Source organism: Saimiri boliviensis, chromosome 4 (genome assembly GCF_048565385.1).
Source record: "Saimiri boliviensis isolate mSaiBol1 chromosome 4, mSaiBol1.pri, whole genome shotgun sequence".
In the NCBI taxonomy this organism is placed as follows: domain Eukaryota; kingdom Metazoa; phylum Chordata; class Mammalia; order Primates; family Cebidae; genus Saimiri; species Saimiri boliviensis.
Window position 1 is genome coordinate 155,172,607 of NC_133452.1, and position 68,847 is coordinate 155,241,453.

Below are 68,847 nucleotides of genomic sequence, written 5' to 3' on the forward strand. Positions count from 1 at the left end.
TTAGATGGAAGTAGCAAATGATGTTTGGCTATGAAGTTAAAAACACAGCAGGCAATTGGAGATACTATTGGAGCGTGTTGGTATGGGGTCAGCTGAGATGCGGAGTAGCAATCTAGGAAGGCAATGAAGAAGAATTCATGGGAAAATTGAGGATGGTTGAGTCTGAGACACTCCCTCAAGAAAGGCTTAGTACAAAGATCCTCAATCATGGATTCTGCAAAACATTTCTCAGCAGGCTGACATACAGTCATCCCTCCATCTCCGCAGGTTCCGGGACCCTACGGATACCAAAACTTATGGATGCTCAGGTCCCTCACATAAACCGACATATTATTCACATATACATTACACACATCCTCCAATATGCTTTAAATCATCTCCAGATTATTTACAATACCTAATACAATGTAAATGCTATGTAACTGGTTGTTATTCTTCATTGTTTTTAATTAACATTATTTTTTATTGTTGTATTGTTATCTTTTAAGTTTTCAATCTGCGGTAGCTCAATCTGTGGATGCAAAACCTGAAGATACCAGATACCCAGATACCAAGGGCCAGCTGTATACCCTATTGAGTGTGAAACAGCATAACCTTTTTTTGACTGACACACTTACTTAATCTTAGTACCTGGAAGTGTGGTGGCAAGGTGGGAAACCACGTTTAAAAATGGACCTGAACAGTAGCTGCACAGCACCACTTATAATAGTGAGCTAGAGTTTTTCTCTGGCACATGCCCCTTCCAAGGTGGCACAGACTTTGTTATTTTATTTTTTTAGGAATAAATGGCACTTGCTCACTCTCGGTGCATCAGTCTCTGCCTGCGCTCCTCTATTCCCTTAATGGTTGTCATTATGAGAATTCCATCTGCCAATACACAGCTGGAAGTGGGCCAACGGGGAGGGGGGGCCCAGCTGAGTACTTAATAGGTGCACAATACGTTTTTCAGATATTAAAAGTGACAGAGCCACTTCTACAAGCAATGACGCTGGTGCCACCTGGTGTGAGGATGAAGCCCCTTCACGCAGAGGCAGGTTGAAGAATGAAATTCCTCTTTCCCAGTGGAGGCTGGTCCCCAGCACACTCATGCACCCTCATCTGTTTGGGAAAGGTGTCCCAACACTTTCTCAATCCATCTCTCTCCCCTTCTCTCTCCCTGCCCTTTCCTCACTTCCCCACCCCACTCCCACCTTACTAGACGTGTACCTGAGTTTCACAGTCCCCGCAGAGAGAATTGATGGCAGCCTCCCTGTGAGATTCTCCTGGTGAGGCTCAGCAGACTTCCCAGGGGAGAAGAGCTGTAATTTTCCTCCAAGTAATTTTGACTATCAGGCCCTCACTGCAGCTTGTTCTGAAAAAGACAGAGAACAGGCAGCTCGCTGTAGCTGCTATAATTGCAGAGCCAAATGACAGAAGACAGAGGGAAGGAAAGTGTGAGCAAAAGAAGCGAGAATCATGGGACTTACACAAACCGCATCCGTGCTCGGGAGGGGGCTTCCTGAGAAGAACAGTGAGGACGGCTGCCGTGATGAGGGTAATGCTTGAGTCTAGTTGGCGATCTACATGACACAGTACTTGTACACTTTTCTGATCTTCTTTTTTTATTGTTTTTTGTTTTTATATTGAGACTGGGTCTTACTCTGTCACCCAGACTGGAGTGCAGGCTGTAATGCAGTGGTGCGATCTCAGCTCATTGTAGCCTCAACCTCCCAGGGTCAGGTGATTCTCGTACCTCAGCCAACCAGGTGGCTGGGACTACATGCCACCATGCCCAGCTCTTTTTTTTTTTTTTTTTTTTTTTTTTTGTAGGGACAGAGTTTTGCCATGTTGCTCAGGCTGGTCTCAAACTCCTGGGCTCAGGTAATCTGCCTCAGCCTCCCAAAGTGCTGTGATGGCAGGCGTGAGCCACCACACCCAGCCCTGATTTTCCTAAAGCTCTGTGGCCTGATATGAAAATGATATAAAATGAGATGTAATCAAGCTCCTGGTTTTAAAAAAATCTGTTTAAAACCAGATTATTTTACAAAAAACTTTTTCGTCACTTGCAGTAAGGCTAATTTGATAAATTTGTGAATTTCAGCCAGAATTTATAATTTTATCTACTTTTACAATAAAAAAAATCTACCCTAAATGTCAAATGTGTAAACCATCTCAATTGTCATATATTGCATAATTATTGTAAAGGAAGCACTTTTCAGTCGTTTGTTTCTTTCTAATTTAATTCTCCTAGTAACCCTAGAGGATAGGTACTATTACTAGCTCCTTTCTTTTTTTTTTTTTCTTTTTTTTAAATACAGAGTCTCACTCTGTTGCCCAGGCTGGAGTGCAGTGGTGGGATCTTGGCTCACTGCAGCCTCTGCCTTCCAGGTTCAAGCAATTCTCCTGCCTCAGCCTCCAAAGTACTGGGACTTCAGGCACCTACCACCATGCCCAGCTGATTTTTGTATTTAGAGTAGAGACAGGGTTTTACTGTGTTGGCCAGTGTGGTCTCGAACTCCTGACTTCAGTGCTGGAATTACAAGCGTTAGCCGCCATGCCCGGCCTACTATCTCCTTGCTTAAAGAAGAGTAAAGTAGGACTTAGGAAGGTGAAATAACGTCCCGAGGTCAAACGTGAAACCAGGTCAGTCTCCCTCAGAAGCACAAATTTTTGACTCTGCTCTCTGCAATGTGTCAGTCATCCCTGTGCATGTGAATAACTGGAGATCCTCGTTGAAAACACAGATTCCAGGGCACCAGTCCTTCAGGTTCCGATCCAGCAGCCTTGTTCTTGTAGCTGGGAATATGTACTGATGACAAGCAGCAGAGGCTGTTCTAAAACAGATGCTGTAGTGCCTTGCTTTGAGAACCAGGGCTCCAGGAACCATTAAACATCCAGTACCTCCTAGTCCAGCCCCCAGAGATTAAATGGCTTCCTTGAGGCTGATCCACTAGCCCAGAGCAGGGCTGGGATCAGAAGGGACGGAGCTGGCCTGGCATTCTTTCCACCACATTCCAGTGGAGAAAAAATTCAAGTTTCTGAGAGAGCTTTGTTCTTCCCCTCATTTTTTCAGTTCTTCAAGCAGCCAAACTCCCCTGGAGCATCAAACAATATGTTCAAGGCCAGCGTGGAAAAAATCACACCACTAATTCGAAAAGTCTCAGTGCTTGGTGCCCACGTACTGCCAAAATTGGAAGCAGTGAAAATCATTTAAATATTACTTTTCTTTAATTGTGAGAATATCAGTGTGTGAAAATTGCCATGTGTAACCTTAAGAGTTGTTACAGCTCTCTAAAAAGCAAGCTTGCCTTTTCCAACTGCCATTCAGCAAGTATTGTTTCTCCTTTTACACATCCCCATTAAACTCGCAGCGCAGTATTAGACCTATACAATATCTAAACGCAGTTCAGAGCTGCTTCTTAATGGTAGATGTAAATGGAAGTCTTAACAATTCTATGAGATTATTACAGCTACATTTACTGTTAAGCTGCCATTCTCTGAGTTATTACCCTGAGACTGGTGTTTTACTCTCTGTATTTACCCAGTTTGTGTTGAATGAGCAAATATCAAGATTGTTGGCTTAATGCCAAGGTTCCACAAACAATTGTTCCTCTGTTTGCGGGCTTATTTATTTATTTCTGGTTGTTCTCTGCAAGAATCTGTCAAACTAAGTCTCTTAAAGGGATACCTAAAATATGCTTGGACTCTGTATTTTGGGGCAACTTGATTCATTCATTACTGGTGTTCTTGCAAGTGTTGGCACATGAATCGCAAAAATCTTGATTATGCAAATGTGTTGTTTTGTGTGTGTGTGTGTGTGTGTGTGTGTGTGTTTAATGTTAATAATTCCAATACAGATTTCCTTTAATAATAGCTCTCTTTATCACACAACTATTCATAGACAGATTCGTGAGCTTCCTAAACGTGCTTGGTACAGTCGCTGAGGCCACCGGCTCCAGCAGATTCAGAAGCCAGAAACTTCAGAGACCCCTCGTATCTAAGCAACACAATGTATATGAGGGGTGAAAGGTCACTGTTTTCCAGAAATACAATGTTGGGGTTGAAATGCCTGGCAAAGGGACGTGAAGAACCAGAACAACAGGAGATTTTAAAATTAGATCTTGGGCCGGGAGTGGTGGCTCATGCCTATAATCTCAGTATTTTGGGAGGCCAAGGCGGGCAGATCACCTGAGGTCAGGAGTTCGAGACCAGCCTGGCCAACATAGTGAAATCCTATCTCTACTAAAAATACAAAATTTAGCTGGGCATGATGGTGCACACCTGTAATTCCAGCTTCTTGGGAGGCTGAGGCAGAAGAATCGCTTGGACCCAGGACTTGGAGGTTGCAGTGAACCTATATCACACCACTGCACTCCAGCCTGAAAAACAAGACCAAAACTCCATCTCGAAAATAATTAAATTAAATTAAATTTAAAAATAAAATTAGATCTTGAATTCAAGATGGCATTCAAAATGCCACCTGTTTCCTACAAGCTGGTGCCCTCTTGACTTTTTCCAGAAGCCACAGTGCTCCCTGCACTACATCTCAGTTGCAAAACAGCAGGGCGACACAGTGAAGTTCCTGCCCTGGAGCCCTCCTGTTGAACAGAATGCTTCAGCGAAGCATGGGGGGTTTATCAGTTGAATGAAGCCACTTAACATGTTTTACAGTCCTGGGAATTCTATTATTTAATTAGATAAATTCTCTTGTGTGGCGTTTATACCCTCAGAGTTTTTTGCCCTTCTGAAAGTAGCACAAACTCTTTCTGGCTGCTCGGGTTCCATGTAGTTATTTAATACATTTGTGGGAGTTACTTTATGATTTTAAATCTGAGATCAGCAAACATGTTCCATAAGAGGCTAGATAATGAAGATTTTAGGCTTTGCAGGCCATGTGATCTCTGCCATAACAATTCAACTCTGCCAGAAAAGCAGCCACTGGTGGTAATATATCAATAAATGGGAATGTCTATGTTCCAATAAAACTTTATTTACAAACACTGACATCTGAATTTCATATAATTTTCACAAATCACTAAACTGTAGTCTCCTTCACTTTTTTTCCAGCCACTAAAAGCACAAAATGCATTCTTAGCTCCCGTGTCCTATAAAGACAGAGTGGGCAAGATCCAGCCAGTGGGTCATAGTTTTCCAATCTGTGCTTTACACCAACAGTGGGCTGATAATGTAGAAATGCCAACTTTAGCCACTAGCTGCTCTCATTTACTTAATCCTTAACATGCACTCAAAATATTAGCTATTACTGTAATAATTAGTCCGTTGAGACATGTTTAGGAATGAAAATCACATAATTTTTCTATTTATGGAAGAATGCCAGTAAACTTAGTAAATGTATTGGGATTAGAACTGATTTCTCTATGTGACTTTCCACTTCTGAGAAAAGCTTGGAGTTGGGACTGAAATCAGAAAGCTTCCACTGTGGAGTTGGAAGCCTCTGGGCTGCCTGTGACTGACCCTGCCCTAAGATACTATTGCTCAGAGGGCTACAGGAGACACGGCTGCTCTTTGGTTTATTCTGCATCCCACGCAGGCTAACCTTCTATCAGAACAGAGAGAAAATCGACTCCTAAGTTTGGGTGATGGCAAATCACCCAAAAAGTTTGGGTGATGGCAAGGATTTTCTTTTCTCCTTCACCCTGACCCACTAATTACAAAGATCCTTTCTCTACCAGGGAAGAGAACTAAGCAGCTGGTGTAACATCGGGGCTCCTAGCTGTAGTTTTATGCATAAAGATCTTCCTAGGCTGAAAATTCCTTGATAAAATGAGACCAGTGTTTCTCTTCTTCTGTACTTGATTGTCTAATGGACTTGGTCTTAATTCTTCTCCTTCATTTTCCTCCTCACTTCTTTCTCCTGGCTTCCATTTTGCTTTTCTGTTTTCTGTTTTTGTAGTAATGATTTCATATTCAGAGGTGTTCTGTAGCGTTGCTACTCAAAGTCTGGTTGTATTTATTACCTATGGGTTTTTTTTTAACGTAACTAGTTGAATTGTAGGTTTCTAAAATTTAATTTTAATTACACCTGTATTTAACAACTGGAGCCAAATATCCTGTTAATCAGCCCTCATTAGTCAGTAAAACTGGCCCTAACAGACCCCTAGAAAAAGGGCATTTTCAGTAGAGACGGGGTTTCACCATGTTGACCAGGATGGTCTCGATCTCTCGACCTCGTGATCCACCCGCCTCGGCCTCCCAAAGTGCTGGGATTACAGGCTTGAGCCACCGCACCCATCATTCTCAGCAAACTGACACAAGAGCAGAAAATCAAACACTGTACATTCTCACTCATAGGCGGGTGTTGAACAATGAGAACACAAGGACACAGGGAGGGGAGCACTACACACTGGGGTCCGTTGGGGGAAAATGGGGGAGGGGCGGGGGGTGGGGAAGTGGGAAGAGATAGCATGGGGAGAAATGACAGATACAGGTGAGGGGACGGAAGGCAGCAAACCACACTGCCATGTGTGTACCTATGCAACAATCTAGCATGTTCATCACATGTACCCCGAAACCTAAAATGCAATAAAATAAAATAAAATAAAATAAATATTTACTCATAAGACTGCAAGCAAAGATAACAAGTAGATAAATAAAATATAAATTTGCTCTATATACAACTCAACATTTTAGGAATAAGACATGTACACTATACATTATAGATCAAGAAATTAAATCTCTACAACAATAATTCCCCCAAAAGTGTAAATTCAGGTATTTAACTTTAATGCTAACTATTTATTTATTTATTTATTTATTTATTTATTTATTTATAAGTTCTGGAATACATGTGCAGAACAGGCAGGTTTGTTGCATAAGGTATACATGTACCATGGTAGTTTGCTGCACCCATCAACCTGTCATCCACATTAGGTATTTCTCCTAACACTATCCCTCCCCTAGCCCCCAACCCCTTGACAGGCCCCGGTGTGTGATGTTCCCCTCCCTGTGTCCATGTGTTCTCATCATTCAACTCCCACTTATGAGTGAGAACATGTGGTGTTTGGTTTTCTGTTCCTGTAGTTTTAACTATTTAAATCTTAACATGTCTTGATTATATGCATTACAGTGCTGCCTAAGCCTTATATAAAATGTAAGATTTGCAAAATTTATGTCTACTTGTTAATGGCTGTCTATAATCAAAGACAAACCTCTCAGCATTTAGCTTTGAGAAGGGAATGCAAAAAGAAACATAACTCATATATTTATACACTTCCTATCAGATATTTCCCCCATTGGGCAGAAATCAGAATCTGTATGTATGTAAATTAAATGGTCCATTAAAATGTTTTAAAGCCAAAAAAAAAAAAAAAAAAAAAAAAAGGGCATTTTCACAACTTTGGATACGTTAACTTAAAAACACACACACAATATCTATAAATGTGGAAAGGAGAGAAAACTTTATTTCTTAGAAAGGGTTACAGCCTGCAAGGTGGCCATTCTTCAGGCTGGGAAGCTTGCCTCATTCAAAGACTGGAGACAGGTGCTTCAAAGGAGGAGGGGTTGGGGAAACAGCTTTATCCTGAAAAGGCTGGTTAAATATATATATTCAACAGGTTATAGGAGGAGCTATGAATATTCATAAAAGTGGTTCTGATGCATATGTATTAAATAAATGTGCATGTTAACATATGACCCTATGTTCACTTTAGGATGATTTAACATTTAAATGTATTACAATTAAGTCCTATATATCAAAAGGTCCTTTGAGAACATAAAGTATGCAAGTGCACAACCTCTGTCAACTGGCCAGAAACAGTCCATGGTCGGTGGTCGTCTTATCACCTGGTGTTGCAGGGGTCAGTTAGTCAGAGCCTGTGAGCTGGATGAGCTCTAATTGTCATAATATTGCTTATTTCTAGCCAGTGCTTGTTAAGCTGCTAGAGAAAAAGGAAAACTTCCTAGCAAGGTTAGAACATAGTTTCTTTTTTTTTTTTTTTGAGACGGAGTTTCACTCTTGTTACCCAGGCTGGAGTGCAATGGCGCGATCTCGGCTCACCACAACCTCCGCCTCCCGGGTTCAGGCAATTCTCCTGCCTCAGCCTCCTGAGTAGCTGGGATTACAGGCACGCGCCACCATGCCCAGCTAATTTTTTGTATTTTTAGTAGAGACGGGGTTTCACCATGTTGACCAGGATGCTCTCAATCTCTTGACCTTGTGATCCACCCGCCTCGGCCTCCCAAAGTGCTGGGATTACAGGCGTGAGCCACCGCGCCCGGCCAGTTTCTTCTTTAAACGTAGGGGTGTATGACTTAACCCTTGTCTGGCATTGCCTTAGGTTCTATTTATAATTTAGTATGTTACTGCCATGAGGAGTCTGTTCTGTCAATCAATGGGTTTTTTTTGTTTTTTGTTTTTTGTTTTTTGTTTTTTTTTGAGAGGGAGTCTTATTCTCCACCTAGGGTGGAGTGCAATGGTGCCATCTTGGTTCACTGCACCCTCCGCCTTCCAGGTTCAAGCAATTCTCCTGCCTCAGCCTTCCAAGTAGCTGGGACTACAGTCACCCGCCACCACGCACAGCTAATTTTTGTAGTTTTGGTAGAGACAGAGTTTCACCATATTGACCAAGTTGGTCTTGAACTCCTGACCCCAGGTGATCCACCCACTTCAGCCTCCCAAAGCACTGGGGTTACAGGCATGAGCCACTGCGCCGGCCTGTTCTGTCAATCTTCTGGTCTCTATTTTAACATATGCTAATAAGTTGTTGTGTCTAAACCACAAAAGAAAGGGGATATAAAAAAACAAAGACATGTCTGACCTCTCCTTCCATCAGAGCCAGGAACTTGGTTTTTAACTTTTTCTAGGGTCCTCTTGGCTCAAAGGATGTCTGCTCCGTCTATGGTGGGCTTAGGATTTTATTTTAGTTTACACACTGCAGTTCTAGGGTGCTGCAAACGAATCCTGCATGACACACTTGGGTACCACCTACTCGTTCTCAGCAAATCTCTGTTCACAGAGAGCCTTAAAATAAAATAAAATAAAGGTGGTGAGCAGTATTTTACTCTTGCAATTCTACTAACATCCATTGAATTTGCTTAAAAACATTTTATTGGTATTGTGCTGGAATATTCTAATTGAGAATTTCCCCCAGTTTCCAATTAGGACATTCCGTGTGATTTATGACACCCATGACTATCAGAGATGTTCCCCCAACACCATTTTCGCCTTGTTTCAACTCTTCATTCAATAAATCTTTAATGTTTCTTGCACCATAGTTATATATTTTGAGTTGAATTTCATTTCCTCTTCTTTCCTCTTCCTTAATTTTAGTAAAAGGAAAATTGACAGCAACATCCAATATAAGAATGAAGTGAGTTTAAATGCTGTAAGTAATCGGCTTTCTATCTTAGAGCTGAGCATTAGTTTTCCTGGAAGGAACCAGGATTTTTTTCACCTCCAAGAATCCTCAGCTGTACTTTCCTGGTGTTGTGGAGACATGGGGAAACTGAGTCAGACCCCTTGTTCCCCATCCTACCTTCATTAACCAGCTCCCTGATGACCTTGGAAAAGTCATTCAACTTCTCCAAGCCTAAGAAAAGAATTGATAGAAGAATTCTAAGATTCCTTTCAGTTCCTGTTTTAATTCTTTAAGAAAAATAAAAGTAAATTAAGGGCCGGGAGCGGTGACTCACGCCTGTAAATCCCAGCACTTTGGGAGGGCTGAGATGGGCAGCCTCAAGAGGTCAAGAGATGGAGACCATCCTGGCCAACATAGTGAAACCCCATCTCTCTTAAAAATATAAAAATTAGCTGGGTGTGGTGGCGCACGCTTGCAGTTCCAGCTACTCGGGAGGCTGAGGCAGGAAAACCGCTTGAACCCAGAGGTGGAGGTTGCAGTGAGCCGAGAGCGCACCACTGCACTCCAGCCTGGCAACAGAGCTGGACTCCCTCTCAAAAAAAAAATAAAACAAAAATTAAGATTAAAAGAAAATATCCAGAAAAGACAAACTTGTTGCTCATTTGAACAGTTTTCCTGGTCTGCCTTTTTTGATGGATAACACCTTCTTGATTTAATTCTCTGCTAGAAATATGCACAGCCATGCTCTTTCCATACAGCCTAACAGCTCATAAAATGCACCTGCCATTAAAATGATTTGCGTGATCCATTTGGCAGCTACTGAGCTGTTGATGGTCCTAACTATCTGGTTTTCTTCGTCGTGTGGGTTTCTGTTTATGCGACCGTCTTTCTGAGGTCACCCTGTGTGTGCCACTGCCTTCTGGTGCTGTCCTCTGGCCCTCGAGAACCGTTTCTGCGACTGGACACCTGCCTCGCCTACCACACGGTCGCCTTCCACACAGTACCGACCTGTCTGAAAACAAGGGTGTGGCCCAGGCAGCAGGGGTAGGGGCGTGTCACACACACCGTGCCTTACAAAGGGGAAAAATTAGAGGTTCCCGCGAGATGCTTGTGACTCTGGTACTTTTAGAAGTACCGCAGCCAGGCAGCGGGCCTTCCTCCGGCACCTCGCTCTGGATAGGGCTGCCATTTGCATCCTAGCTGTGATTTAGACGCCTCCAACCTTCTAGTTTTCAGTTAACCAGAGCCCTATCGCCGCCCAGATCATCCCAGGTCCCCATGACGTCGTTTATTGTGGCAACCATGCCTGGCGACTGCCCAGAAACCCAGTGCGTCCTGCCCAGTGTTTAAGCGCGAGAAGTGGCAGAGGCAAGTGGCGGCCAAGCGCAGGAGCAGGGGCAGGGGCAGGAGCGGGGGCGCAGGAGCGCGGCCGGGAGCTCTCGCAAGGGGCGCACCGCAGCCAAGCCCGCAGAGGAGGAGCGCACCGGCGCGGCATGGGCTGCGGACCTTCCCAATCCGCTGAAGACCGGAGACGTGGCCCCACGCCCAGGAAGGGCTGGGAAGAGGGATTCAAGGTAAAAAAGAAAAATGAAAAAAGAAAAAGAAGGAAAGAAAATAAAATAAATAAACAAACTGACAGACATAAAGCCTTTTGCCTGGGAGGCCTCGCGATTCCCACTCTAGGGGGCAACAGGAGTGGGCTGGAGCAGGGTGGGTCAAGGTCCACAGCCAGCCTAGTGAGCAGGTGAGAGCAACTTTATTCTGCCCGTGTTTAACTGCTGTCTTAACCAGGACTAGATAGAAAGATGGACAAATATCAAAATCTATCTATATCGATAGAGAGTATAGACACAGATACATGGCTTTAGGATCAATTTTGAGAGCCTTTAGTGTTTAAAGAGATTGTGCAGGTGGTCCCACCCCAGGGCAGAGGCAAGGAATAACGGGATGAGCAGTGTGCTCTGCACAGGGCTAGGGTTGACCTTGATTGTCCAGGGAAGGTTGGAGTCCCTAGGAACTGCCATATATTACAGGCCTCTGGAAAATAGGCCCTTTGGTAGTTACTTAGAGCTGGGAGAGATCTCAGAACCCATCTAACTGCGTCCTCTCGATTCATAGATGAGAATCGTGAGGCCCAGAGAGAGAGATGACTTGCCTGAGGATGCACAGCTAGCTTGAGGGCATGGCGAGGGTAGAATTTAGTTTTCGAAAGTTTTGTTCCAGTACTCTTTTCCATAATTCCTCAAAGTTGCATGCCCTGTAATTCTTCTGGAGACATGATGGGGAATTTTTTTCCAGAGCAAAACCTAGAGGGATGAGTTGGTTGAGGCAGAAATAAAGTCCATGATCTTTCTTTCTCTCTTTCTCGTTCTCTCTTTCTTTTTTCTTCTTTTCTTTCTTAGATGGAGTTTCACTCTTGTTGCCCAGGCTGGAGTGCAAGTGCAATGGCGGGCTCTCCGCTCACCGCAATCTCCGCCTCCTGGGATTCAAGCTATTCTCTCGTCTCAGCCTCCTGAATCGCTGGGATTGCAGGCGCCTGCCACCACGCCTGGCTAATTTGTTGTATTTTTAGTAGAGACAGGGGTTGCATTATGTTGGCCAGGCTGGTGTGAGCCGCCACGCCCGGCCCAAGGTCCAGGATTTATTTGTGTCCTTACCACCCTCCAGATTCCATAGAGAGCGCTGGCAACCCTCAAGGGTCCATTTCAGAGGGGCCACATCCAAAGATGAGGCTACCATGTAATTTATCATCAAAATCATGCTTTTAAGAGTGAAAAGGAACCTATTAATACATTTTCCCAAAGAGCCTGACTGAAACCCAGGAAGCTGGGACTTATGGCCAGCTGTCCAAAGGGTCATTTCTGGAGCTACTGTTTAAAGTGCACGCACTTGGTCTCAGCAGGCACTGTGCAAAACACAATTAAGTGCCAGTTACAGCACCTACTACATGTGGGGCACATCTGCTGAGCTCTTGGAGTACATTTCAAAACAAGCAAACCAGAATCTAGTGAAGGCTGACTCCAGACTTAGTACCTGGTGCCCTGGGGGACACTGTGCCCAAATGACCACTCATCTTAACACTGTTTTCTGCTTTCAATCCGGAAACTGCCATTGCCTATGTATAGGGACAATTACCTTTTATGGGGTCTTTCTGCCTCTCCTGTCAGGATCCTAACGAGTTTCTCCTCCACACTGCCACCTGTCTTTCCAAGGGAAAAGTTTCCCTTCATGCACAGAGTTTCATCCCATTCTGTCCCTCTAATGTCATCCTCTTCTCTTCACTGGTGCCTGTCACTTGTGGGCTCTTGGGTCTGTTAAACCAAATGACTCTCAGGACTCAGTTCTCCCAGGGTTCTCACACCTTCATGCCTTTACCCGTGCCATTCCCTCTTCCTGGGATGCCCTCCTCAGACCCTTTCCTATTGGCCTGGTGAACTCATGATCACGGGTTGGACTAATATGTAGAAATACTTTCTCCCATTTTTCAAAAATACATGAATGTCATTTAAAAGTGCTAATCCATCGTTCTTGTTCCCCTTTTCCTATAAAATCTTCCTTTTATTTTTTATTTTGTGAGCTGGCCTGATTACGTATAAGACTTCAACAGAAGGGATGGTCGCTCTTTGTGTTTCTTTTCTGGCCATTGTCATTTGTTTCATCTCATGGTTACTGCTGAAACCAGTTGTGTTGCCTAGCATAGGAGGGGATGCTAAACCCCAGTCCTCTCCAAGTGCCAACCAAATACTCTATGCCTTCTGGGACAAGCCACTTCAAGGCCCAGGAGGGTTCCTGAGTTTCAACCTAAATTTCCTGGGTAGGATAATTATCACTTCTTGCTTGGATTTTTGTGCAAGTCTCCTAACTGCTCTCCCTGGATCCCTTCTCTGCTTCCTTCCCCACCTGACCTTCTCCTCTCATCATCCACATAACTTCCGGAAGGATCTTTCTAAAATAAAATCTGATTATCTCAGTCCTCTGTTAAAAAGGAGTCCCCAGCCCATTAGGTAGGACACAGAAACCAATGGTCAAGAGTATGACAACCTAGGTTTGATTTCCAGATTTATTATTTATTTGTTATGTGACCTTGGTTAAGTTACTTAACCTCTTTGTGCCCCAGTTTTCATATTTGTAAAATGAGGTAGTAACAATATACGTAGTGGGACTTCTGTATCTGTGGGATCCACATTCAGGGATACAAGAAGCATAGATGAAAAATATTTTAAAAACTGTACTGAACATGTACAGACTTTTTATTGCTATTGTGCCTTAAACATACAGTACAACAACTATTTATGTAGCATTAACATTGTTTTAGGCATTTATGAGTAATCTGTAGATGATTTTAAGTATACAGAATCATGTGCATGGATTATATGCAAATACTACACCATTTTCTATAAAGGACTTGAACATCCATGGGTTTTGGTATCCAAGGGAGGTCCTGGAACCAATCCCCCACTAATGCTAGGTATGACTGTACTTATTTTGTAGAGTTATTGTGAGGATTAAATGACTTAATACATGTAAAGTGCTCATACCAGTGCCTGATGCAGAATAAGTGGTTTCAATGATTATATAAGATAAAATCCTCAATCCTTATGTAGGCTGCTGTCCTAGCCCATCCTGGAGCTGACTTCTGCTAATTCCTCTAGTCTTGTCTATTCCCACACTGTAGACAAACCTTAGGACTTGTTCCCCAAGCGCATTCTGTCCCTAGCTCCATGCCTTTGCACCTGCTGTTTCCTCTCCTTCCAGATTTTTCCTTCTTCCTCTCCTGGGCCACACAACAAATGTGTACTCATTTTTCACAACATTCAAGGTCACTCCTCCTGAACCTCCCACCCCCAACCTGTGCCACCATGCTGGCAGGGTTGATCTTATACCTTCTCCTATCATATTTCAAGGCATTTTATTGTATTTATTTGTTTCTAGGTTTGCATTTCATCCTGTGTGGTTACCTCCTTGAGGACAGGAACTGTTTTTTAATCTTTATATCTCCAGTTCTCACTACAATTACATGACACAGATCAGGCACTAATGAATGTTTCTTGAGTGACTGCATGTCCCTCCTGGTTTCAAGATTCCTTAGTGTCATCTTGTCTCCTAGTAGCATAACTAGACTAATGACAGTCTGCAAGGAGGAAATTCAAGTTTAAAATAACCTGAAAATAGACTGAGAGTCAACTCCTGCATATACCTTCTTTCCTAGCCCCAAGCACTTGACTTTGGAAATCTGATCTGGGAAAGGTATGATTATTATTAACAAAACACTATAGATATTGGAATAGTAATAGTTTCTTTTACAACTTTCATGAATGCATAAGGCTTAGGGTTCAGTAGTTCAGCAGGATCTTTAAAATGAAATAAACGTGTTTGCTTGAATGAAATATTTATATTTCTTAGTAACATGACTTTAAAATATTCTAAATTAAATTTCTTGAGATCTATATACATACTTCCCCTTTGCTTTTTCTTTAATCTAAATGGGTGAGAAGCTACAGAAATAAAATAATGCATAATAATAAGAAAAGCATAGGAAACTTTTCTTAGTTGGAGAAATATTTTTCTTCTATGTGAATAACTCAAAATTCCTTGCATGTTACAAAAGAAAAAAGGCTGCATTGGAATCTGTGGTCTCCAAGGACCCTGCACAGTTTGTTTCCTAATACCTGATAAGAAAATTCTAGTTGATTGTCAGTAAAGGAAGGTATATTACTTCTTAAAATCCAACTTTTTAAGCCATTGTATTTCTGAATGTTTGGATAGTTGCTATTTATAATTACACTTACTAAAAGTAAACTAGAAAAAAAATCAAATTTTGAAGAAACTCTTCCTATATGTCTACAGACAAGTATATTCATAAAATACATCTGCTAATACTCTGACTTAAGAAGGTTTTAGCTCCAGGGTGCCTTGACAAATTATTCCCTTCAAGCTGTTTGGTAAATATGTTTCCCAAAAGCTATAGAACAAATGTAGTAGATCCAGACCAAAAAACAAATAACCCACAACAGACAAACAAACAAACAAAAAAACCACACGTCCATAGTTAAAAGCAATACCTTTTCGGGAATGCTGATGATTTCTTTGCATAGCTGTTAGCTTATAATTTACAACTTTTAAATTCTACCTAAAATCGATAAAAAATTTTATCTCCAAGACACTGAGGTATAAAATAAAGTTGATCGAAATGTAGAAACACATTGAATCTGTACTTATCTGCAACTTCTTCCCAAGGAAAAGATAGAATCTTCCACTCACCATCTCTTCCCCTCCTCAAGTACCCAAGTACCATTACCCATATAATAATGCAAGCAAACTTCTTCTCCTCTTCCTCCTCCTCCTCCTCCTCCTCCTTCTCCTCCTCCTCCTCCTCTGTCTTCTTCTTTCTTCTTCTTCCTCCTCCTCTTCTACTTCTTTCTTCTTCAGACAGGGTCTCACTCTGTCACCCAAGTTGAAGTGCAGTAGTGTGATGATGGTTCAACCTCCCCTGGCTCAAGAGAGCCTCTCACCTCAGCCTGCTGAGTAGCTGGGAGTGCAGGCAGGAGCCACCACACCTGGCTAACTTTCGATAGTTTGTGGAGAAGTTTCACCATGTTGCCCAGGGTTAATGCAGGTATACTTCTTATTGGTGTGAAAAATAAATTCTGCATGTATGTATAGAACAAGAACACTACCATATCCCTCGGAGGCATAGATCTAATTAACTTATAAATATGTCTAGTCTTTAAACTATGTCTGTTCTCAAGTCTACACTCATTATGAAATTGGGATAAAATTTCCAGAATGTGTTGCACATGGGTAAGATGTTTGAAAGACATTCTGAGTTTTCAAAAGAGAAGAACCTTCCATTTCTGCTCTGGAAACTGAAGGCTGGTTTATGTTTTTACATGCTAAAAGAGTGTGTTTTGTCTGCTACAATTTAGGTTTTGGTCACTAGCGGAGCTCAAAGGCAGACTGTCTCTAAATAAGAACAGATGGGTAGAGATCCTTGCTAAGGCCTGGATTCCAAATCCAAGTAGTTATAGTAACTTTGATAACACAGTTGTGAGGTCACTGAGGTTGTGGTATTTAAATCTATTCCAAGTTGTAATATACAGAAAGTCTTTGTGAAAAGCCCTCGTTTAGACTGAAAATATTCAAATTTGCTCTCAATTCCAATGTGGACACTTTTGCTGTTGTTGTTGTTACTATTATTAAATCATTAAATTTTTTCATTTGGAAAAAGTCCAAGAGTCTCCACTTGGAAATGACGAAACCTGACCTTGTTTGTAACTCAGTACTTCTGTAGGTTCAAAAAATGATGCATCTGCAAACCAAAATAAACTTGTGAAAATACTTGTTTTACTGTCACTGCAGATATTGGCTTCTAGTCGTTTATTTCGAAAGAAAGAAAAGAGTGTTCAACATGACTTACGTAATGTGCATCTTTACCGTTAGCATGTACTGTGAGCATCAGATAGGATCTCCTTCCTTTTCTTTCTTTATTACTTTTTTTTTTTTTGAGATGGAGATGGAGTTTCACTGTTACCCGGGCTAGAGTACAGTGGCATGATCTCAGCTCACTGCAACCTCTGCCTCTTGAGTTCAAGTTTTTCTCCTTCCTCAGCCTCCTGAGTAGCTGGGATTACAGGCGCCTGCCACCACACCCGGCTAATTTTTGTTGGAGATGACATTTCTTCACATTGACCAGACTAGTCTCGAACTCCTGACCTCAGGTGATCTGCCTGCCTTGGCCTCCCAATCTTCTTTTCTTTTGTTACATGTTTTATATACATATAAAACACACACACACATGGCCGGGCACCGTGGCTCAGGTCTGCAATCTCAGCACTTTGGGAGGCTGCCTGCAATCTCAGCACTTTGGGAGGCTGAGGTAGGCAGATCACTAGAGGTCAGGAGTTCAAGACCAGCCTGACCAACATGGAGAAACCCCATCTCTACTAAAACTACAAAATTAGCTGGGTGTGGTGGCATGTGTCTGTAATCCCAGCCTCTTGAAAGGCTGAGGCAAGAGAATCGCTTGAACCCGAGAGGCAGAGGTTGCAGTGAGCCGAGATCACACCATTGCACTCCAGCCTGGGCAACAAGAGTGAAACTCCACCTCAAAAAAAAAAAAAACCCACACACACATATATATAACATATGCAACATGTATTACATGTAGTGTGTTGTATCTAAAGACTCCTTTCATGGGTCTGCTTACTCTGCACTGTCTGCATGGGCAGTAACTGTGTCCATGAAGAAAGACGAATGAAAGGAGACAGAGGGAAAAAAAGCACATCATTGCTTAGGCTTTCTCCTTGTGCCAATTCCTATTTCAGATCCACTGAGTTTTTTATTACTTTCTTGTTTGGTTGGTTGGTTTTTCATGATTTCCCATGTAGCCCTGAGACACAGAACTAATTAACCCTCAACACAATGAAGTGATAGTGGTTTAGCTGGAGTTACCATTTTGTGTAAACACAGTGGTAAGAAGCTATGTAAGTCCCACTACCAGCATGCAGGAATCCCTAACTGAATTGGGAAAACCTGATCGTGACAGACACCACCATAACCTAGCCATTGCAATTTCTACTTAGCCTCTGAGGAACTTCAAAGGTTAGAGTAATTCCAGAAAGTGGTTAGACGTATTTGTATACTTTTTAAAATTCTGTTTGGCTTTTACTGTGAAAATACCGGGAGTTTCATGACAAGGTCTTATTTTTAATTCATTTCTCTTCAAGAAAATGTTTCTTGCCTAGAGTCATAATTTTAGAGCCAGAAGGACCTCCCATCTTCAGACTGAAGCTCTGAGAGGTTGATTCTCACAGTGTACTCTCTAATATTTCTGGACCCACTTCTTCCCCCCATTTTCCCTGCTACCATCTTTTCTCAGGTTTTATCACTTCTCACCTGGACAATGGCAATAATTGCAAGTGATCGCCCTGTTCTGTTCCTTCCATCCACTCTTGTTGCGCTAACCCAAGAGCAATTTTTCTAGAAAACCTTCCTGATGATTTTCATTTATTTCCAGGATAAAAATTCTACACAGGATTCCTATTGCATTCAAAATAGAATCAATCTCCTTTCCTTGTCACAAAATACTTCCCTTTTTCACCTCAACACCTTCCACGATCTACCCCAATCTGTTTCTGGTACGCCGGAGGAATTCATGTTCCTAGACGCACCCTATGGTTTCATTTTCCTGTCTTGTGTATGCTTTTCCTCTGCCTAGAATGTCCTTTTCTCCTTGTCCACTGGAAGCTCATTTATTAAGAACCAATTCAGGCATTTTTTTCCTTCTTTCATACCTTTTGCTACCTCCAACAAGATACAAACTTTTACCACAGTACAGGACTTTGCTGCAGAGAGTGGGAGACTGGGCATAGCATCATGTGCCTGTAGTCCTAGCTACTGGAGAGACCAAGACAGGAAGATTGCTTGAATCCAGTTTAAGGGCAAGTGCACTTTGATTGTGCCTGTGAATAGCCAGTGCACCCCAGCCTGGGCAACAGATGGAGACCCTGTCTCTAAAAAAATATAGTGGGAAGTGGAGGGCAGAGTCCTGAGGCCCTTCAAAGACTTGACAGGAAAGAAAAGCATCCCTTGGGCCAAAAAGTAAAATCAATAGACATTAAAAGAGGCCGGGCTCAGTGGCTCATTCCTGTAATCTTAGCACGTTGGGAGGCCAAGGAGGGCAGATCATTTGAGGTCAGGAGTTCGAGATCCACCTGGCCAACATGGTGAAACCCCGCCTCTACTCAAAATACAAAAATTAGCTGGACATGGTGGTGCGGCCCTGTAATCCCAGCTACTTGGGAGGCTGAGGCAGGAGAATTGCTTGAATGCAGGAGGCGAAGATTGCAGTGAGCCGAGATCGAGACACTGCACTCCAGCCTGAGCAACAGCAAGACTGTCTGGAAAAAAAAAATGACATTAAGAGAATCCTGGGAAGACATTACTGAGTGGAAGATGCTTGTGTTCTTATCTCTTCTGGAGACACTGAGGAGACTTCCTCTGGTATATGTGTCTTAGATGGAGAAGACGTTGCTAACATCCATGGAAATGAGAAGTGGGAAGCTGGTGCGGAAGGAGGGTCAGCACCCGGAGAGAGACGACATGGTAGTTCAGGGGAGACATGATAAAAGTTTCTTCTGAGCACATTAACATTTAAAATGTACTTACTCTAAAAATAAATGACAGTTCTTTAAACTGAATTAATTCAGCTTTGTGAAAAACTCATTACATTGTTCTTATTTTGCTGTGAAACTGTGAGAAATTTAACACAGACCAGCATTTTGTCATCAATGGTTTACTAAATCACAGAGAGGCCATTTTTATGCTTTGTTTTGACCTGTTTACAAGGAATGAAATTGTGGCTTGAAGAAACAGACACCCTAGAAAGGAGAAGGTGGGATTATAAATTAGTGCAGTATTTATGGAGAGCCTTATGGAAACACATATAAATATAAAATGTGCATATACTTAGACCCAGCATATCCACATCTAGAAGTTTATTCTTATGGAATGATTGGATGGGTTCACAGGTTCCCAGTGATGTATACTCACAGATATTATTCCAACACAGTTTTTAGTATTGAAAAGTTAGAGACACCTAGATAGCCTTCAGTAGGACTTGGTTAAATACATTGCGGCATAGTTACATAATGAGCTACAATGCCATCATCAGATAAGTGGCTACTTCTTATCACTAAATAGAGGTAGATCTATGTATGTTGACATAGGTAAATGCTTTTTGTATAATGCTAAGCAGGTTACAGAAATATATTTTTTATGTAATTAGTCTTATTTTTAAAACAGCTTTATTGAAATATAATTCACATGATTCACCTACTGTCTTAAGTCTGTTTGTGCTACTATAACAGAATACCATGGACTTGATAAGTGATAAAGAACAGAAATTTCTTTCTCATAAGAAGTCCAAGATCAAGGCAATGGAAAGTTCGATTGGTGAGGGCTACTCTTCTGTCCTCACATAGCGGAAAAGCAGAATAAGTTAATGAAGAGACTCTGTTGATAAATACCTTAATCCCATTAATGAGGGAGGAGCTGGCATGCCCTGATCAACTTTTAAAGATCTTACCTGTTAATATTATCACATTGCTAACATTTGAATTTGAGAGGAACACATTCAAACCTTAGCATCCATTTAAAATGTACAGTTGACAGCCATTACCACAATCTAATTTTAGAACATTTTTGCCCTCTGCAAAGAAATGACTACCCATTAACTGTCAATCCTTGCTTCCCCCACCCTCAGCAACTGCTAAATCTATTTTATGTTTCTGTAAATTTGCCTATTCTGAATATGAATGGCCTTTACGATTGGCTTTTTTCACTTAGCATAGTATTTCCAAGTATCTATGTTGCAACATATGTCAGTGACATTAAAATTTCTTTTTCTTGCCAAATAATATTCCTTTGGATAACTTACCACATTTTATTGATGTATTCATCAGCTGATGGACACCTGGCTTGTTTCCACTTTTGGGGTATTATAAATAATGATTGTGAACAGTTGTGTGTAAGTTTTTGCAAGAACAGATGTTTTTATTTTGCTTGGGTACATACTTAGGGGTGAAATGTCTGGGTCACGTGGTAACTAATTTTTGAAGAGCTCTCAAAGTGTTTTGGAAAGCGTTGCACCATTTCACATTTGCACAGCAACGTATGAGGGTTCCAGTTTCTCCACATCCTCACCAACACTTCTTATTGTGTGTCATTTTCATTATAGCAATCCCAGGGATATGAAGTGGTATCTCACTGTGGTTTGCATTCCCCTACTGATTAATAATATTGAACATCTTCTCATGTGCTCATTGGCCAGTTCCAGTTTATTTTTAAAGATTATGTGAGCAAATACATCTGGGCAATGATATACAAAACGGTAATAGTGCTTCTGTCTAGAGGATAGTCTTTCTTATTTTCTATTGTGTTTCTCTATCAATCAAGGTTCTACCAGAGGGAAAGAATCAGTAGGATAGATGGATAGATAGATAAGGAGATAGGTAAATTGTAAGGAATTGGCTGATACAGTCATGAAGGCTGGCTAGGAAAATCAAAATCCATAGGATAGGGCAGGCGGTCAAAAAGAACAGGCTGGAGATGAAGCTGCAATTCACAGGCAGATCTCCTCTTCCTCAGGAAGAGCTCAGTTCTACTCTTAATGACTTTCAATTGACTGGATGAGATCTATCCAGATCATCAGAGATAATCTCCTTTACTTAAAGTCAATTGATTATAAATATTAACCACATCTACAAACTACAGTAACACCTAGATTTGTGTTTGACAGGATAACTAGTTACTATAGCCTAGCCCAGGTGATGCATAAAACTGACCATTACAATTCTCTTTTATATTAGTTAGTTGTTTTTACAGTGAAATCTGCATGATTCTTTTTTTTTTTTTTGAGATGTGGTTTTGCCATCTTTCCCGGGCTGGTCTCAAACTCCTGGGCTACAGCGATCCTCCTGCCCCAGCCTCCCAAAGTACTGGAGTTAACAGGCATGAACCACCACATCTGGCCTGTATTACGTTTTTAATTGGCAAAAATAATATAGCTTCATTATTAATAATTGTTTTAATACATCGTACCTCTACTCTCACACTCAGTGATGAATGCTTGTTTTTCTTGGTATCCTCCAGAATGCTCAGCAGAGTAGCTTGTACCTGGTAGATGCCTATTAGATACTATCTTAGTTTTCTATTACTGCTATAGCCAATTTACACAAATTTAGTGCCTTAGAACAGTGGTCACCAACCTTTTTGGCACCAGAGACCAGTTTTGTGGAAGACATGTTTCCCCCAACACTGGTTGGGGGGATGGCTTCAGGATGATTCAAGAGCATTACATTTATTATGCACTTTATTTCTATTATGAATACATTGTAATATATAATGAAATAATTATACAACTCACCATAATGTAGAATCAGTGGGAGCCCTGCCTGAGCTTGTTTTCCTGCAACTAGACAGTCCCATTTGGGGGTGATGAGAGACAGTGACAGATCGTCAGGCTTTAGATTCTTGTAAGGAGCATGCAAGCTAGATCCCTTGCAAGTGCAGTTCACAATAGGCTTGTGCTCCTATGAGAATCTAACATCACTGCTGATCTGACAGGAGGCAGAGCTCAGGTGGTAATACGCAAGTGATGGGGAGCAGCTGTAAATACAGAGGAAGCTTCTCTGGCTAGGAAGGAAGCTTCTGCAACTTGCCTCCTGCTCTGCAGCCTGGTTTCTAACAGGCCGTGGACCAGTCCTGATCTGTGACCCCGGGAATTGGAGACCCCAATCTATGGCTTTCTGTGTAGTATACAGCCTACCACAGATACTAGCTGGCTAAATATTCACAAAGCAGACCCTGCAACACTGTTTTTATTTACCAAGAAACCTTGACTCTAACAAAGCTGTTCCCTTTTCACAGGCTGATGTCAGTGTGTCTCATTCTGGGGAGAATTGCAGCCCCCAGATGGAAGCTGTTCTGACCAAGAATACTGTGGACATTGCAGAAGGCCTGGGACAAGTCCAGATGGGAAGCTTACCTGGAACCATTTTAGAAAATTCTCCATCTCCTAGTGAAAGAAACAGACGAGGAAATTCAGGTAACCTCCCTGGCCTCCATTCATGTAGATCTTCACAAAATACTGTTCCTCTAAATACGTTTACAATGTATATTCCGAGTTCCTTTTATCACTGCTTTCTGGGCCATGAAGTACTTTCAATGGCAATGTTTTTATCTCTGAAACATTAGAATTTAGCCTTAGGCCTTCATTATGTAAGTAAATAATGCTAACCATTAATCTTCTTGTCAATGAAGTAATTAAGACCATCTTAAAAAAAAAAAAAAAAAACCTAAGGCTTTATTGGGACTTAGGGCTAGACTTTAGGAATAGGACTTGCACAGTTCAAAGGAATTTAACTGTGAACTGTGATAACATCTTTCCAAGGCGTTATGTGTAAATTTTCAGTGCCACAGATAGCACTCAAATGTAAGTTTTCTCAGCAAGGCAATTTACTTCTATGGAAGGATGTGTCTCACAGATGGAGCAAAGGTGAGCACACACCTGAACAGGGGAGGGGAAGGAGGGGTTCTTATCCCTGATGCAGATAACCCCTAATGATGTGTCATTCCCCAACTGGCGAGGGTTGGACAGCAAAGTCTAAGCTAATTCCGATTGGCTATTTTAAAGGGAGCAGGGACATGAGCCAGAGTGGCAGGATGAGCAGTTTGGTGGGAAGGAAGGTCACAGAACAGGTAACTAAAGGTGAGTCAGGTCAAAGCAGGTGATCAGGAGAACAGATGTGAACTACTGATTAGAACTGGCTGAAAAGTTGTTACTAAAACTAGGGGTAAGGGGGCAAAGAGAACCAGGAAGTTAAACTTTAAAATGGAGAGCAAAGAACAGGGGAGCTGAACATACTGTTACATTGGTTCTTTGGAGAGGGCCTCAGAACTCATTGTACGTAACAATTTACAGGCTAAAACCTTTGAAGAGGAATTTATCATATCCTACAAAGAGAAAATTCTACACTTGCAAGAATAAAACCTACAGTAAACTATTTTTCCTTTCTTCATCCAAATCATCAGCAAATATACAATAAAACAATCTTTCAGAAATGTGGAAGAGGTAGTTATGACTTACTGTGCTATCTAGAAACTATCTGTGGGTTCTCCTATGGTGTGTTTTCCCTTGACTTGAGTTACCCCCTGGTGTCAATTTAAGTCATCTTATTTATATTCAGTCAGCCTTTGAAGCATATTGAACTTCACAGCCCTCAAGGAAAAGTACTCTGTTTTATTTCAGGGGTGAAAATTTTCACTTACCATCACTATTGTTTCTTCTCTAGGCACTTGGGACTGGAAAATTGATGGGTTCATACACGCAATTCTATTTCTTGAACTTTTCCTGGCACACTCAGGTTATCACAGATTTTATATTTGCCCTCTCCTTGCTGTTCTGATGGAGTCAGCATGACCTCTGAGAATGTCTAGGAGGCTGAGGAATGCAGCACAGGAACAGCCTCTCCCTCCCTTCTATGTGTTAAATTGACACATACATTTTTTTTCCCAATAATTCTGTTGAGACAACTTCCCTCTAGAGAGCAACATGAGCACTAATATCAGTGTTGGTCACAGACTGTAGAGCGTCAGGCAGACAGTGACCTGGGGACCCAGGACAGTCAGTGCTGCCAGCTGTGTGTGCAGTGTTAAAGGTGGCATGAAGAGGATGAGAGGTAAGCAGAAGGGTCTTGAGAGAGAGCAGCTAGGGAGGGAGTCAGCCACCAAAGCAGATGTTTCCAAAATGCAGCAGCATCAAAGGGTCCTCAGGAAGCATCTTACCACAGAGTGGGTAGGACCTAGAATCCCGAACTTTCTATGTGTCCTCTGCCCAGTTTCCTCTCTACATCTCAGCCCTTGGCATCCTCTTTTCTGCATCTCTGCTCTTCGAATCTGCAGAGTGTATTTCTTTTTTTTTTTTTTTTTTTTGAGACAGAATCTTGCTGTGTCACTGAGGCTGCAGTGCAGTGGCGTGATCTCAGCTCACTGCAACTCCACCTCCCAAATTCAAGCAATTCTCCTGCCTCAGCCTCCCTAGTAGCTGGGATTACAGGCATGTGCCACCACACCTGGCTAATTTTTGTATTTTTAGTAGTGACGGGGTTTCACCATGTTGGCCAGGCTGGTCTCGAACTCCTGACCTCAGGTGATCTATCTGCCTTAGCCCCCCAAAGTGTTGGAATTACAGGCATGGGCCACTGCGCCTGGCTGTGTGGAGCATATTTCTTAAGACTACCACGTTTCACACTAACATTTCCCAGTGTTTCCTTTTTTAAAAAACCTTTTTATTTTGTATATTCAGATTCAAGAAAAGGTGCAAAAAACAAAGAACACCTATATTCTTTCACTCGGATTCCCAAAATGTTAACATTCTGCCACACTGAATTCTCATATCCCCCCTTATGCAAGTATATTTTTCCGAGAGCACGTTACAGACATAATGCCACTTTACTTTCACAAACTCCAGTGTATATTTCCTAAAAACAAGGACGCTCTTTGCATAGTCTCTGTACAAGGATCAAAATCAGGAAATTACTTTTCATGTAGTACTATTGTCTCACCTATAGACCGCATATTCAAATTTTGTCAATTGTCTCACAACTGTCCTTTATAAATGAATATTTGATTCAGGATCTGTCTAACCCAGGATCACATGTTTAATTTAGTCATCATATGGTCTTTAGTCTTCTTTAATCTGAACAACTCCTCAGCTTTTCTTAGTCTTTTATGACCTTGATATTTTTGAAAAATATAAAGCATTTATTTTGCAGAATGTTTATCAATTTGAGTTTGTTTGAGCTTTCCTCACAACTGGATTTGGGTTACGCATTTTTTTTTTTTTGGAGACGGAGTCTCATTCTGTCACCCAGGCTAGAATGCAGTGGCAGTCTCAGCTGACTGTAACCTCCACCTCCCCAGTTGAAACAATTCTCTCTCCCTCAGCCTTCTGACTAGCTGAGATTACAGGTGTCCGCCACCACACTCAGCTAATTTTTTTTTTTTTTTTTTTTTTCAGTAGAGATGGGATTTCGCCCTGTTGGCCAGGCTGGTCTTAAACTCCTGACCTCTGGTGATCTTCCCTCCTCAGCCCCCCAAAGTGCTGGGAATACAGGTGTGAGCCAGGGTTACACATTTTTAGCAAGAATACCAAAAATGATATTGTGTCTCTCTTAATACATCAAATTAGGAGGTACATTATATTCAACTCTTTATGTTTGTGGGAATTTTTGCTTTACAAGCTTTTTTCTTAATCTTGTAACATTTATAAATGCTTAAAATTCAATTTGGATTTTGAGTCACAGCTAGAAAACCTTCCCTACATGAAGGTTAAAGATGAATTCACCAAGTGGGAAGAGATAGCATGGGGAGAAATGACAGACACAGGTGAGGGGATGGAAGGCAGCAAACCACACTGCCATGTGTGTACCTATGCAACAATCTTGCATGTTCATCACATGTACCCCGAAACCTAAAATGCAATAAAATAAAATAAAATAAAATAAAAAAAGAAACAAACAAAAAAAAAGATGAATTCACCCATGTTTTCTTGCATAATTTCACTTTTTACACTTATGCTTATGAAGAATTTCCAAGGGCATCAGAAAATGCTAATGTAAATGTTAGCTAGATAGGAAACAAAACTGTAAGTTCAGTAGGATGTCAGACATGAAAATAAAATAAACTTATGATGTCAAACTTATGAAAATAAAATTTTGTATATTAACAGTGGTGATCTCTGGGCGGTGAAAGTATCAGCATTTTTTAAATCTTTTACCAGTTTCCGTATTTTTAAAATTTACTCCAGTAACTATGCATTATTACTTTTCTAATCAAAAAGAAGCACAACGTGGTTTTTAAACATTTCCTAATGTTCTCCAATGTCCCAAGCAAGCATGAAAATTAGTTGAAATGACTGACATATTCCAGGAATCTCTGTATAAGTTGGCTGCTCTAAATACCAAGCCAAATACTTTAGAGAACTCTAAAAAGAATGAATTAGAATGATTACAATAATTTTATTATGTTAGTGACAGATGTCAAACATAGCATTCCTTTTAGGAGCATCCTGGGAGAGAAACAAACCTCTGACAGTGGATCTACTTACATCATCTATTTGGGAGGAGATCAGTGGGACAGTTGAGAGCAGGCATGTCAGAGCCAAGCAGATGAGGATTTAGTCCTTGGTAACACACATGCCACCTGTGTCACCTTAAGCAAGTTAATTAGCTTCTGTCATATGGGATAGGGCTGGGTGCAGTGGCTCATGCCTGTAATCCAGCACTTTGGGAGGCCAAGGTGGGCAGATCACAAGGTCAAGAGATCGAGACCATCCTGGCCAACATGGTGAAACCCCGTCTCTACTAAAAATACAAAAATCAGCTGCGGGTGGTGGTGCGTGGCTGTAATCTCAGCTACTCAGGAGGCTGAGGCAGAATTGCTTGAACCCAGCAGGCAGAGGCTGCAGTGAGGCGGAGATAGCACCACTGCACTCCAGCCTGGCAACAGAGGAAGACTCTGTCTCAATCAATCGATCAATCAATCAATAAAATAGGGATAATATCACTCTCAGAGTTGATGTTTGCATTTGATATCATACAGTGTATCAGGTACTTAATGTAGTGCAGGTGCCTAAGTGCTCATTAAATAATTATTATTCTTTTGACCTTTCCAGACAAGGCCACCTTCTAACCAAAAAAATTATTCTAATTCCTTGAAGGGGATTCACTGCTGACCTTATCATTGAAATTTTCTCCATTGTTTCAAGTTTCTGGTTGACCTCCCCATATGACATGTTTTACTACCTGTGCCAACACTGTGCAGAGCAAAATGAGTGGCAGCTCTATTTCAAACACTTGCAAGGGTAGAAAACAGCACTGGATAGTTACTGAGATAAGAGGAAAACTGTTGGAGGTACTTGCAGTGGCCAATCCTAGAAATCTCTTATACCAAAAAGGTTAACATGCTGAAGTGAGAGACATCTGGGGGTGCTGTGTGTGTGTGTGTGTGTGTGTGTGTTATCTTCCCAGCACAAATTCATGAAAGCTGTCATTGCTAACCAGTGAGATTAGAAATTTTTTCTGGGTGCAGTGGCTTAGGCCTGTAATCCCAGAACTTTAGGGGGCCAACACAGGTGGATCACCTGAGGTCAGGAGTTCGAGACCAGGCTGGTCAACATCGTAGAACTCCCTCTTGACTAAAAATACAAAGATCAGCTGGACATGGTGGTGGGAGCTTGTAGTCCCAGCTACTTGGGAGGCCAAAGCAGGAGAATGGCTTGAACCTGGGAGGCAGAGGTTGCAGTGAGCTAAGATGTCACCATTGCACTCCAGCCTGGGTGACAAGAGTGAAACAAGGAAGGAAGGAAGGAAGGAAGGAAGGAAGGAAGGAGGGAAGGAAGGAAGGAAGGAAAGGAAGGAAGGAGAGAGAATGAAAGGGAGAAAAAGGAAAGAAAGAAAGAGAAAGAAAGGGAGAAAGAAGAGAGAGAAAAGAAAGAGAAAGAAGAAACAAAGAAAGAAAGGAAAGAAAGCGAGGGAGGAAGGAGGGAAGAAGGAAAGAAGGGAAGGAAGGAGGAAAGGGTGGAAGGAACGAAGGAAATTTTCATAGGAAGATGCCATCCACTAAGTGGAATGGACTTGGTTACTCTCAGGACTTCCTGATAACGACTGCATAGACAATAGGTCATTTCTCAAGACTTCGCATTGCACTGTTACCGACAGGAAAAGCAAAACTGTCTTTGGCCCAACAGGCCAGTACCCTTTATTTTATAACGTGATGGCATAAACGTGACTGCCTATTTGCTTATTTATATAATTGAATGATTTGTAATGGGAGAGCCTCTCTCATTAGTGCGGCTTATAAAGACTCCCCTCTAAACTGTTTCAGTGCTCATTTTTAGAATCACGAATGAATATTTAGCTGATACCACTCTAACTCCAATTCTGATTTGGTTCAAAGACTCTTTTCAAAAAGGCATTCTTTTACTTATGTAGACTTAGCAGATGGCGTAATTATAAACTTAGGGTTGCAGAACTAGAAGTCTCTTGGCAACATCACACTGTTTATCCTTTGTATACAAAGCATGGAAACCAAACCACAACTCAAAGAATCACCAAAAGAATATCTGATTCTTAGCTGTGGTTTAGCTTCAGAATTAGTCCAGCAAACCAGTGTTGTCCTACCCAAGTGTATTTAAGTGTTGTCACAAAAGAACTTTTTGTTACCTTAATATGTGATCTGCTAAGTAAATAGTATATTATGTTGCTGTGTATACTCTGTAAGGACATAAAGAATTTAAACTTCAAATGATTACAAAGACATAATAGAAACGTATTAAGTGTTGAAACTAAGAACTAATTAAGTAGCATGGTTTATAAGGCATCCATTTAACATTTGATTGAAAAAATCTTCATTCTTAAATTTTGCTTTCTTTTTCTTTTCTTCTTTTTTGGTAAACCTAGTGACCAGTGGGTTAATCAATAAACCCCAACCCCTAGAGATTCGAGAGCGACAGAAGTCATCAGATATCCTGGAGGAACTAATTGTTCAAGGAATAATACAAAGCCACAGCAAAGTACTTAGAAATGGAGAATCATATGATGTCATGGCAAGTAATTTTTTAAATTAACATTAGCTTATAGTTAAAAGTAGCAATAGAGTATGATTGATCATGAGTCATTATTCCCAGCATATGCAAGTTACAATACGAATGACAGCATTTATTTAAGTCAGATTTTTCTCTCTTAAGATCCCCCGACATCTCTGCACACCTTCTCATATGGTTTGATTCTGTACTCCCACCCAAGTCTCACCTTGAATTGTAATCCTCAGGTGTCAAGGGCGGGACCAGGTAGAGGTTATTGAATCATGGAAGTGGTTTACCCTATGCTATTCTCTTGATAGTGAGTGAGTCTCAAAAATCTGATGGTTTTATAAGTGTCTGGCATTTCCACTGCTTGTACTCATTCTCTCTCCTGCTGCCTTGTGAAGAGGTGCCTTCTACCATGACTGTAAGTTTCCTAAGGCCTTTCCAGCCATGCAGAACAATTAAACCTCTTTTCTTTATAAATTACCCAGTCTCGGGTATTTCCTTATAGCAATGTGAGAACAGACTAATACACCATCCTTCTCTGCGGACTCAGGAGCTGCTCTAATTATTAATGATTATTTAATCCAGTAAAACATATATTGGGTTTTCCTAAATTTGAGAAATAATAGGCCCTACTGAATAACCTTCTTTAATTCTTTCAACAATTTTTCTTGAACATTGCCTGTGTAATAGGCATTGTGCAGCTCATTAGAAATGAGAAACTGAATTCTGATTTATTCAGTAAGAAAATAGGCCTGACAAGTGTTTTAGGTAATGGATATGCTAATTACCCTGACTTGATCATTATACATGTATCAAAACATCATACCGTACCCTATAAATATGTATAATTACATGTCAATTAAAAATAAGGTAAAACTTTAAAAAAGAAAATAAATAGGCCTAAATGCCAAAGCTAAAACACATATAGCTATACATTTATCCACATGCACACTCCAAAATCAAACATGAGGAATTAAGTAGAATTCTAGAAATTGCTGTACTTTTATTTTTGTTTGTTGATTTATCTTGATTTATCTGTCACAGTTTTTCCTCAGCATGAATAATGTTTTTACTCTGATTTTAACTAGCTTGGCTAAATCAAGAGTTCTAAATTTTTTTTTTTTTTTTTTTTTTTTTTTTTTTTTTTTTTTTTTTTTTTTGAGACAGATTCTTGCTCTGTTGCCCAGGCTAGAGTGCAGTGGCACAATCTCAGCTTACTGCAACCTCCGCCTCCCGGGTTCAAGCAGTTCCCCTGCCTCAGCCTCCCGAGTAGTTGGGATTACAGACATGCGTCACCACGCCCAGCTAGTTTTTGTATTTTTAGAACAGGGTTTCACCATGTTGCCCAGCCTGGTCTCAATCTCCCGACCTCAGGTGATTTGCCCACCTTGGCCTCCTGAAGTGCTGGGATTACAGGCGTGAGCCACACCATTGGCCGACTTGTGAATTATAAAATAAGTTCTGTATAAATTTGTGAAGAAGACAGCAGATTTAGTTGCTGTTATTTTGTTTTCTTCTTTGGGTTTTTGTTTTGTTTTGTTTTGTTTTTTAAAGCCAATGCTCCTAGGCATTACCACTAGTCCTTGAAGTACAGGCAGAAGAGAGAAGGTGAAAAAAAGAATCAACAGTGAAAAGAAGCCAGAGGAAAAGAATGAAAAAGAAAAGAAAGAAAAGGAAATGGCAGGAATAGAGACCAGAAATTACCCCAAAGGCTCCTTAATGGTTGTCTATTCCTGTGTCATAGGGAAAACAGTCCATTAGGAATTAGAAACTCATTATTTAAATCAAATTTGCCACCTCGACTGAGTCATTTAGTGTTTGAATAAAGTTAATTTCCTTCTTTTTGTATAGGGAATGTTGAGAACTCATGAATAAAAGCCAAAGTGGAATTTTCTTTTGAAAAAGGAAAATAAATCCTGCAGAAAGTACTTGAGGGAAAGGAAAGGAGATTGCCAAACCTTGTGAATAACACTATCAGGCTGCCAATAATAAGAGGATGTGAGGGGCAGGGGAAAAGGAAGGTAAAAATGAATCATATAATGAAAAGATAATGCCAGCATAATGACAATTTACATTTGCACAATGCTATCATGATACAAGGCATTTTGGAGAGCCTTATCTTATTTGAAAGTACTGAAAGAAGGATAGGTTTTTAATATCAAAGGGAAGAGGAAATTTTTTTTTCTAGCTGTTGGTGGTCTCTAGGGGTCAGAAAAAAAGAAAGCATGTCAAAAGGAAAAAATAAAGCAAGTCCGAGGGGAGACAGAGAGATTATAGAAACATCCAGGAGCTAAGCAATGTCTTCTTAAGAGAAGTGCTATAGACACCTTGATGTATACATACGCCAGTAGAAATCACATTAAAACATTCTCTGTGATTCAGTTGCCAGCGATGAATGAGTTCTGACCTAGACCTTGCAAGGGAGCCTGCGAGTTTAATTAATATAAACTACCTTGTGAAAGAGATGCACCTTTTAAAAAATAACTATGGCCTGGACTTTTAATAACATCATTAAGTGAACCAAAGGTGAAGACTACTTTTCATATTATAAGGGCATAGAATAGTTTTTGAGAACATTCTCAAAAGGATTTAAATGTGGCAGGCTGTCAGAATAGCACAATTCTTTTTTTTTTTTTTTTTTTTTTTTTTTTTGGCTTTGGTATTAGGCCAAGATATCCTAACATAAGCCAGTCTCGCAACAGACCAGGCAGCAACACACACCTAGAACAGTGGTCCTTAACCCACCTGTACATTGGAGTCACCTGGGGATATTTCAGACATCCCAGAGTCTAGATCCCACTTCTGACCACACGGCCTGGGCGTGTGACCCTGCTTTCACCCTTCTGAAAGCTCCCAGGCAATTCCTTTCGGCAGCCCCAGTTGAGAACTACTGCCCTGAAGGTTCACCAAAACTGTCCACGAAGCTCTCAAATTCATTACCAAAGCTGGGAAGGGTTAAAGCTTTTGAAATCATTCCTGATTCCCTATTCATTGTGAAAGAGAACTCTGAAATATTCCTGAAAATATACCATTTCAGGAATAGGAACTAAGATTATACTCAGGAAGCCTAAGGAAATAAAAAAGAGATGCAATTTCTGTGTCACAGATAAAACCTTGCAATTCAGGGGTAGCTGAGAACATATGTGTGCCAGACACCAGGTGTCTTGCATATTTTGGGAAGAGTTATGAGGCCAATGTAAAGGATGAGAATGAATATTGAAGGACTGAGGGGGAACCATATTAAGAAAGGAAATATTATTAGATGATATTAATTATTAATAATAATGCTTTGAACTATCTAATATTTAATAAGTTTTTTGAAACCCACACCTGATAAAATTGGCTAATAACAAAATAAGAAGTCAAGGGAAGCAAAAAAAGGGATGGTTAAAAAAAAAAAGATATTATGATGTCAGCAGTTACTAAAATGTGGTGAATCTTAACAGACATATAAATATGATTTCTTCATTGCTCTAGGGAAAAACATTCTTCTAAATAAAATATTAGGGGAAAAATAGAATACATGTGAAAATGCTTTGAGTCTCATGCTCTACCAACTGAACTAGCCATATAGCCAAGGAGAATAGTTTAAAAATAAGACTTCTTATGTGGGCCAATAGCGTATTTAAATACAAGGGCATTTCAGACGTAGATCTGGCAGCTTCTTAGCCAGGTCATTATCTTTCATTGAGTTATATAGAGTGAAATTGAATAAAGATGTTGAAAATTGAGGGTTCACCTTCATGAAGTTCCCCCTTCTAAATCAGGGGCATCCCCTGAAAGCCAGTCTCTCCCTAGAGGTCCAGGGGAGGATCTGTGTCCACCACAGAACCCCTTTGTCTTTTTTCTTAATTTTTATCATAAGCTTGCTGGTGAATACCGCAGTAATTCCATAGTGCTCTCTGGATAACCAGCTTTCAAGAATGTTTATGCTAGAATATTTTATGTTTACTTAAAAGTTAAAATCAGGCCAGGCACGGTGGCACACGCCTGTAATCCCAGCACTTTGGGAGACCAAGACAAGCAGATGGCTTGAGCCCAGGATTTTGAGATCACCCTGGGCAACATGGTAAAACCCCGTCTCTACAAAAATAAAATTACAAAAAATTAGCTGGGCATGGTGGTGTGCACCTGTAGTTCCAGCTCCTTAAGAGGCTGAGGCTGGAGGATCACTTGAGCCTGGAAGGTCAAGACTGCAATGAGCCATGATTGCACCATTGCATTCCAGCCTGGGTGAAAGAGGGATACTGTCAAACAAAAAACCCAAACAATGAAAAAAAAAAAGTTAAAATGTGCCAGGCATGGTGGCTCACATTTGTAATCCTAGTGCTTTAGGAGGCTAAGCTGGGAGCATTCCCTTGAGGCTAGGCGTTCAAGACCAGCCTGGGCAACGTGATGAGATTCCATTTCTACAAAAAAAAAAAAAAAAAAATTAACGATATGTAAGAAATATAAGATTAAGAAGCTATGTATCAGATTGTTGAGTGAATCTTTCAGTGTATTTTTAAACATTCTAATGAGACTTAAGTGACTACATTGTAAACAAGCATTGGTTTTATGTACATATGTCAATATGTGTATGAACTTGTGTAGACCTCTTTAGAGAGATACGGTTGGCTCTCATTTATCCACATAGGTATTATTGAGTTCATCTTTTATCCCAAATTCATTTCTCCCTGCCACTTAGCACGTCCTGGGTCTCCCTACCTGAGACTCTGTGAATTCACAATTGGCTTCTGTGTCTGGTCAGTTTATTCCCTTCTCTGTGCGACTTCTGTATTTGGTAACCTGTGGTGTAGTCGGAGAGTTTGTTCACATTGCATAAGAGTCTCTAACATTATTTATTGAACCTCATGGAGAGATTTTTAAGGCGGAGGAAGTTGGCTGAGCTAGGACTCAATAATGCCAGTTAATGATGAGAGTGACCTTCCCCAGGGGGTCTAACGTTGATAAAGCAAGAATGAAGGGATCTTTTGCAGGAAGCTTTGGCCTATTCTATGCACAGCACTCCCTTAAGGGAACAAAATGAAGACAAGTTCATCCCTTGGTCAATAGTTAATTAAGAAAGCTCTGAGGAATACACTGTGTGTGTAAGAAGTAAAACATATAAGTTCGTAGCTAGAAACGGGACGCAAATCTGATTTTGTTGTTGATTCGTTGTTGTTTCTACTGGTAGCACCTCTCTAAGCATAAGGTGGTCATTGTTACCTTTTTTTATTTTTAATTTTAAAAAGAAACAGGGTCTGATTACATTACCCAGGCTGGTTTTGAATTCCTGAACTCAAGCAATCCACCTGCTTCGACCTCCCAAAGTACTGGGATTACAGTGTGAGCCACTGCGCCCGGCACGTTATTAACCTTTTTAAGTGCCAACATTTAATAAATTCTGACTTCATAACTTTCAGTTGTAAAGAATACAGGTATCTTTCTACAGGTTTTTTATTTTTTTACTTAAAATGTGGAACTCCAAAAGAACAGGGGTTACACAAATAGGATTACCCTCCTCTATGGGGAGGGTCATTTTAAGATTAAGCAACATGGAGGAGATGACCAAAACAGAAAATCCAACTTCTCTCAGAACTACTGATCTCAGAATTTTAGTCAAGGTTCAGGCTCCTATGTATAGCCTAATCTGGCATTTCGTTATTGGATCTTTAATTTAAAATTTTTTTTTTTTTTTTTTTTTTGAGACGGAGTTTCGCTCTTGTTACCCAGGCTGGAGTGCAATGGCGTGATCTCGGCTCACTGCAACCTCCGCCTCCTGGGTTCAGGCAATTCTCCTGCTCAGCCTCCTGAGTAGCTGGGATTACAGGCACGCACCACCATGCCCAGCTAATTTTTTGTATTTTTAGTAGAGACGGGGTTTCACCATGTTGACCGGGATGGTCTCGATCTCTTGACCTCGTGATCCACCCGCCTTGGCCTCCTAAGTGCTGGGATTATAGGCTTGAGCAACTGTGCCCTGCCTTATTTTTTTTTTTATTTTTATTTTTTTGAGACAGAGTCTTGCTCTGTTGCCCAGGCTGGAGTGCAGTAGGGTGATCTCCACTCACTGCAGCCTCTGCCTCCCGGGTTCAAGCAATTCTCCTGTCTCAGCCTCCTAAGTAGCTGGGACTACTGGCATGTGCCACCACGCTGTCTTATTTTTTGTATTTTTAGTAGAGACAGGGTTTCACCATGTTAGCCAGGATGGTCTCGATCTCCTGACTTCGTGATCTGCCCGCCTCAGCCTCCCAAAGTGCTGGGATTACAGGCGTGAGCCACCACGCACGGCCTACTATTTGATTTTCTTTTAGCCCTCTATGCATGAGCATCCCTAAAAAAATCATTTTCTTGTTAATTTCACAGTATCTCTAGTTAAGCCATCATAGCAAGTATTCCCCTCTCTTTAGCAGGTAGTCTTTGCCAGCAGGAAACCTAAGCGTCAATCGTCATAAAATAATACAAAATGATGAGAGGAGGGGGAACTTGCTTTGACAACCATTCCATGGTTTTCAAGTAGTAAATAACTTTGCATCACATAAACCATCTGATGGTTTTAAAGGAACCAAAACGTCAATACATGTTTTTTCTTTAGAAGACTTTGTGAGAATCATAGATTTGAAAGCTGAAAAGAAGCTTAGCAGGCCTCTGCCCCCTTGCTGCTTCACAGTTGGGAAAATTGAGTCCAGAGAGAAGAGCTGCCTGGGTCTCCACTATACCCTGAGCATTCCTGTTGCCCGAGGGTTGAAGCTCACGCCTGGTGCCTAACCATCCCTGGCGGCAGACTCTCTTTCCCCAACTCTGTGCTTTCGCCCCTTTCAGCTTTGTCTTACTTAGGATTTTGTATTCTGCCTTTGGAAAAAGTCACTGCTTTGACTGAATGAAAAGCAGCTACCATTTGCTGAGTGGCTACTTTATCCTTTTTTTTTTTTCTTTTTTAAAACCAATCCTGTGAAATATGTATTATTAAACTTATTTTTACAAATGAGAAAACCATGGCTTGCAGAGTTTAAGGAATCATAGAAAGTCAATTCAAGCCCTGGGCATGGTGGCGCACATTTGCAATTCCAGCTATTCAGGAGGCTGAGTCAGGAGAATCACTTGAGGCAGGAGAATCGGGAAGCAGAGGTTTCAATGAGCTGAGATCACACCACTGCACTCCAGTCTAGGTGACAGAACAAGAGTCCATTCCATAGGCCAGCCAGAATTCAAGCCCAGGGTTGACTGGTGATTTGTTTTACTCTGCTAAACTTCCTCTCTTTGATGTATTTTCTCAGTACCTACAGCATTATAGTCTAGAGATACAGTCTTTTAGAAATTACAGTGAATATTAATAGCTCTTTTGTCTTTAATAAAAAGTCTTTAGAGAAATTATTTAGAACAATATTCAGTTCATTTTATAGTGCAGCCTTGGAGTTAACCACTCCCTACCCAGTTGTAATAAATCTAAATATACTAACCTAGAAAGACGCCCATATTAAGTTAATTGAAGAAAGTAAATTGCAGAGCAGTGTGTATAGTATAACTCCATTTAGGTTTTGTTTAACACTACAGGTATCCTTAACACATATATATGTATATACATACATGTGCGGAATAGCTATCTGGAAAGACACACACTAAACTCTTTACAAAGCTTCACGCTAAGGACTGGGATTGGGGGCTAGGTGGTTAAATAGAGGATTCTGAGATGATTTGTGTATCAGTTAAATTTTTTATAATCTATCTATATTATCCTAAAACTAATTTTTAAAACAAAAACATATACATTAAAACTTCATAAATTCTTTATGATAATTTTACTTATTTTGGAACTAGAAATTATGACTAGAAAATCATTATTACTGCTTTGAACTGTTAAAAGGATAGTTGATTATATGAATCGGAATTTTCCCCCTGCTGACATGAAAATATTTGTCCAGTTCCTCCAGCAAAGCTCAGCACAGAGTTGCTGTTCAGTAATTGTTGATTATCTCTTTCTACCACAACACCAGAAGCAATGAAAACTAATCTCTGTCTCAGATGAAAGTAACCTGTAGCTTGTGGAATATTATAAAATCATCAGGTTGAACTTTGCACCGTGAACTATGAATTCACCCCCATTCTCCACTGCTTTTCATCTTATTTTTTCCTTCTAAGGGGTCCTCTTCTATGCAGTCTGAGAGCATCTGCACTTGTAGAGATTTTTCTGTAATAGACTGGTGTTTTTTAAGGCATCTAATAGATATTATCTTTATAATTCTGCTGTTACCAACTTCCACATTGTTTTTGTAATCTGACCCCGGAAAGTTTGGTTTTTAGAATTTACTTTTTATTTATTTATTTTGAGACAGGATCTCACTCTGTAACCAGGGCTAGAGTGCAGTGGCACGATCTTGGCTCACTGCAACCTCCACCTCCTGGGTATAAGGTCTTTTAGGCTAACTGACTGCACCATGGACCACGCCGTGGTAACCTCTGTGACCTGCACATACACTCCAGATGAGTTCCTGGAACTGGAAAGTCTGAAGTGACTGGAAAATCACAGAAGGGAGAATGATCAACCCCTGCAGTGCCTAATTAACTTTGAGACAGTCTTCTATTGTTCCCTATCCCTGCCTCAACTGATAAGGCAACTGGACTTTGTAACTGACCTTGGTCAACCTCATGACTCCAGACCCCCTCCCACCTTGCAAAAGCCACCCTTAACTATTGCTTCTGTAACTTTCCTATAAAACCAACTCCTATCCTACTGCCCTGCTCTGACTCTCTTTTTGAACCCAGCCCGCCCACACCCAAGTGACTAAACAGCCATGTTGCTCACACAAAGCCTGTTTGGGGGATCTCTTTATTCAGAGCATGTGGTTTTTTTTCCTTTCTTTTCTTTTTTTTTTTTTTTTTTTTTCATTCACTTAGGGCATATCAGAGCATGTGTTTTAACTGGGCTCAAGCAATCCTCCACCCTCAGCCTCCCAAGTAGCTGGGATTACAGGCACATGCCAACATGCCTCGTTAAGTTTTTATATTTTTGTAGAGACAAGGTTTTACTACATTGCCCAGGCTGGCCTGGACGTCCTGGGCTCAAGCAGTTTGCCCACCTCAGCCTCCCAAAGTGCTGGGATTACAGGCATGAGTCACCGCGCCCAGCCTATAATTGACATTTTGAACTGTTTATTCTAACTCTTTTGCCCTTCTCCTCTTGCCAGTGAATATAGTTGTTTCTCCATGTTAAAAAAAAAAAAAATTATTCCAGGTGAATATGACTGAGAAGCCATTGAGAAAGCCACCTGCCAGGCTAAAAAAACTCAAGATCAAAAAGCAAGAGAAGGATTTTACCATGAGTGACATCGAGAAGAAGATGGAGGTTGCCGAAGAGTGCAGGAAGGTACTGAGTTCTCAGATGCTCTAGACTTGAGTGGTTAGCTGTCTGCTAATGTGATCTCATGCCAGACCTTTCCTATCAGCAGTTTTAAGACAAATTGTATGAATCAATAATCAGTATTTTATTTTATTTTACTAATTCTTTTAAGAGACAAAATCTCACTATGTTGCCCAGGCTGGAGTACAGTGGCATGCTCAGAGTTCACTGCGACCTCAAACTCTTGGGCTCAAGAGGTCCCCCTGTCTCAGCCTCCTGAGTAGCTGGGACTACAAACCCACACCACTACATGTAGCTAATTTAAATAAAGACTTTTTAGAGATGGTTTCTCGCTATGCAGCCAAGGCTGGTCTTAAACTCCTGACCTTAAATGATCCTCCTGCCTTGGCCTCCCAAAGTGTTGGGATTGCAGGCATGAGCCACTGTGGCTGGCCTACAGACAATATTTTAATGACTTATATGCTTTTTATTGTATGTTTCATGTTTAGTGGTTTTTCTTAACAATTTCCTTCCTGTCATAAAGGAATAAAGTAGGTTGGGTATTACAGTTTCATCCATATAGCCTAAGCAAGCAACATCCAGTTCTTGGAATTAAGCGAAGTATGGAGTGTTCTTCATATGAAAAGAGAGAAACTTCAGTTAAGGATGGGGGCAGGAGGAGGGGCAGGGTTGGGGTGTGGTGTTAAACTGAGAGGAGCTGCTGCAGAGCATCAGGCAGCATCACCCCTTTTGTATTTTCACCGAGGGCCCCCATAACCCTCCATGTGCCCTTGGCCAGATGCCACCTTCACAGCTTTGGTCCAACAGCCTTCATTTCCCTCTAATTGGCTCTCTAATTGGCCTCTCAGAGCACAAGGACCAGACTGCAAGCTCCATGAGGACAGGCCCCGTGTCTGCCTTCAACAAGAGTTTCTCAAAAGATGTTTGTTAACAACTGAATAATGACATAGAGAAGCCATAAATGTTCATACAAGCAACATTAATTGCAACTTGTAGAAAGTTACTCAGACTCTTTTTCATTCTTTAATACCACATTGCAGCCTAAAGAAGAGGAAATAAGAAAAAGGCTACAGAGTGACCGACTTTTGCCTTCAGCCAATCATTCAGATTCAGCTAAACTAGGTGGGGCTGAGGTTGCATTTGCCAAAGGACTTCAAAGGGTGAGGTGGGCTGGGTTTGAACCGTCTGACCTGCAGGGAGGAAAACCTTGCCAGAGGAAGAAGAGTAAAAGTGATGCAACCTTGAGTGACAGAAATGACAGTGATGAAAGTTTTGGGGTCGTGGAGTCAGACATGTCTTACAACCAAGCAGATAACATAGTCTACTAAGCCATTTTTTTGTGTGAATTTCATAAGCCGGCATTCATTTTCCCCTTTTGTGACATTTGTAGTATGTCTCAGATTCTTTGACTGCCTGACCTCATTCCACTGGGATTTCTTGCCGTGGGCTTAAGGATGATTGTGTGGGCTGCATGGGCTGAAGGTTAGTTGAGTAAATTAAATAGCTATGCTAGATTTAATAAAGGAGTGAGGGGGAGACTTGACCAGCTTGGATATTTGGCACCCTCATTTGTGTGGCTTCAAACACTGTGGAGATGTCTTTAATGTGTCAGTGCCTTCAGCTTACGTGAATATGTTCATGCCAAATGAAACCCTTCCTGTTCTCCTGCCTGGTGGCAGTGTCCATCTTCTGCTGGTCCTTTAAGACAAATTACATGGATTTGTGTTAAGTATTTTAATGATTTGTATGTTTTTTATGCTGTACGTCTACAGTTTCTGAAATTTTTTTCTTTGTGTTATGCAGGAATGAAGCAATTATCTTAAAGTTGGTTGAATTACAGTTTCATCTATGTAGCTTAAGTTAGCAATATCTAATTCTCAGAATTATATACAGAATGGAGTTTTCTTCTTGTGAAAACAGAAGAACTTCAACTGAGGCTAGGGGTGGAAGGAAGTTGTGGGGGTGGAGGGAGGCCCTGCTACCAGTGTCTGTCTTCCCTGCAGGCACACTGAGCTGAGAAGCTGCTGGCCCTCATCTTATTGGAATTATACCTTGCTTCTTCCCTCCCTTACCACTCACATCCAATCAATTATCAGGACTTATGATTATAGATGCTTTTTCCTGGGGTGGGAGGGGCGGGACAGGGTCTTACTTTGTACCCAGGATGGAGTACAGTGACATGATCTTGGCTCACTGCAGCCTTGACTTCCTGAGGCTCAAGCGATCCTCCTGCCTCAGGCTCCCAAGTACCTGGGACTACAGGCACACACAGCCACACCAGGATAATTTTTTGCAGAGATAGGGTTTTGTCGTGCTGACCAGGCTGGTCTCAAACTCCTGAGCTCAAACCATCCACCCACCTTGGCCTCCCAAAGTGCTAGGGTTATAGGTGTGAGCCACCATGCCAGGCTATGATCCTAGATTCTAAGGATCTCTTGCATCCATCTTCATACTTTTCCCTTGTCGGTACCTAGTTTCAGCCGCCCACCATCATTCAACTGGGTTGCTACAATAGTCTTGATCATTATACAACAGTATCTGTTTAAAACCCCTGGTTGGCCCCCTTTTATTGTTGAGATAAAGCCCAGACTCCCTGGTAAGGATCTCAGCTTTCACAATTCAGCCAAATAGAACCTCTTCCAGTTCCTCTAACTCAGCGCACTCACCCCAGGCGCTAGACCTTTGCACATGCTGTTTCCCTCTTCCCTTCTATTCTTCCTGCTCCTTGACTTGAAAAATGCCTTCTTGTCTTTCATGTCTCAACTCAGACGTCACTTCCTCTAAGCCCTCTGGTCCAGGTCAATGCCCCTCTCACCTTTTGGCACCCCGAACTGTTTCACCTTTGCGTCTATCACCCTGTGTAGAAATCACCTGATACTTTTCCATTTTTACCATTAGATATTTTTAGTTCCTGTAAGACAAAGGAGTGGGTCTGTTGTAATCATGGTTGCAGTTTTTGGTACCTTGGAAAGTGAATGCACATTATAAGTGCTACATAAATATTGTTTTAGAGGATACCTCCTCCAGAAACAGGTGCATGGCTTGTTTTCTTGGGAACCATTTGACTTGAGGCTTACTCATCATCTCCTGTTCATACATTCCCTTTGGCCTTTTGTGTATCAGGGGTCCCCAACCCCCAGGCCATGGACCAGTACCTGTCCATGGCCTGCTAGGAACTGGGCCTCACAGCAGGAGGTGAGCGTCAGGTGAGAAAGCTAAGCTTCATCTGTATTAACAGCCATTCCCCATCACTCGTATTACAGCCTGAGATCCACCTTCTGTCAGATCAGTGGCGACATTAGATTCTCATAGGAATGAACAGTGCACACGAGGGATCTAGGATGCACACTCCTTATGAGAACGTAATGCCTGATGATCTGAAGTGGAGCTGAGGTGGTGATCCTAGCACTGGGGAGCAGCTGCAAATACAGATTAAACTTAGCAAAGAGCTTTTACTGCATGGAGACCGTAATAAATCAGTTGCTTGCAAACACATATCAAACTGTATCCGTGAGTGGCAAGTGACAGTGAAGCTGCATGTGGTGGCAGGCTTTAGGGTGGTGAAGTGAGTCCATGTACTTCAGTTGTACAGCTGCATCTGGTGGCAGGCTTTAGGGTGGTGAAGTGAGTCCATGTACTTCAGTTGTACAGCTGCATGTGGTGGCAGGCTTTAGGGTGGTGAAGTGAGTCCATGTACTTCAGTTGTACAGCTGCATGTGGTGGCAGGCTTTAGGGTGGTGAAGTGAGTCCATGTACTTCAGTTGTACAGCTGCATGTGGTGGCAGGCTTTATGGTGGTGAAGTGAGTCCATGTACTTCAGTTGTACAGCTGCATGTGGTGGCAGGCTTTATGGTGGTGAAGTGAGTCCATGTACTTCAGTTGTACAGCTGCATCTGGTGGCCTTAAAGGTATGTTTGAGGCAACTTCAAATCTCCATATGTTCTGAATTAAAGTCCAGGCAGAATATCCTCACATTGCCACAAAAGCGCTGAAATGCCTGCTTCCATTTCAGACATCCTATCGTTTTGCAGCAGGGTTTTCTGCAGGGACAACAACCAAAATGAGATTTTGGAGTAGACTGGACATAAGCAACACGTTTTAGATGTCAGTGTCTCCCTCCACCCCAGATAGGATCATCTAGTTGCAAGAAAACAAGCTCAGGGCTCCCACTGATTCTACATTCTGCACAGGAAGGTGATGGTGAGTTGTATAATTATTTCATTATATATAACAATGTAATAATAGTAATGAAGTGCACAATAAATGTGATGTGCTTGAATCACCTTGAAATTATCCACACTCTGCCCCAACGTCCATGGGGAAATTGTTTTCCACGAAACCAGTCTCTGGTGCCAAAAAGGTTGGGGACCTCTGTTGTATATGGATACCTCTGTTGTATATGTTCCTATAGCCTGTAGCACTTCAGACACCTACAGCCAGTGAAGTATGACAGTGCTGGTAGAGGGGATGGAGGGGCTTCTTCAAAACTAATTGCAGAGCCAAAACTTTTAGACCTTCAGTCTACTTCTTACAGTGTGACCCTGAGGCATGCAGGCTCTCTGTCTCAATTACCTTACATGTTAATTTGGGATAGCCAGAGTCATAGAGTTGAATCAAACGAAATAAAGTGTTTCAAGATACTGTGTACCTGATTGCCTGGTTCAGCAGACTGAGTCGTCCCACCCCTTCTATGCAGATAACTTGATTCAGGGGTGCCCTCTCTACTCCATGCCTGGACGGATCTCCAGGCATTTGGAGGACCCACTCACCTGGAACAACAGGCTGAATCACCTCACCCTTCCTGTGCAGAGTTCTTGTTGCAGAAGGGCCCTCTCTGCTGTACTCCCAGGCAGATCTCCAGGCATCTGGAGCACCTAGTCTCCTGAATTAGGAATTTAAGCCAACTCTCATCCCTGTGCAGAGAACTTGGGACTGAGGAGGTTTCCCAGCTCCACACCTAGGCACAGCTCTGGATGCTTGGTGGCCGCCCACTAGATTATCCCTCAGAGTTTGTGCTTGTGCCTGCCATTGGGGGATGTGCAGGCAAACATGCCTGGTCTGGCCCCACCTATCATGGCCCTTGTCCCACACTCCAGGGTTGCGTAGGGGTGCTCAGATCACTGTGAATTCTACAAATCAGCCCATTGCCTAAGGCAACAGAGAGTTTCTGCAATAAACAAAGATCAAGTATACACACAGCCCTAGTGGCCACAGCTGGCTCCTACCTGTAAGTGCCATCTATAGGCTTGTAGGTCAAACCACACAGCCCAATATAAAACCTGCTGAAAGAAATGCATAGGGCTATAGAAGCAAAGCCCAAAGACCCAACCCTTCCCTAACCCTTCCCTGTTGGGGTACAGTACAGTTCCTCTATAGTAACAGGAACTGTTAAGGAAAAGAAAGAAAAAGAAAAAAATCCTATCGGCTTGAAAATAATAACAAAAATTGGAAGTGCCAGCGTCTCCAGATGAGAAGGAACGAGCACAAAGAATCTGCACCATGAAAAATCTGAATGTAGTGACACACCAAAAGATTGTACTAGCTCTCCAGCAATGGCATCTAACCAAAACGGAAACTCAGAAATGACAGATAATTCAAAGCATAGATTGCAAAAAAGCTTAATGAGATACAGGACAAGATCGAAAAGAAGTACAAAGAAACTTCTAAAGCAATCCAGAAAATAAAGGAAGCAATAAATGTCTTAAAAAGAAATCAATCAGAGCTTCTGGAATTGAATTCAAGGAATTTCAAATATAACTGAAAGCTTTATCAATAGACTGGACAAAGCAAACGAAAGAATGTCAGAGCTCAAAGGTTAGTCTTTCAAATCAACCCAGTCAGACTGAAATAAATACAAAATAATTTTTTTAAATGAACAAAGTCTTTGAGAAATGTGGAATTATGTAAAAATGACAGAACCTATGAATTATTGGCATTCCTGAGACAAAAAGAGAAAAAGCAAAAAACCTGGAAAACATATCTGAGGGAATAATTCAAGAAAATTTCTCTAATCTTGCTAGATAGTTAAATATCCAAAAGTAAGAAATCCAGAGAACACCTGCCTGATGCTACACAAAATGATCACCAAGGCATACCGTTACCAGATTGTCCAGGTGATTATTAAAAAAAGAATCTTAAAGGCAGCTAGAGAAAAACGTCAGATCATATACGAAGGGAACCCCATGAAGCTAATAGCAGACTTCTCAGCAGAAATATTACAAGCCAGGAGAAATCAGGGGCTTATTTTCAGAATTTTTATATTTCTCTTCTTCAGAACACCAGATATTCTTAGATTTGGTCATTTAGCATAATCCCAAGCTTCTTGGAGGCTTTCTTCTTTTTTTAAATTCTCTTTTCTTTGTCTTTGTTGGAAACCTTGTCTTCAAGCTCTGAAGTTCTGTCTTCTTGTTTGATTCTGTTGTTGAGACTTTCTAGTGTGTTTTGCATTTCTTTAAGTGTATCCTTCATTTCCAGAAGTTGTGATTGTTTATTATTTATGCTACCTATTTCTTTGGAAATTTTTTCATCCATATCCTATAGCTTTTTAAATTTTTTTAAAGTCAGGATTCACCTTTCTCTGGTGCCTTCTTGAATAGCTTAATAATCAATCTTTTGAATTCTTTTTTCTAGCAATTCAGAGATTTCGTCTTGGTGTGGATCCATTGCTGGTGAGCTAGCGTTATCTGTGGGTGTGTTAAAGAAACTTGTTTTGGCATATTACCAGAATTGCTTGGCTGATTCCTTCTCATTTAGGTACACTATGTCAGAGGGCAGATCGAGGGTGCAAGGCTGTTGTTCAGATACTTTTGTTCCACACGGTGCTCACTTGATGTGGTGTTCTTTCTCCTGCCTCTAGGGATGGGGCTTCCTGAGTTCCAAACTGTAGTGATTGTTGTTTCTCTTTTGGGTCTAGCTACCCAGCTGAGCTACCAGGCTTCTGGCTGGTATTGGGGAGTGTCTGGAAGGAGTCCTGTATTGTGATCTGTCTTTAGGTCTCTCAGCTGTGAGAACCAGCACCTGCTCCAGTGGCGGTAGCAGGGGAGTGAAGTGGACTCCGTGAGGGTCCTTGGTTACAGTTTTGTTTAGTGTGCTGGCTTAGTGTTGGTTGACCTTCAGCCAGGAGGTGGCGCTTTCAAGAGAGCATCAGCTGCAGTGGTGTAAGGATACAAGCCTACCCTAAAGTTGCTTGGATAAGTATTGGGGTTTCTTAGGTGATGGGCAGGGCCACAGAGCTCCCAAGAGATTATGACCTTCATCTTTGGCTACCAGGGTGGGTAGAGACAGACCATCAGGTTGGGGCAGGGCTAGGCATGTCTGAGCTCAGACTCTCCCTGGGCTGCTGTGGGGCTTGGCCTTGTGGTTCTCAGGCTGATGGAGTTATGTTTCCAGTGGGGTTATGGCTGCTGTGTCATGCAGGTCTCCAGGGGAGTAGGGAAAATCTGGTAGTGACAGGCCTCACCCAGCTTCCATGAAGCCAGCAAGACAATTCTCATTTCCACTGTGTCCCCTCAACAGCTTCAAGTTTATTCCCAGGCAGCCAATGAGCAGGACTGAGATCTTGCCCCAGACTTCAAGCCTCCCCACTGAGAAAGCAAGCAGGGCTTTCAGGTTTTGCACCTCCACACCTTCCATGGTTTCTGTGTTCCTATCTGCACTCCCAGATTGCCTCCTTCCCCATATTCTGTCCAGGAAACTTTGTGTTTGGTCAAAATTGTTACAAAGTTGAGCTGGAAGTTTCCTTCTCCCTGTGGTCTTTCCCCAATTCCAACAGCAGCCCTCCCCAAGGACCCCTGTGAGACAAGTCAGAAATGACTTCCCTGGGCACCAAGCATGCCCACAAAGCTCTTCCCGATGCTTCCTCTACCCATATAGTTCATTCAGCTCTCTAAATTTGTCTCAGCTCCAGGTAAGGTCAAATCCTTCTCCCATGATACAGTCCTTCATTTTCCCCAGTGAGGATTCAGGGGTGGATGTTTCCCCTTTCACACTTTGGACACTCACTGTTTTTCAGCTGCCTTACGGAGCCGGAAGGTGGCAGTCTGCTTCCTTCAAAGGGTCTGTGGATTCTCTCGGCTTTCCTGGTATGTTCCTGTGGTAATTCTTGGAGCAAAAGTTCACACTGTGAGTCTCCACACACTGCTCTGTCTGTCAGAGTGAAAGCTTCAAGTTAATCTTGCCTCCTATCCACCATTTTTCTTGATCTTGCCACATTGTATTATATGTACTTCAGAACTTTTTCCTTGCAAAAACAGACTTATCCTACAGAAGCTGCTTGGCATCTTGCTTTTTTCACTAAAGAATTCAATATCTTCCCATATAAATAAATCTGCTTCCACGGTACCATTCTTAATAATATGGTCTCTCCTATTATGGTCTCTCTTAATATTGATTAGTGCCCTCATTGTGTTTCTAAGGGTTCCCATAGTTAAAGACAGTCAAAAACATATGTTTCCATTTCTGTTTTGAAAATGGGTGAAAAGTAAAAGAATTTGAACATTCCCCCCATTATAGTAGAACAGAGTAGAAGCAGCTCTTCTCCTTTTATCCAATTACCCCTTTCCATTGTTTCTGTTCTTGATCAGGGCTCTTAGCTGAAAGACTGTGAATGCAAATGAACACTGAAGCTTGATGCAACCAGTTTTGCGAATTCACCTCCAGACTCTTCTCCTGTTCAGGAAGTTGAATTCATCTCATGACTATTTTAATTCAGCACACTGAGACTTCACGTATGCTTGATTGTTTAAAAGTCCATGTCATAAAGAGAAAAAAAAAATGAGTGGCTTATTTACATATATCCAAGTTGGCTTCTCGTGGATAGGAATAAAGACTAGCCACATTTTCAAAGTGTTATTGGCAGAGAAGTGTTTGCAGATAAGAGTCTGAAACTTTTTCTCTTGTCATTTGGAAACAGACATGAGTCATAAAAATCAAGTGATTGGCTATCTTTAAACACAAAATGAAATGTTTTTTTATTTTTGAAACAGAGTTTCACTCTTGTTGCCCAAGCTGGAGTACAATGGGGCAATCTCCGCCCACTGCAACCTCCACCTCTTGGGTTCAAGTGAGTCTCCCGCCTCAGCCTCCTAAGTAGCTTGGGATTACAGGCATGCACCACGATGCCCAGCTAATTGTTTGTATTTTTAGTAGAAACAGAGTTTCACCATGTTATCCAGGCTGGTCTCAAACTCCTGACCTCAGGTGATCTGCCTGCGTTAGCCTCCCAAAGTGCTGGGATTAGAGGCCTGAGCCACTGCGCCTGGCCAAAATGAAACCATTCTAAACATCCAGGTCATAAAAGTAGTAATACAAGTCCTAGTAATTTCCAGTAATTAATACATAAACTTTCTCTCTATATTAATACAGTTCAATCCCTAAGCCAATCATGGAAAAATGTACATGACAACAATTTATGCTTCTTCTTGCTTAGTTTAAAATAAACAGCAATGTTCACTTGTTAAATGAGAGAAAGACTGTACAGAGGATTATCACTTAACTGACCTCCACTTACCAATTTACTCAATTGGCCTATGCCAGTAGATCTCTCTCTCTCTTTATTTTTTTTTTTTTTCTTAAGTTTTGGGCCAGGTGCAGTGCCTCATGCCTGTAATCCCAGCACTTTGGGAGGCCGAGGCTGGTGGATCATCTGAGGCTAGGAGTTCAAGACCAGCCTGACCAATATGGAGAAACCCCATCTTTATTAAAAATACAACAACAACAAAAAATAGCTGGGTGTGGTGGCACACACCTATAATCCCAGCTACTCAGGAGGCCGAGGCAGGAGAATCACTTGAACCTGGGAGGTAGAGGTTGTGGTAAGTGGAGATTGTGCCATTGCACTCCAGCCTGGGCAACAAGAGCAGAACTCCATCTAAAAAAAAAAATTGTTTAAGTTCAGGGGTAGGTACATGCACAAGTTTGTTATATGGGTAAGTTTGTGTCATGGGGTTTGCTGTACTGATTATATCATCACCCAGGTATTAAGCCTAGTACCTATTAGTTACTTTTCTGGATCCTCTACCTCCTCCCTCTCTGCATCCTCCTGTAGGCCTTCATGTGTGTTGTTCCCTTTTATGTGTTCATGTGTTCTCATCATTTAGCTCCCACTTACAAGTGAGAACATGCAGTATTTCATTTTCTGTCCATGCATTATTTTTCTAAGGATAATGGCCTCCAGCTCCATCCATGTTCCTGCAAAGGACATCTCATTCCTTTTTGTGGCTGCACAGTGTTCCATGGTATATATGTACTACATTTTTTTAAGCCAGTCTATCATTGATGGCCATTTGGGTTGATTCCATGTCTTCACTATTGTGAATAGTGATGCAGTGAACATATGAGTGCATATGTCTTTGTAACAGAATAATTTATATTCCTTTGGGTATATACCCAGTATGGGATTGCTGGGTCAAATGATCTGTAGGTCTTTGAGGAATCACCGCACCATCTTCCACAATGGTGGAACTAATTATACTCCCACCAACAGTGTAAAAGTGTTCCTTTTTCTCCAAAACCTCACCAGCATCTGGTTTTTTGTTTGTTTTTGGTTTTTGTTTACTTTTTAATAATAGTCATACTGACCGGTGTGAGATGGTATCTCATGTTGGTTTGGATTTGCATTTCTCTAGTGATCAGTGATGTTGAACTTTTTTTTAAGTATGATTGTTGGCTGCGTGTATGTCTTCTTTTGAAAATTGTTCATGTCTTTTGCCCACTTTTTAATGGGGTTATGTTCTTCTTATAAAGCTGTTTAAGTTCCTTATAGATGCTGGATATTAGACCTTTGTCAGGTGCATAGTTTGTAAAAATTTTCTTCCATTCTGTAGGTTCTTTATTCTGTTGATAGTTTCTCTTGTTTTCCAGAAACTGCTTGGTTTAATTAGGTCTCATTTGTCAGTTTTTGCTTTTGCTGCAATTGCTTTTGGTATCTTCATCATGAAATCTTTGCCCATGCCTGTGTCCAGAATAGTATTGCCTAGATTGTCTTGCAGAGTTTTCATAGTTTTGGGTTTTACCTTTAAGTCTTTAATCCATGTTGAGTTAATTTTTGTATATGACGTAAGGAAGGGGTCCAGTTGTAATCTTTTGCATATGTGGCCTATGCCAGTTGATCTCAAAATGTGATTCCTAACCAGCTGCATCAGCATCACCTGGGAACTGTTATAAATGCAAGTTCTCAGGCCCCACCCCAGACCATCTGTACCAGATCATGGGGCCCAGCGATCTGGATTGTAACTAGCCCTCCCAGTGATTTTTATTTTTTGTGATGGGGTCTCACTGTTTTGCCCAGGCTGGAGTGCAGTGACAAGATCTTGGCTCACTGCAACCTCTGCCTTCTGAGTTCAAGCAATTCTCCTACCTAAGCCTCCCAAGTAGCTGGGACCACAGGTGCATGTTACTACACCTGACTAATTTTTTGTGTTTTTGGTAGAGATGGGGTTTCACTATGTTGCCTAGGGGAGTCTTGAACTCCTGAGCTCAAGTGATCCACCATCCTCAGCCTCCCAAATTACTGAGATTACAGGCATGAGCCACCGCACCCGGCCCCTCCCAGTGATTTTGAGGCACGCTCCAGTTTGCTCTATTTACTTGCCATTTACTCTGTAAACACACTGAGCAATGCCCACAATAAGATGCATATTCCAGAGTAGCAGAGAACTTTCCAGCATGGCTGGGTACCCCTGTCTCCAAGGGTCAAGTTGAATACTTACCAAAAGCCACTTATGATTATTCTAAGACCTATTAATGCTCTTTTTACCAGCTATTGTATTTAATTTTGAATAGCTTCTTTTAAAATGGAGTTAGAAAAGGAATAGGCATATTTGCCAAAAAATCTTCAAAGAATGAGTCTGCACTCACATCTGTGAGTCTGTAAATGTCCAAACTTCATCCTCTAATTTAAGGGAACTAAAATTATAACTACAAATAATACATTGTAAATATGTTTTATATTATCTAAGAATTCTAATCATGCATTGATGTCACATAAAAGCGTTTTCGAATGAAAGTATGTATAAATGTTTTAAGTTAAAATATTTAAGATGTATGTGCATTGTTTCTTATGACTCCTTAATCAACTCTTATTAGGAAAAACCAAAGTGCTTTTCCTACTCTCATACACTCAATACAACACAGAACACTTCACCCTTCATCACCAAAATGGGTGGCGATTTCTCTCCACCAAAAATCAAGCAGTTCTCTAGCGGACACCAGCTGAGTGTTCTCTAATTCAATTCAATTATGACACTATCTGTCTGGAGAAAGCGTCAGATCCCACAGGCTAGGGGTTCAGTCCCACAAGACTGCCTCCCACTTCAGCTGCCCATCACAAGCAGTAGGTTGTTAAGTATCTCCAACCTTCTGGATATAAATCAGGGATCCCACAGCCCCCTTCTCAGGTTCAATTAATTTGCCAGAGTAGCTCACAAAATTCAGGGAAACGCTTTCCTTACATTTACCCATTTATTATAAAGGATATTACAAAGACTACTGACGAATAGCCGGATGGAAGAGGTGCATAGGGCAAGTGTGAAAGAAAAGTCCTGAGTGCAGAAGCTTCTGTCCCCATGGAGTTGGGGGGTGGCCATGCTCCCAGCATGGGGATGTGTTTGCCAAGCCAGAAGCTCTCTGAACCCCTAGTTGAGGGATTTTTATGGCACTGTCCTCACACAGGCATGATGAATTATTAATTCCATTTCCAGCCCCTTTCCCCTCTCCAGAGAGAAACGGTGCTGAGCTTCTAATCCTGGCTTGGTCTATCTGGTGACCAGCCCCCAGCAGGAGCCCAGCAAGAGTCATCTCATTAGGACAACAGACACTGCTGTCACCCAGGAAATCCCAAGAGATTGAAGAGCACTGTGTCAGAAACTGGAGTAGAGACCAAACATTAGAACAAAAGATTTTCCTACCGCCCCATCACTCAGGAAATTACAAGGGTTGTAGGAGCTGTGTGCCCAGGACTGGAGGCAGAGACCGACATGTATTTTTGTTAACTAATAATTTCGCAAACCCAATTGCATCTATTGTATTTTAAGGAAACTTTATAATACAATCCTTAATACATTGATCAAAATTTTAAAAATATTTTTATTGAAAATTCATTCTTGGCCGAGCACGCTGGCTCACACCTGTAATCCCAGCAATTTGAGAGGTTGAGGTAGGTGGATCACTTGAGCTCAGGAGTTTGAGAACAGCCTGGCTAACATGATGAAATCCCATGTCTACAAAAAATACAAAAATTAGCCTGGTGTGGTGGCGTGCACCTCTAGTCCCAGCTACTAGGGAGGCTTAGACATAAAAACCTCTTGACCCAGGAGGCCGAAGTTGTAGTGAGCTGAGATCACACCACTGCACTCCAGCCTGCGCAACAGAGTAAGACTCTGTCTCAGGGAAAAAAAAAAAAAAAAATCCATTCTTTTTCATGTGCCATTCAAAATTGGTGATCATATTTTTAAAACCACTTCAGGAGTTTGCAGTTCTAAAGAAGTTAAAAGACATTGTTATTTATTTAGCTGGTCCCTGTTGTTGGAAGTTTGTTTATTTTTAATTTATTAGTTTTAGGAGTTATTGTTAAATCTACTTTCCACATGAAAAGGCTGGTTTATTAAATTAGTCTTAAATTTAATCTCATAAGCTAAATAAAATACAAAATTCCAGTTTGGATTTATATAAGATTTAACATTACAAGAAAGTTGGCAAATGCTAAGGAATTGCCATTTCCACAGAAATACTGTGAATGAGTGACTGCTTGATTAGCCCAGACAACTTGGAACCATTTGTCTTAATGTTCCAAGAAGGGTCTGTTTATTCCTTTGTCCCTCCAAGCTTGAGAAAATCTGTACAGCTTGAATGCTGAAAATTTACAAACAAACAAAAAAAGAAACAAACAAGTAATCCCAGTTGCAGCTGATATAGAGAAATTCATTTTGACTTGAGTCCTCAATCCAAGGTGAACAACTGCTGATCTGCAAACAGTTGCTAGAAAAATGAGTATCTCTAGCACGACACAATGTACAGCAAAGAAAAAAAGTAATGTTCTTGGAAGATGGCCTTGGACTATTGGCTTGGTTAAATATTACATTACACAATTGTTGGCAATTTCATGTCATCCAGTCTCATAAAAACCTGCAGTTTCATATGATCAAGGATTATTGTGGGGTTTGCATGGCCAGCACCCCCTGTCCTCTCAGACAAGGGTAAGGACAGCAAAGGAGAGTGAAGAAAAGCTTGGGCTGTCGATGAGGGACACCAGGACCCTGAGGTGCCCTCTGAAATCTAACAATCAACCAACTTGAGCCCTCCCAGAGCTGGCTGCCAGTGAACTGTTTTCCCCTATCCCCACATCATCTCAACAAGATCAGTGAATATTTTCAATGTTTTTGTCTTCTTCTCTTTGGTCTGAAGTCAAAGTTTGGGAATGATTTTAGTTACCACTTCTTCACTCTAGTTCCTACTTTTTCTGAGATAATTTAGTACTTTTGTTTTTATATTGTTAAATGACCCATAAAGTATACCCTTTTTTATTTCAAGAATCTATATTTGCACTTACATTACAGATTCATTGACAGTCTACCCTTAGTCATTTAGATAGAAAGATAGACATGAACTGATGATAGATATAAGTATCTCAAGTTTCATTGCTCATCCCCATTTCTTCTCATCTTTTTTTTTTTTTTTTTTTTTGAGACAGAGTTTCACTCTTGTTACCCAGGCTGGAGTGCAATGGTGTGATCTCGGCTCACCGCAACCTCCACCTCCCGGGTTGAGGCAATTCTCCTGCCTCAGCCTCCTGAATAGCTGGGATTACAGGCACGCGCCACCATGCCCAGCTAATTTTTTGTATTTTTAGTAGAGACGGGGTTTCACCATATTGACCAGGATGGTCTCGATCTCTTGACTTTGTGATCCACCCGCCTCAGCCTCCCAAAGTGCTGGGATTACAGGCTTGAGCCACGGCGCCTGACCCTCATCTTCTTTTCCTATCATAATGCTTGTTTGGATTTGCTTGTAGTTTGGTTAGAGTATTTGCTCAAGAAAATCCCTCATTTGGGAACACTTAGGCTTATAATCTGAATTCTTATATACGCTCAAATTTTTCATTACCACATGAAATGGGATATCCTGCTGGGTATAAAATCGTGGCTTGGAGTTTGAAGCTTTATTATAGAATTAGACTTTCAAGCCTATTCTCCAAGTTTCATCAACTGTCTTAATATGCATTCTTCCCCCTGAGGTCATGGGGATATTTTTTTGACTTGCTCTTCCTGGAAACTAAGTTGTGTCTTGACAGTACATTTCTCTTCTACTTATTTTTTACATTGCGTAATTGGAAAATTATGCTTTTTAACTTCAGAAATTCTTTACTGCGCTGCCAATAACCCTCCTTATTGGATCTTTTCTTCCTCACCAAATTGTTGTTTGTCTCCTCCAGCGCTTCATTCTATTGATTATATATTCTGTTTGTGACAACTCATCATTCTGCCTTTGGCTGCTGAATGTCATTAGGTGGGATTTGTTGTTGCTGTTGCATCTTTGGGTGGAAGATCCAGATAAGATTGTTTAAATACCACAGGAAGCGGGTGCTAAATTAGTTTCCATTCCAGAGAGTTAACATGTGGAAGAAGTAAGGCTGCCCGATCCTAGCTGATGTACATGGAAGAAGGCTCCCTGATCCCTGTCTCCAGGTGCTTTACCCATCTCATGGGCAGAGAGGTCTTAGCTGAGACATTTAGCTGCTTCTTGCCTTGCTGGAAGCCCGGTAACCAGGCCTATTTGTCAGAGCAGGTAGTGATTTTCCCCAGGGAATCCTTTTATTTCTAAATACTACATTTTCCCCAATATCCGCCATTGTCAGTCCTGAGCTCCCTGAAACTGGTCTCCAGGCAATCTTATGGCCCCTGGAAGAGAAAGCCCTATGCTGGTTCAATTAAACCTAGGATGTTGCTTTCATCCAGCTTTCTGTAGACCTCTAGCTGTTTGGCTCAGGAGATTCATCTGGATTAAATTTGAGAGTAAAGGAGAGGAGAGGGCCACATTCAGATGGCTACATCCCCCAAATGCTTGTGTTTTCTCTGAGAGGACTTAAAAATCCTCTTTCATTCATTGTTTAATCAAAAAGAACCTGTAACCTACAAATTATCTTGAGTTTTTCCTTATCTGAATGATCATGTTGCTTTCTACTCCAACCTATTGATGAAATGAATTATATCGGCATTTTTGCCAATACAGAACAATACTGCCACTCTTGGAATAAACCCCAACCAAGTCATTTTATCAGTCAGGATGCTTTCACCTAAAAATAATAAAAAGCCCAACTCACATCAATTGCAACAATAAAGAAACATATTGATGTATTTAACTAGACACAAAATTAAGGTAGGTTCCTGACTGGTTGATCCAGGGCTTAACAGGCTCCTCTGACCTCAATATCAGCTCCGTCCTAAGGTGCCAGTTCCTTGTGGTCCTTCCCAGTTCCTAGGAAGGCTTTCAGTAGCAACTGGAGCTACATGGTTCCTCACTTACTTCTGTCAGAAGAGGGTCATTTCAGGAAGCGTTCCCATCAAAGCAAAAAGGACATTTCCTAAGGGACTATGAAAGTGCCTCCTTGCATTCCTTATACCCAGATTGTGTCTATGCCAATTCCTAAACTAGTCACTGTCTAGTAAGTGGAAGTTATCCTTAAGCCAATCAAATCTCCCTTTGGAGTGAGGGATCAGATGGCTTTCACCAAGACAAGTGGGGAAGGGGTGGATTCCAGAATCAAACTGATTTCCACTCAGAAAGGAGAAAGGCAAAGGCATGTTGGATAGGGAAGCACCAATGTAAACCATAATCACCATGCTGGATTCACTTTGCTAACATCTTTTTTTTTTTTTTGAGACAAAGTTTCACTGTTGTCACTCAGGCTAGAGTGCAATGGTGCAGTCTTGGCTCACTGCAACCGCTGGCTCCCGGGTTCAAGCGATTTTCCTGCCTGCCTCAGTCTCCTGAGTAGCTGGGATTACAGGTGCCTGCCACCACGCCCAGCTAATTTTTGTATTTTTAGTAGAGATAGGGTTTCACCATGTTGGCCAGGCTGGTCTTGAACTCCTGACCACCCACCTCGGCCTTCCAAAGTGCTGTGATTACAGGTGTGAGCCACTGCGCCAGACTGCTAACCTCTTGTTTTGAATTTTGCATCACTGGTATACGGTTTTCTTCATGCTGGTCATTTCTCATAAGAAAGATATCTCAGGAGTTTTCTATGAGAGACTTAGAAGTATACAGCCCAATATTCTCCCAATCTGCTAGATTTGGGCCTGATATTGCTCCTGCCAACTCTTAATTTCCAAGGGATTCAAATAATTTGTTTACAACTTTGCTGAATTTGAGAAAGCTACACTGATGAACTGTAGATCATCCTTTCAGTTCTACCAGTATTATTTAGTCATGCGTCCAGTCTTCAATTAGTTTATTTTTTAACATCAAATGATATTTTATTATATCCTTATTCTTTTCCTTAAACTTGCTTTTGCAATCATAAGAAATAAAAAAGAGAGAGCTCACATTCCCTTTATCCGATTTCCCCCAGAGGTAATATTTGCAAAACTGTATTAACAAAAATCACGACAAGGCTATTGACCTTGACACCGTCAAGATATAGAACATTTCCATCACCACAAGGATCACTCGTGTTGCCCTTTTAAAATTTATTTTTTCATTTTTATTGAGCTTTAAAAACACATAAAGTTTACCATCTTAACATTTTTAAGTGTTTGGTTCAATAGCGTTAAGTATATTCACATTGCTGTGAAACTGTCTTTACTCTCAGTTGCTCTAATCTTTGGTAAATTCACAGCATTTACTCTCTATCCTGCCCTGTATACAAGATACAGTGATAGGGTGGGCACAACACAAGTAATGTTTGAGATGGGAGGAGAAAAACATACATATATGTAAAAAAAAATAACAAAATTGACAGCGTATTTCCCAAAAGATAAATGATGGAATAATTCGACAACTCTGCCATTTCATTCCTGCTTCCTTTTCTATCATCCCCTTTGATTCTTTTTTCCTCTGTAAAATTGATTACCTCTGATGAAATTCCAAGGTGAATTTTCTAACTAATCACAGTTCACTAGGAACTGTTTTTCCCTACCTGCCATGAAATTTATTAAGAACAGGAGGAAGATTTTTCTTAAGAGGCTTCATGCATCTGATAGTATTGCTTTGGTCTGTATCCAGCAGGTGGCACCAAAGGACAGTGAATAGAAATTAGTAAGCATCTTGCCGGTGAATAGACTCGAAATTTATAGGAGTTTATGGCACTCTGAGTCTTTCTACTTGATTGCACAATGATCAAAACTTTGCTTAATCTCTCCCCTGAATATTTTAGCTGCTGGATCACTGTTACATTTTCCAACACATCTCTTGTCCTAATTCTTGGTGATGTTAATATCCATGTGGGTAATGCTTCCCAAGTCCTTCTATCTGAGTTCCTTGACTTCTCTTGTGATCTCTAAAGTGCCTCCCTGATATCACAGTAAATTCATGGTTACTAGTATCCAGGGAACTCCTAACAAGGCTGAGAATCCCTAGCTGCCTTGTTGGATGTGGACGACCTCTCCATGCCCCCAGCTAAAGTTCATCCCATCTCAGCTATTCGGAAACATCAGTCCCTCTTGTTTGCTCTGCCCCGATGGCTGCATGGGTCACTCTTCCACCTCTATCAGTCCAATGAGCCTTCTCTGATCACCTGACTTATTCAAGTATTATCTCATTTCATTTCATTTTACTTCCTTTTTAAATTTTTTTTTGAGACAGACTCTTGCTCTGTCACCCAGACTGGAGTACAGTGGTATGATCTCAGCTCACTGCAACCTCCGCCTCCCAGGTTCAAGCTATTCTTCTGCCTCACCCTCCTGAGTAGCTGGGATTACAGGTGTATGCCCCCACTTTTGGCTATTTTATTTTTGTATTTTTAGTAGAGATGGAGTTTTACCATGTTGGTCAGGCTGGTCTGGAACTCCTGACCTCATGATCCACCCAACTTGGCCTCCCAAAGTGCTGAGATTACAGGCATGAGTCATCGTGCCCAACCATTTTATTTTATTTTAGACAGGGTCCTCCTTCTGTCACTAATGTTGGAGTGCAGCGGCGCCATCATAGTTCACTGCAACCTTGAACTCCTGGGCTCAGGTGATCCTCCTGCTTCAGTTCCCCAAGCAGCTGGGACTACAGGTGCATGCCACCATGCCCGGCTAATTTTTAAATGTTTCTTAGAGATGGAGTCTCACGATGTTGCCCAGGCTATTCTCAAACTCCTGGCCTCAAGGCATCCTTTCACCTCAGCCTCCCAAGGTGCTGGGATTACAGGTGTGAGCCACCATTCCTGGTCCTAGACTACCTGTTTAAAACCACATTCTCACCCTACCCATCATTCTGTGACCTGCTTTGAGCTTTATTTTTCTCCATAGTGATGCCTGTCTCTCCCAGCTAGAGTGGAAGGTCCATGTGGGCAGCAACCTGTGTTGTTTTGTTCCCTGCTGTGTCCTCAGGGCCAAAGCGGGTGTCTGGCAGCATGGTTGATCCTCAGTACCGACTTGTTGAGTGAATGAATAAATGAATGATTCCTCTGCATTGAATCTGCAATTGACTCCCACAATATTTCTTGTGTGCAAATGTTAACATTTCACTCCTGACATACAGTGTATTGCCCTTCTGAAGTACAAGCACAGGCAGAGCTCCAAGTCCTTGGTCAATGTTTTATTGAAAGGGAAGTTTAAAACTAAGAACAAACCACCTCTCATGCTTTTGTAAATCATTTACCAAAATGTGCTCTGCCAACAATTTCCTTCCCTTGAGCCAGCTTTTATCTGAATGTACAACACTTAATGGCATAAATTCTACAGGGCTGAACACAATGGCATGTTGTATAAAAATTCCCAGCCAGGACAGAAAAACATCCTTACCTCCAGAATTATCTATAAATGTAGGTTTTCCCCAGCCAATGTTTTAGATGCCTGGGAATGGACTGCTGTTATTTATTTTTTGAAACCATGCCAAATTTCTTTTTGACCCTTAAATGTCTTTAAGCCCTAAGATACCTGCATTCACCTTAATTAAAAGGAAGGACTTTGGGTCTCCCATCCTCCAGAGGACAGCATGTCCTGTGTTTGAAATGTGAAGAGTTTGAGTCATTTTCTCCTTTTGGTCAGGCGATGTGGTTATGCTTTGTGCCCCCACCCAAATCCCATCTTGAATTGCAAGGGCCAGGTGTTGAGGGAGAGACGTGGTGGGAGGTGACTGGGTCATGGGAGGCTTTTTGTAATAGTGAGTTCTCACGAGATTTGATAGTTTCACAAGGCAGTTTTCCTGCTCTCTCCCATATGCTCTTCTCTCTCCTGCTGCCTTGGAAAGAAGATGCCTTCCACCATAATTGTAAGTTTCCTGAGGCCTCTCCAGCCACGCAGAGCCATGAGTCAATTAAACCTCCTTTCTCTGTAAATTACCCAGTCTCAGGCAATTTGTCACAGCAGTGTAAGAATGGACTAATACATCAGGTGAGATAATTTGCAGATTATTTGTTCAGAATAATGAGACCACAGCCAAACTTTTTGTACCAATAAGATTTAAAATGCTAAATTCTGTTTGTGGGGTTGTGTAGGGAATGGGGAAAATGGCATTAATTCCTGTGTAGAGAGCATAGTGGTCTAGGGAAATTCCTTTTGAAAATCTTCATCTTTTCCACAGTGTCCACTTTGAAATCAGTTTCCAGGTCCAGCTAAATGAATATGTTCAACCCCCATCTAAAGAGTTATTCTGGCCGGGCATGGTGGCTCACGCCTGTAATCCCAGCACTTTGGGATGCCGAGGCGGGTGGATCACAAGGTCAGGTGTTCAAGACCAGCCTGGCCAACATGGTGAAACCCTGTCTCTACTAAAAGTACAAAAAAATTAGCTGGGCATGGTGGTGCACACCTATAATCCCAGCTACTCAGGAGGCTGAGGCAGGAGAATCACTTGAACTCAGGAGGTAGAGGTTGCAGTGAGCCAAGATTGTGCTACTGCACTCTAGCCTGGGTGACAAAGCATGACTCCCTCTCAGAAAAAAAAAAAAAAGAGTTATTCTACCTTTTTACTCTAACTATTTTATGCTTTAAGGAAAAAGTCAACCAACTGTTGCTTACAGAGTTTGTTCTTGACCATCCTATCTTTCATGCAATAAATGTTTCTTTCACATGTGTTCTGTGCTGGACACCATGTTAGGTCTTAAAGATATGGAGAATACTTGGGCCGGGCGTGGTGGCTCAAGCCTGTAATCCCAGCACTTTGGGAGGCCGAGGCGGGTGGATCACGAGGTCGAGAGATCGAGACCATCCTGGTCAACATGGTGAAACCCCGTCTCTACTAAAAATACAAAAAACTAGCTGGGCGTGGTGGCGCGTGCCTGTAATCCCAGCTACTCAGGAGGCTGAAGCAGGAGAATTGCCTGAACCCAGGAGGCGGAGGTTGCGTTGAGCCGAGATCGCGCCATTGCACTCCAGCCTGGGTAACAAGAGTAAAACTCCGTCTCAAAAAAAAAAAAAGATATGGAGAATACAGGGGAAAAAATGAATAAAACTTAGCTTTATTTATAGGGATCAAATCTAGTAGGGGAGGAGAGAGATGTGCAAACAAGTCATCAAAATGCATTGAAATGCGCTGTAAATTAGTGCACAAAGGAGAGGAGAAAAAACTATATTGCTGAAATGTTCTGTGAAAGTTTTGTGGAGACAGTGACCTATCAGTAGAATCTTGACTGATGAGTGGGGTCTACTCATCAGAAATAGGAGAAAAAGACTCCAGGGTAGAATTGCATATGTAAAGGCTGGAGGTGTGAACAAACATGGTATGGTGATAGGACAGGGAAATGCCTGCATGCCTGAACCAGAAGTGTGAGTAGAAGGAGATGTGGCTGGCTGAGCTCAAGCGCCTGTGTGCCTGGCTCAGTGAGCGGGAATTAATCTGAAACTTGCAAGGGTTTTCAGCAATGGACTAATGCACTGATCTGTTTTGGGATGATCCCTCTAGTCCAGTTCCTGTGGAAGTGTGGTTGTGGGCCAGCAGCAGCTTGATAGAAATTTAAATTCTTGGCCCCAACCCCAGTCTTTAGAGTTTAAAATTCTAGGCATTGAGTCTGGAAATCTGTTTGTAACAGGGCATCTGGATGATTCTAATGCACACTCAGGCTTGAGAACCACTGCTCCAGTAACAGAGTGGAAAATGAGGTGCGTTAAAGGCAGAGTGAAGCTCTGTAGATTATTCCAAATAGTTCAGCCCTAGAGAGCAGCGGGAGCCAGGGACATGAGTTTGGGCAAGACAGGGTAGATTCTGAAAGCTCATATTTGGCGGAGACAAGCAAAAAATATCTAAAGCACCAGTTCTGAAATCTAATTGAGTACCAAAATTATCCAAGTGATTATTTAAAAAATGTAACTTCCGGGTCCCACCAAGAAGTTGCCAAGCTTACTAAGCAGAATCAGCACATCTGTTTGGGACCCCTCTTCCTCGGCTGTTCTTAAGTCTTCTTGGAATTTGTGGCTTTGGTGCACGGAATCTTTCTTCTTGCTGAAGTTGTTCACCCCTTTGCTCTTTCCAGGGATTGCTAGTGCCTCCCACCTGCCTTCTTTATAGAGGAATACAGCCTGAGAGCCTCAGATCAGGGAGCAGGTGTCACTACACAGAGGCCCGTGGCTCTCCATTCTGGACACTCACTAAATCCCATGGAGAGTTAAAAAAAAAAATGATGCTCAGGCTCAACCTCAAAATGTAGAAATTAGAATTCCTGGGAGTGAAGTATTTCTAAAACATTCTCTAGATGATTCTAACATGCAACTAGCACTGAGAACTATAAACTAGTCCGACATCTTCAGTGTAGTGAGACGAAGTCAGAAAAAGAGAGATGCCAGGGGCAAGGAGGAAGAGTGTATCATGTAACTTGGGTCAAATAAGGGCACAGTCAACTGTATTAAAGTGCTTATGAGGTGGAGAAGAATGAGTACTGAGAAAAGGTCATTAAATTTAGTAACAAAGATGACCCTGTTGGACTTCCAGGCACAGAGGACAGAGCAAAGCCAGCTTGTAGACTCTGTCACCACTAGCTAAGACAATGAACAAAACACCATGAACAAACAAAAAGGCAAAAGGAAACAATAAAGAATTCCCAGTTGCAGTTTGACAAGGAAAAAGGAACAACTTCTTGTTATACACTTTGAAAAAGAAACATCGGCTGGGCGCGGTGGCTCACGCCTGTAATCCCAGCACTTTGAGAGGCTGAGGTGGGCAGATCACCTGAGATCAGGAGTTTGTGACCAGCTTGGCCAACATGGCAAAACCCCATTTCTACTAAAAATACAAAAATTAGCTGGGCGTAGTGGCACGTGCCTGTAATCGCAGCCACACAGGAGGCTGAGGCAGGGGAATCACTTGAACCCAGGAGGCAGAGGTTTGCAGTGAGCAGAGATCATGCCACTGCACTCCAGTCTGGGTGAGAGTGAGACTCCATTGAGAGAAAGAGAGAAAGGTGGTGGTGGGGGAGGGGGCAGGGGAGGGAAGGAAGGAAGGAAGGAAGGAATCAAGGAAAAAACTGAAAGATTCTGGAGTGGTACGATATGGTATGGCTTCTGCCTGCTTTCTCCTCCCCAGAAACACCACGGTGGAAGAAGGTTTAGTCAATAAAATCTTGAGCCATTTCACTCATAAAGTCTGCTAATTTCCAGAGAAGTAGACCAAGGGCGTGGATTGGCATCTCATATGGTTTGTGATGTTTTGTCCTTCTGCTTGAACCCAGGGGCAGAGATTGCAGTGAGCCAAGAACAGCCACTACATTCCAGCCTTGGTGACACAGCGAGACTCTCTCAACAAAATAAAGTAAATAAATAAATAAGCCTGGTGTCTCTCTTGCGCCCTCTCTCGCTATGTGACACACTGGCTCTCCTTTCCTTCTGCCATGACTAAAAGCTTGCTGAGGCCTCACCAGAATCTGAGGAGATTCGAGTGCCATGTTTGTATAGTCTTCAGAACCATGAGCCAAATAAACCTCTTTTAAAAAATAAATAAATAAATTATCCAGTCTCAGGGGTTCCATTATAGCAACACAAATGGACTAACGTAGCATCCCTGGGAAAAAAAATACAGATAAGACTTCCGGATTAGAAGTTTTCTCTTCCTAGGGAACTTTGAAAAATGCTAGAAAAGCCACCAAGATTTCCTACCCCTCCAAAACACCATGCTAGACTGGGGTAATGGGCCTAACCTCATGCAAGTCGCTGAATCAAGTGGGCCCTTTGGATATGACACAAATATCCAAGAACTTTCCTTTCCTTATTTATATATGTATTTTTTTTGTAGAGATGGGGGTCTATTTGCCCAGGCTAATCTCAAACTCCTGGCCTCATGTTCCTCCTCTGCCTTGTCCTCCCAAAGTACTGGGGTTATAGGCATCAGCCACTGTGCTTAGCCTCAAAGATCTTCCAGAACTCACATCCTCCAGGCTCAGACTTTAGCCCTGGCTTGGCTCTACATAAAAATAAACTAAAAGCAACACCTAGTCTTAAAACTGGAAACATGCAATAAACTAACCAGTCTCAAAATACAGTAGGGAATATGTCAAGAAGACTGCATTATGCTACATGACAGCAATTAGACATCTGAGCAGAGCTGTCTATTTATGAGTAATTTCTGTCTGCTCTATAGGGATTCTAGGGCCAAAAACAAAACTAAGCTAAAAGAAAAATGAAGGTTAAAAGAAGAGAGCATGCAAAAGGTGGACAAAGAACCACGTCTGGAATAAAACATAATCAACAAATAGATTTTCTATGTGTGCATCATGCAATAAGGGCACTTTATTTCAAAAAATCATTGTTTTATTCCAGAAGAGTCTAACACTCTTGGAGGAAAGAGATTTAGAGTGGTGAAACAGAAACCAGATCCCAGGCTGGGTGTGGTAGCTCACACCTGTAATCCCAGCACTTTGAGAGGCCAAGGTGGGCAGATCACATGAGGCCAGGAGTTCAAGACCAGCCTGGCCATACTGAAACCCAATCTCCACCAGAAATACAAAAAATTAGCTGGGCATGGTGATGCACACCTGTGGTCCCAGCTACTTGGGAGGCTGAAGTGAGAGAATTGCTTAAGACCAGAAAGTGGAGGCTGCAGTGAGCCAAGATGATGCCACTGCACTCCAGCCTGGGTAACAGAGCAAGACTGTGCCTCAAATGAAAGAGAGAGGGAGAGAGAGGGGGAGAGAGAGAGAGAGAGAGAGAGAGAGAGAGAGAGAGAGAGAGAGAGAGAAGGAAAGAGGAAACAAGGAAGGAAGGAAGGAAAGAAAGAGAAAGAAAGAGGGAAAGAGAAAGAAAGAAAACAGATCCCAAAGAGTAAAGATAGGGCTTATTCAGGTTGAGTAAAAAGGAAAAACAGAAGTTTGAGAGCTGCTTATCTGAGAAAAGAGGAGATTATTATCATTTTTGTTATTTTTTAAATCATGAGATGAAATCATTGAGCATATTTGTAAGAGAGAGAAAATAAGTTGTCAGAAACAGTCTAATCTTTATTCTTAAAAAAAAAAAAGAAGAAGAAGAAGAAGGAAATACTGACACATACTACTCCCTGGATGAACCTTGAAGGCATCGTGCTGAGTGAAACAAACCAGTCACAAAAAGACAAACGTTTTATGATTCCACTGATCTAAAGTTCCCTGAGTAGTGAAATTAATAGAAACAGAAAGTAGAACGAGGATTGCCAGGGGCTGGGGAGGCGGAAATGGGGATTTGGTTAATGGCACAAAATTTCATTTTTACAAGATAAAAAGGGTTCTGGAGATCTTTTGCACAGCAATGTGAACGTACTGAACACGACTGTACAATTAAAATGACTAAGATGGTAAATTTTATGTTATGTGCTTTTTACCATAATTAAAAATAAATATATAAATACAATAGCGAGTCTGAAGGTTCAAATAGCAACTTTTTGTCACCTCACACTGATGGCGGTGACTCATCTGTTCAGGGTCTGTCCTCTCTGATGGAAAGGAATCCTATTGGATCCAGCCTGATTTTGACCATATGCTCAAGCCACCCTGTAGAAAATAACTTGGGCTACATCATTTAAAAATAACAGTTTAGGCTGGGCACTGTGGCTCATGCCTGTAATCCCGGCACTTTGGGAGGCTGAGGCAGGCAGATCACCTGGGGTTGGGAGTTTGAGACCAGCCTGGCCAACATGAAGAAACCCTGTCTCTACTAAAATTACAAAAATTAGCCGGGTGTGGTAGTGGGCACCTGTGATCCGAGCTACTCGGGAGGCTGAGGTAGAAAAATCCCTTGAACCCAGGAGGCTGAGGTTGCAGTGGTCTGAGATTGTGCCATTGCACTCCAGCCTAGACAACAAGAGTGAAACCCCCATCTCAAAAAGTAATAATAATAGTTTAATAACTTTTCATCATAAGTTAATAGTAGATGGAAAGTACTATACTACAACTTAATCTGTGTTTATCTCACTGAGTGTTAATTACCTGGTTGTGGCACAGCCCACTGTAGAATCTAAAAGTGTTGCCTGTGTTCATTATCAGGAAAATGAACCGCAGCCTCTGTGTTGAGCAACAGCTTTGCTTTTTCATGCGCAACTGTTTCGATTAAACCCCAAAGCTCCAGTATCCATAGAAGTCCCGGAATTCTTACAGATGAATTTTCAATATAATCCTTATTCATTTTGTAGCAATTCCCCCTCTGTACACCCATTTCCTGTTTGATTATTTTTAGCATTACTCAAGCTGGAGATTCTGGTCTGTCGGTAACAAGCCAGACCCTCAAATTGCTCTTTAAGGTGGTCGGCAAGGCTCTTTAAGAACATCCAGAAGTCTCAAATTGAGGGGAGGAGACGCCAGGAATAGATCACCTAAAAGATGAATGGAATGGGTTTCTCATTTCTCCCATGTGCAATATAAAGAAAGAATTTTCACTGTATTTAATTGCCTTTCCCTCTCACTGGTATCTGGCTCTTTAAAGGAATGCAAGATAGTTAGTTAAAAAAGAAAAAAAAAAAAATCTCTGTACCCATGGCAACATCTGATGAAAAGGACCAGCAGCTATTCCCAAGGATAAATGGTTTAGATGAAAGACCTGAAGCTATAGTAGGCCGGCCAACATAGAAAGCAAATGTGTGGTGCGCCAAAGCAGCGTTCCTTCCAGGAGAGGAGTGTTTTGGGATTGAAGATATCCCAGGTGGCCTTTTAAAAACCCAGTTGATGTAATAGTTTACAAACAGCACTGTATCATAATAGAGCACCAACATTTCTATGGATAATGCAATTTTCATTTCTATCTATTTTCATAATTGCTGCATAATATTCCACCCAATGGATATAATTTATATTTTTAGGCTGGGCATGATGACTCATGCCTATAATCCCAGCACTTTGGGAGGCTGAGGCAGGTGAATCACTTGAGCCCAGGAATTCAAGATCAGCCTGGGCAGCATGGTGAAACCCCATCTCTGCAAAAAAACACAAAAATTAGTCAGGTATGATGGCACACACCTGTAGTCCCATCTACTTGGGAGGCTGAAGCAGGAGGATTGCTAGTGTCTGGGAAGCAGAGGTTGCAGTGAGCCAAGATTGCACCACTGCACTCCAGCCAGGGTGATAGAGCAAGATTCTGTCTCGAAAAAGAAGTTATATTTTTAACTTTCTCATGTTGTTTAATACTTTGCTTCTGATATTGCACTGTTAGAGATAACCATGATGAACATCTTTTTCCAAGTAGATTTTCCGATACTGTGAATTGTTTCCTCATAACAGACTCTCAGAAAGGAATTATGGAGTCAAAGGATATGAATATTTTTGTAGTTCTTGATCCACACTGCCCAACAGATTCCATCAATTGAAGACCAGTTTCACTCTATCCCTGTGAATCTTCAATACCATTAAGATAATTTTTTTTTTTTTGAGATGGAGTTTCACTCTTGTTACCCAGGCTGGAGTGCAATGGCGCGATCTCGGCTCACCGCAACCTCCGCCTCCTGGGTTCAGGCAATTCTCCTGCCTCAGCCTCCTGAGTAGCTGGGATTACAGGCACGTGCCACCATGCCCAGCTAATTTTTTGTATTTTTAGTAGAGCCGGGGTTTCACCATGTTGACCAGGATGGTCTCGATCTCTTGACCTCGTGATCCACCTGCCTCGGCCTCCCAAAGTGCTGGGATTACAGGCTTGAGCCACCGCACCCGGCCTCATTAAGATAATTTTATGCTAATTAATTAATAATTAATGCTAATTTGCACTGATATGATTACTACCAAATTAATGCTAATTAATTAATAATTAATCCTAATTTGCACTGATGTGATTACTACCAAAGCTAAATATTTTCCATATATTTCTTATTCATTTATTTCTCTTTTTGTGAATTATTTATGTGATAGTTTGGAAACCAATGGCAGAGATGAAGTTAAGTTCTGGAACTTTCTAATGCCTTCAAACACTTCCTTTCACACATCTCAACCACCTGGGACTAGCAGTCCAGAAAAATTCCCATAACACTATTATCCCACCAGGCTGCTCTCCTGGGAGTGAGCACATGGTTTCAGGCCAATCTGTAAGTGTCTTGGACTTACCCACTGCCTTCTTCTGGCTCCCTGCCCTCTGGCATCTCACAGAGGTGATGCCACCACTTCTGTACTTGGAGACTTGATTCATGAAATCCGTGGTTCCCAACATTGACTGCACATTAGAATCATCTGGAGAACTTTTAAAATTCCCAATACCCAGAACATTCTATACACCAATTAAACCAGAGTCTCTAAGAAGGACCTGGGCATCAGCGTTTGTGAAAACTCAACTGAAGATTCCAATGTACAGCCAAGATTGAGAACCACTAAATCCACAGTCATAAGGAGCACCTGACTAGGCAGTCAGGACACAATGCCCTGTGCAATGTCACCCCTGCCCTTGGGCAACTCATAGCCCCATAGCAGGGACAGAAAAAAGTTTGACTAGCAAAGCACACTCTGAATGTTACAAAAGGGAGTAATTATAAGTAAATAAATATACATATTTATAATTAAATAGTATATATATATATTTATAGAAAGTAAAATATAGTTATTTAAATAAGTATATGTATGCATTTACTTTTATTAACTATAACTTGATCAACCAGTACCGTCAACTTAAGGAAATTTTTCTGTACTCAGTTTTTATCATTAAGGGGTAAGCTGTATAAAAACAGAGACTTGTTAAAAACAGGCAGCTGGGCCTGTAATCTCAGCACTTTGGGAGTCCAAGGCCAGTGAATCACAAGATCAGGAGATAAAGACCATCCTGGCCAACATGGTGAAACCCCGTCTCTACTAAAAAAATACAAAAGTTAGAGCTGGGCATGGTGCTGCAGGCCTGTAGTCCCAGCTACTTGGAAGACTGAGGCAGAAGAATCACTTGAACCTGGGAGGCGGAGGTTGCAGTGAGCCGAGATGGTGCCATTGTACTCCAGTCTGGGCAACAGAGCGAGACTCCATGTCAAAAGAAAAAAAAAACACACACAGGTAACAAAGGCTGAGTTTGTGAAGATCTCTAAAGTTTCAGCCACTACTAACCTACGAGGTTGATTTTCTGCATACAAGCACTGAATTTTTTTAAAGGATGACCTTAAAACACTTTCAGATTCTGGCTTGCCTAAGAAATGGTTGCTTATGTTCACTATGCTATATTTACTAAGGCAAAAAATATATATATGCATGCAGATTAGAAAAACCATTTAAAAACTAGAGATAAAAAGGGTTTGCGCTTGACTTCTCTTAAGAAATTTAAATCATTGCACCATTTCTCCCCGGCTGCTGCAGCAGTATTTACCTGTTCACCAGGTGGTGCATTGGACAAATTCATAAATTATGGGCTTTGCCACAGCAAATGTCCTTACAACGTCTCTTCTGACATACGCAAGCCCTATTCTGTGACGGACAAGTCTCTTCATTCAAGATTTGGATCAAAAGCATCAGAAAATGTTTTCTTGCATTTCGTTAATTGAGAAATAAAGTTAGGCCTGCTTGAATG

General features: G+C 41.5%; 1 protein-coding gene across 1 annotated transcript; it reads left to right on the forward strand.

Moving 5' to 3' along the window:
* Positions 1–10,654: 10,654 nt before the first annotated feature.
* On the forward strand, positions 10,655–40,333 carry STMND1 (stathmin domain containing 1). The gene is made up of 5 exons (XM_074397086.1): positions 10,655–10,870; positions 22,725–22,902; positions 29,318–29,463; positions 38,663–38,794; positions 39,829–40,333. The coding sequence occupies exons 1-5, from the start codon at positions 10,790–10,792 to the stop codon at positions 40,114–40,116; spliced, it is 825 nt and encodes a 274-aa protein (XP_074253187.1). The 5' UTR covers positions 10,655–10,789; the 3' UTR covers positions 40,117–40,333.
* Positions 40,334–68,847: the final 28,514 nt, after the last annotated feature.

Bases quoted from the DNA above. Each gene is read 5' to 3' on its own strand.
- STMND1 (XM_074397086.1), top strand. From the start codon at position 10,790: ATGGGCTGCGGACCTTCCCAATCCGCTGAAGACCGGAGACGTGGCCCC. The intron at 10,871-22,724 runs GTAAAAAAGAAA...CCCTTTTCACAG, and splicing joins GCTGGGAAGAGGGATTCAAG to GCTGATGTCAGTGTGTCTCA. The intron at 29,464-38,662 runs GCAAGTAATTTT...AAATTATTCCAG, and splicing joins GAGAATCATATGATGTCATG to GTGAATATGACTGAGAAGCC.